We start from the raw sequence: 72,089 nt of genomic DNA on the forward strand, positions 1-72,089 counted from the left end.
AATCCCAACAAAAATGGCTGTGGCCATGGAGCAAGCAGGAGGCTTGGCTCCGCTCCAGGCTACAAAGTTTCAATTATAGAAGATAAATAAATCCCAGATATTAGGGCCTCCACTTGGGTCGCTGGGGGGCGTGGCCAGCCTGAAAAACACCACAGGTCCCTCGCCCAGGCTGCCCATGCCCCAAGGGAACCCCCACCCTGATCCGGGACACGCTTCATGGCAAACCAGCTGGCACCCACCTGTGCACCAGGCCTCTATCCTATTTAATAAAAGAGTAATATGCAGATTGACCATCACTGCAACACACAATATGTCTGCCCCCATGTGGTCAAAGATCCTGCCCCATGTGGACACAGGATGGCCATCACAAGATGTCCAGCAGGGGAGCAAAGTTGGGAGGGACCAGGCCTGCAAGGGAGGGCAGTTGTGGGTGTGATCAGGCCTGCAAGCGAGGGCATTTGGGGGTGATCAAGCCTGCAGGGGAGGGCAGTTAGGGGTGACCAGGCAGGCAGAGGAGGTAAGTTGGGGGTGACCGGGCCTTCAGGGAAGGGCAGTTGGGGGGGGGACACAGGCCTGCAGGCGAGGGCATTTAGGGGCAAACAGGCTCACAGGGGAGCAGTTAGGCATCAATCAGGCTGGCAGGGGAGTGGTTAGGGGGTGATCAGGCTGGCAGGCTGAAACGGTTAGGGGCAATCAGGAAGGCAAGCAGGTGAGCAGTTGGGAACCAGCAGTCCTGGATTGTGAGTGGGATGTCTGACTGCCCGTTTAGGTGGGATCAGGCCTAAACAGGCAGTCAGACATTCCATGAGGTGTCCCAGATTGGAGAGGGTTCAGGCTGGGCTAAGAGACACCCCCCTCCCATGTACAAATTTCGTGCACCAGGCCTCTAGTTCATAAATATACTGGGAATCCAAGTTTGTTACGTTCTATTGCTTCTTCATCTTCAACATATATCTTCCACCTCATGGTCCAAGATGGTTGCTTGACTGCTCTCAGTTACCAGGCTGGTAGAAAAATTGAAGAGAATGCATCTCCTCTCTTTTAAGGACACTTCCCAGAAGTTGCATATAATATTACCACTTTCTTTTACATGGCCAAATCTACCTGCAAGGGAGGATAATAACTATAGTATTTATTGAGGGTACCAATATGTCCAACCAAAATGTATGGTTATAGTACTGACTAGAGGCCCGGTGCACGAAATTCGTGCACAGGGGTGGGGTGTCCCTCAGCCCAGCCTGCACTCTCTCCAATCTGGGACCCCTCAAGGGATGTCCGACTGCCCGTTTAGGCCTGATCCTAAGATCGGGCCTAAACGGGCAGTCGGACATCCCTCTCACAATCCAGGATTGCTGGCTCCAAACTGCTTGCCTGCCTGCCTTCCTGATTGCCCTTAACTACTTCTGCCTGCCAGCCTGATCACCCCCTAACCACTCTCCTGCCAGCCTGATCAATGCCTAACTGTTACCCTGCCAGCCCAGTCATCCCCAACTGCCTTCCCATGACAGCCCGGTCACCCCCAAAATCTCTCCTCTCCATATTACCTCTTTAGTAGATAGGGTTTTTTTCTTTAACATATTGGACAGTGTACCTGCTGTGGTCTTCACAAACCAGTAAAAATGTAAACCCAAACTAAAAGTGTCATAAAATAAACTTAAACAGGAATTTCATGAAAGGTGATATGATGTGGTTGTTTCTTCCTTAGAAAGGTGATATGATGTGGTTGTTTCTTCCTTTTTTCTTTCTTTTTCTTGATGTTTCAACTTTTGTCCTTTCTTTCTTTTTTCCTTTTATTCCTTTTCTGTCCTCTCTTTATCTTAATTTTTCTGTTGGTAGAATTTTCAGTACTTGAATCTGTCTTGCTTCCAGAAGACAAAGAAGAGGGAAACACACAGTCATCTGAAGAAAAAGATGATCTATGATGGGATTGGTGGTGTTTCTGGTTTTGCTCTTTTCCCGGTTTGATTGTCATTTCTGCCAGCCCTGGCATCTTCAGGACTTGTGCATGGGCACTTCTTATTCATGTCTACAAAACCTCCCTGCCTTGGTGAAAACTGTAGGGGAAAAGGCCTTCCTGGGTGGGCTCAAGCCCTGCCCAAGGTGCTGAGGAACCAGGGTGGGTAGCACTCTGCACCGCCGACCTCGGGGTACTCTCCAGTAATGTAACTGCAATGTCCAGGTTTGCCTTCAGAAATTAGTTGTAAGTTACTTCCCATGTGAAACCCTACCTCAGACATTTCCATGTGGTTCCTAAAGATTTTAAACAAAACCCATTTACCTCCCTAACCTGGTCAGAAGTTTCTACCCAATGGGAGAGGCTTGCTGGGCAGCATCTCCCAGATATCACCGCCCATCTGGAATCACTCTGCTGGCAGCAAGGGAAGTTCCAAGGCTATAGTGTATGTGGGGGATCACTCCATGGGGGTGCAGCCTGACACCCCAGGCTGCCTCTTGGAAGGAATAGCTCTGGGGGGCACGGCTGCCTCCCAGGCCTACACCCCCCAGCTGCAGATGGGAGCTGATCTCAGAGGGGGCAGGGTGGGGGGTGGGGGTGGGGAGGGAGGTGTATAGGCAGCTCCTGGCTCTCCCAGGCCCACAGCCCAGGCTGGGACAGGCAGCAAATGGCTCCTGCCCTGCACGGGCCGCTGTGGGCAGCTGATCGCGTCGGCCTTGCCCGGGCCTCCACGGGCAGCTGATCTTGCCTGCCGGTACTGGCGCCTCTCAGACCCACAGCCGGGCCTCAGCAGGCAGCGGATTGTGCACGCCTTGCACGGGCACCTCCCAGACCCACGACCCGGGTCGCGGAGGGCAGCTGATGGAGGCAGCCGTGCGCGGGCGCCTCCCAGACCCACGGCCCGGGTCCCGGAGGGCAGCTGATGGAGGCAGCCGTGCGCGGGCGCCTCCCAGACCCACGGCCCGGGTCCCGGAGGGCAGTTGATCCAGGCAGCCGGGCACGGGCGCCTCCCAGACCCACGGCCCGGGTTGGGCCAGGCAGCTGATCATGGCGGCCGTGCGCGGGCGCCTCCCAGACCCACGGCCCGGGTCGCAGAGGGCAGCTGATGGAGGCGGCCGTGCGCGGGCGCCTCCCAGACCCACGGCCCGGGTCCCGGAGGGCAGTTGATTGAGGCAGCCGGGCACAGGAGCCTCCCAGACCCAAGGCTCAGGTTGGGCCAGGCAGCTGATCATGGCGGCTGTGCGCGGGCACCTCCCAGACCCACGCCCGGGTCAGGGCAGTCTGCTGATCATGGCGGCCGTGCACGGGCGCCTCCCAGACCCACGGCCTGGGTCTGAGGGCAGCTGATCATGGCGGCTGTGCAAGGGCGCCTCCCAGACCCATGGCCAGGTTCAGGGCTAGGAGAGGATCTGGCCGGATGGCAAAGCCGCCTCCTAGGCCAACAGGCTGGGCTGCTCGCTGCCTGCTCTCAGCGGCAGCATTCCCTGGGACTGGGGGACTCCTGTGGGCCTGAGAGGACTGGGCGCCGCCATCTTGTGTCTATGGGCGCCGCCATTTTGTTGCGGAGTGATGGTTAATTTGCATATTACTCTATTATTAGATAGGATAAGTAGAAGAGGAAGAGTTATCAAAGGATATCTACCAATCTGTGTAACATTTTCTAGAGGAGGGAATTTAGAGTTTTGCCTCAGGATGCCAACCTATCCTTGCACCCAAAACCCACAAGTGAATTTCATAATTTGTGAGCTCTTGGCTGATACTTGAAGATTAGAAAAAATTGGGGAGCAGCCTTCTGGCTTGTTCAGAATAGCACCCATCTACCTATTTCATCTTGCCTTAATTGAAATTGTCTAAAAATGGTCCTGTCCTTTCTATTGTTGTTCTTCCTGAACAAGGCCAGACTAGATCATACCCATTTAAATTCATGAAACTGGAACTCTGCATTAACCATTTATATTTTGACTAAAGGCCCGGTGCATGAAATCTGTGCATGGGGGGGGGTCCCCTCAGCCCAGCATGGACCCTCTCCAATCCGGTACCCCTCAGGGGATCAGGCCGAAACCAGCAGTTGGACATCCCTCTCACAATCTGGGACCGCTGGCTCCTAACTGCTCACCTGCCTGCCTGCCTGATCGTCCCTAATTGCCCCCCCTGCCAGCCTGATCACTCCTAACTGCCTCTGCCTGCCAGCATGATTGCCCCTAACTGCCCCCCATGCTGGCTTTGTCACCCTCAACTGCCCCCCTCTGCCGGCCTGGTTGCCCCTAATTTCCCCCGCCTCCATCGGCCTGGTCACCCCTTAGTGCCCCCTCTGCTGGCCTGGTTGCCCCCAACTGCCCCCCCGCCAGCCTGGTCGCCTCTCAGTGCCCCCCTCTGCTGGCTTGGTCACCCCCAACTGCCCCCTCTGCCAGCCTGGTTGCCCCTCACTGCCCCCCTCTGCTGGCCTGGTCACCACTCACTGCCCCCCCTGCAGGCCTGGTCACTCCACACAGCCTGCTGGTCTGTCGTTTGGTCATCCCTCGCTAACACCCCTGCTGGCCTGGTCACCCCACGCAGCCTGCTGTTCAGTTGTTACTGTAAGGGCGTCATGACCAATTTGCATATCACCTTTTTATTAGTATAGATATTTTAATATAAATTTACATAATTTTGTGTTGACTGCTATAAAAACAGAAGGACATAAAGCATTTATTTTATAAAATTATATTAGTACATATTTTAGAAAAAATAATTTAAATCTGAAATAAAAATGACCTAAAAAAAGAATGTTGAATTTTTTCTTTCTGATTATGCATGCTCTAGTCACACATTTCATCAACAGAGGGCGTTATAGATTTAATACATTTTTTGGTTGCTCTGTACTTTTCAATTATAGCTTCCTTTCATTTGGAATTGCACCATATTTTCCAGGGTCAAATAAATAATTGGTATGTTGTATTTGTGAAATATACCACAGATCACTGATCTATGACACCATAATCCAGAAGTCAGTACATATAAACTACCATTGTATTTTGCTGAAAACATGATCTTTAAAATCAATCATATTTGACTTAAAATTACTTGACTATAGTTCCTTTGTTTTAAAGGAAAAGGGATAAAGACTACATATGTTATGATCAACCTTAACCTGAGATGTTTTTTTTGCTCCTCTACTCCCATATAACCACTGATGTTGTAATATAGTAAAATAAAATATTATATAATCTGAGTCATGATGCTTAAATCTGGTATTTTATTTTCAGTGACATTGTTTTACTTTATGTGAAATTTAGAGCTTATTTTAACTGACCTTTGGATCTGTAATATGTTTTGGAAAGTATTAAGGGACTTGGAAGAGAAATTGCTTTTAGATTTTCACTGATAGAATGAGAATTTAACAACTCATTATGTCTATCACTGAAATTTTGACATGTCACCTTGCAAAATTTTTAAAAATATAATTTAAAACCTTTTTATAATTTTTAATAAGAGTACTGGGGAATTTTGATAATTGTTCTTACTATCATTAGAAATTTTAGTTATAATACATGTTTTTTTCTAGTAACATCTACACTCAAGTTCTGTAAAAGAAACCATTTTTGGGAGGGAGGGAGGGAGGGAGGGAGGGAGAGAGAGAGAGAGAGACTCTAAAAGAGCTTTATAGAGCAAAATATGTGACAAGTCCTAAAAATAAAACCTGCCAAACAATGCTACAAAAAGTGTGGGAGACTATTCATTACTTTGCATTTAATCAACTAATTTTTACTAAAGGCCTACTCTGTGACAGACCCTGTTCTAGACAGAGTGGATACACGATTGTAAATAAAACAGAAAAAAAAATCTTCCTTGTAGCTTATAGTCTATTGGGAAGCTATATTGAAATCCCAGGATGATTATTTATGGGTGTTTTTATTTTCAGATTTTCATGGAAAATGTAATTAGCCATTAATTTAAAAAAAACAGATCATGGTGAAAGAGGGAGAACCCTAATGCATTTTTTGAAGCTAACATAACCCTGATATATCTTGCAAAATATAGCACAGGAAATTTAAAAGATGATTTACTTATAATTTAAAAAGTCTAACATAAAACAATAAGCAAATAAAATACGAACAATATTAGGAAGTAAATATCACCCAATATAATTTATTCCAGAATTTCAGGATGACAACATTAAGAAATCTCTTAGTATATCATATCCATAGATCAGAAGGAAACTAAGTTATAAGATTATTTCAACAGATGTACAAAAGAGGCATTTGCTAAATTTCAACACCCATTTCTGAATTAATAAAATGAAGCATCAATTTTTTTTTAAAAAAACCTAGGCATAAAAAATAGGTCCTTAACATTATGATATTCAGATGAAAACAATAACTGACATCACCCATATCAGTGACACACTGGAGACATTATAATCAAAATCAGGAATAAGACAAGCATGCTTTATCACAAAATTTTTAAATTATGTTATAGAAACTCCAGTGAATGCAATAAGTATCTGCATAGAAAACCTTAAAGATTCTACATTTTAAAATCTTAGAACTAATGAGAACATTTAGTAAAGTGCCAGTATATATAGTAAACGAACAGACTTAAGAGCTTTCTTATATGTACACTGATAATAACTAGTTAGAAAATATAGTAGGAAAACAAGACCACTTAAAATGGCAACATAATATATAATATATACAGAAAAAAATAATACAAAACTGGCTGAAGAAAGTTACAAAACTTTACTGGGAAAGACACAAGATTTATGTAAATATAGAAGAATAACATGTTCCTGGACAGAAAAGACTAAACAATATAAACAAGCCAAGTTTTCCAAAATTCAGATGTAAGTTTATTGTAATTCAGATTAAAATCCCAATAGGATTTTTGAAACTTGAGAAAATAATTTTAACATTCATCTGGAAGTTTTCAAACACTAGACAGCCAAGAAATTTTTGAACAACAAAAAATAAAGAGAGAATACTTCCTTATATAAAAATATATAAAAGAAACACTTTAAAAAATAATGTGGTATTAGAACAGGAATATTAAACATGGAAAAAGCCTGGAAAACTCAGAACAAAGATGAATATTCTTTTTTACAAAACTTTTTTTCAATTATAGTTTACATTCAATATTATTTTGTATTAGTTTCAGGAGTACAGCATAGTGGTTTGACAATTACATACTTTACAAAGTGTTCCTCCTGGAAGAGTAGTTAATTTAGAGAGAACTTCAACAGCATCAAATGGACATGGAAACCATAAGAAAGAACCAGTCAGAAATTAAGGCTACACTAACTGAAATGAAGAATAATTTATAGGGAGTCGACAGTAGAGCAGATGAAAATGAGAATCAAATTAGTGATCCTACCTAATAATAGAGTAATATGCAAATTGACCGTACCTTCGCTACACCCACAAGCCACGCCCACCAGGAAACTGTTGCAGGGACGCTGGTTGCCATCGGGGGTTGGCTCCTGCAATCCGTAGCAGGGAGGCTGGGGTGCAGGCGAGCCCAAGGCCGCCACCCGGGGCCAAGCCCCGACCCTGAAAGAAGGCAGAAGGCGGTGGCCACATCCAAGGCTTGGGTCCCTGGTGCCGGCAGAAAACTGGTGCAGGCAGCCAGGTGAATGAAGGTCTATTGCACGAATCTTCATGCAAATGGGCTGCTAGTATGAAATATAAAGAGGCAAAAACACCCATGCAGAACAGCAAAAAGAAAAAGGAATCCAAAAAAATGAAGATAGTGTAAGGAGCCTCTGGGACAACTTCAAGTGTGTCAACATTTGTTTTATGGGTGTGGCAGAAGGAGAAGAGAGAGATCACAAGAAATTGAAAGCATATTTGAAAAAAATAATGACAGATACTTTCCTAATCTGTTGAAGGAAATAGACTTATAAGTCCAGAAAGCACAAAGAATCTCAAACAAGATGAACCCAAGGAGGCCCACACCAAGACACATCATAATCAAAATAGTAAAGGTTAAAGTTAAAAAAGAGAATCATAAAAGCAGCAAGAGAAAAGCAGTTACCTATAAAGAAGTTCCCACAAGACTGTTAGCTGATTTCTCAACAGAAACTTTCCAGGCCACAAGGGATTGGAAATAAATATGCAAAGTTATGGAAAAAACAACAAAACAAAACAAAAACAGAGTAATGAAAAGCAGGGACCTACAACCAAGATTACTCGACCCAGCAAAGCTATCATTTAGAATTGAAGGACATAAAAAGAGCTTCACGAACAAGGAAAAGTAAAGGAGTTCATTGCTACCAAACCATTATTACAAGAAATGTTCAAGTTTCTTCTTTAAGAAGGAAACCCCAACAATATAAATAAAATGGCAATAAATACATATCTATCAAAATATAAATCTAAACAAACAAACAAAATAAACTAAGAAGCAGAACAGAAACAGATGCATAGATACAGAGAATATTTTGACAGTTTCCAGATAGGAGGGAGTTTGGGGGGATGGATAAAAAGTTGAAGGGTTTAAGGAGTACAATTGGTTGTTACAGAATAGTCATGTGTATGTAAAGTACAGCATAGGAAATATAGTCAATAATATTGTAATAACTATGTATGGTGTCAGGTGGGTACTAGATTTATTGGGATGATCACTTAACCAGTTATATAATGTCAAACCACTGGGGTGTATATCTGAAACTGATATAATGTTGTATGGCAACTATAATTGAGAAATAAAAAATGATTTAAATAAAAAAATTAAAAAAGTGTTTGCTTTGATATTTCCAGTACCCACCTAGCACTATACCTAATTATTACAATACTAGAGGTCCGATGCACGAAGATTCATGCAAGAATAGGCCTTCCTTCCCCTGGTTGCCAGCACCAGTTTCCCTCCGGCACCCAGGACCTGAGCTACTTCACTCTGGCTGCTGCCAGGCACCCGGGACCTGGGCTGCTTTGCTCCAGCTGCTGCCAGGCATCTGGGACTGGGGCTGCTTCGCTCAGGCCTCTGCAGCCACCCACCAAGGCATGCTCTGATCCACGCTGTGTGGCGGCTCGGAGCACGCCCCCACCCCTGGTGTGTGTGTGTCTGCTGGGGTGAGGGCAGCACGCAGTCCTCTCCCGCCCATCTGCATGAGCAGCTCCTCCTGAGCAGTCGTGATGCAGCCTCCTTGAGCCAGTTGTGATGCCCGTCTAATTTGCATATTACCTGTGTGTGTATATATATATATATATATATATATATATATATATATATATATATTATGGGCTATATTTACTATGCTGTACTTTATATCCCTATCACTATTTTGTAACTACTAATCTGTACTTCTTGATTTCATCACCTTTTTAACCTTGTTCCCTAAACCCCCTTCCCTCTGGCAACCATCAGTCTGTCCTCTGTACAAAGATGAATATTCTTTTTTAAAAAAAAATTTTTTTTTATTGATTTAAGAGAAGAAGGGAGAGGGAGATATATATATAAACATCAATTATGAGAGAGAATCATTGATTGGCTGTCTCCTGCACACCCCCTATTGGGGATGGAACCCACAACCTGGGCATGTGCCCTGACCTGGAATTGAACCATGATCTCTTGGTTCATAGGTTAATGCTCAACCACTGAGCCCCGCCAGCTAGGACAAAGATGAATACTCTAATAGAAGATTAGTAAGCACATAAAAAAAGAAGAAAAACAATTTGCAAAAACAACAGCCATAATAATAAATAATGCCTAACCTAATTAGTAACCAAAAGAACAAAAATTGAAATAAATTTACTAATATTTTAAGATACTAATCCTCAGTGATGATGAGTGTGGACACTCATTCTACTAATAGGTTCAAATTTTCTCAAAAGATGGAAATAAATGTATTTTAGGGTTATCAATGGTAAACTCTGGATGATGGGATAAAACAAGATTTTATGTTCTTTTTAATAATCTGGATCCTAAGAATATACCATCCACTTTAATAGATATTAGGATTTGGCAATATTTGCTTGAGTCTTTTTTGAAAAAAATCTTTATTATTGAGAGTATTACAGATGTCCCCCTTTTTTTGCCTCATAGCCCCCCTCTCCCAGGTTCCTGCCCCACCCCAGTCCTTCACCACCCTATTGTCTATGTCCATAGGCAATGCATATCTTATATATTAAAACGTTAATATGCAAATTGTCCCCTAGACCGGGAGTTCAACTGGGAGTTCGGCCAGGGGAGGGGCCAGCTGGCCAACCACCCATGGCCTCTATCCTGGCCAGCCCCACTCCCAATCTCCCACCCACCCTGATTGGGGGTAGGGCTGGCCCGCCAACCACCCACAGCCCCTCCCCTCAGCAGGCCCAGCCCTATCGGCCCCGATCGGGGCTGGCTGGCCAGACCCCACCCATGCACGAATTTGTGCACTGGGCCTTGAGTATGCATATAAGATCTTTGGTTATTCTCTCCCCACCCCCCTATCCCCCTTCCCTCAGATTCATCAGTCTGTTCCATGTTTCCATGCCTCTTATTCTATTTTATTCATCAGTTTATTTTGTTCATTAGACACCTTGTTCATTTATTTTGATTTTTAGATTCAATTGTTGGTAGATATATATTTATTGCCATTTTATTGTTCATCTATTTCTTCTTCTTCTTCTTCTTCTTCTTCTTCTTCTTCTTCTTCTTCCTCCTCCTCCTCCTCCTTCTTCTTCTCCTTCTCCTTCTCCTCCTCCTCCTCCTCCTCCTCCTCCTCCTCCTCCTCCTCCTTCTCCTTCTCCTTCTCCTTCTTCTCCTTCTCCTTCTCCTTCTCCTTCTCCTTCTCCTTCTCCTTCTCCTTCTCCTTCTCCTTCTCCTTCTCCTCCTTCTTCTCCTTCTCCTTCTCCTTCTCCTTCTCCTTCTCCTTCTCCTTCTCCTTCTCCTTCTCCTTCTCCTTCTCCTTCTCCTTCTCCTTCTCCTTCTCCTTCTCCTTCTCCTTCTCCTTCTCCTTCTTCTTCCTCTTAAAGAATACCCTTCAGCATTTCATGCACTGCTGGTTTGGTGGTGATGAATTCTTTAGCTTTTTGTTGTCTGTGAAGCTCTTTATCTGACTTTCAATTTTAAATGATAGTTTTGCTGGGTAGAGTAATCTTGGTTGTAGGTCCTTGCTTTTCATCACTTTGAATATTTCTTGCCACTCCCTTCTGGTTTGCAAAGTTTCTGTTGAGAAATCAGCTGACAGTCATATGGGGGCTCCCTTGTAGGTAACTAACTGCTTTTTTCTTCATGCTTTTAAGATTCTCTCTTTGTCTTTAACACTTGGCATTTTAAATATGATGTGTTTTGGTGTGGACCTCTTTGTGTTCATCTTGTTTGGGACTTTCTGTGCTTCCAGGACATGTAAGTGTATTTCTTTCACCAACTAGGGGAAGTTTTCTGTCATAATTTCTTCAAATAGGTTTCCAATCTCTCTCTCTCTCTCTCCCCTTCTTCTGGCACCCCCACAATGTGAATGTTGGTATGCTTGAAGTTGTCTCAGAGGCTTCTTCCACTATCTTCATATTTTTGTATTATTTTTCTTTTTGCTCTTCTAATTGGGTATTTTTTGCTTCCTCATATTGCAAATAGATTTGATTCTTAGAATCCTCTACTCTACTGTTTAATCCCTGTGAATTGTTCTTTATTTCACTTAGTGTATGCTTAATTTCTGACTGATCCTTTTTCAGGTCTTAGAAATTCTCACTAAGGTCTTTGAAAGTCTCACTAAGTCCCTTGAAGCTCTCTTTGAATCTCTTGAAGCTCTCATTAAAATCCTTTAGAAATCTTATAACCACTGTTTTGAATTCTGTATTTAGTAGTTTGCTTGCTTTTGTTTCATTTACTGCTCTTTTTGGAGAGTTCTTCTGTTCTTTTATTTCTGACATGTTTCTTTGTCTCCGCATTTTTGACTGCTTCCTTGTGTTTGTTTCTATATATTAGGTAAATCTGCGATGTCTCCTGGAATTGGTAGAGCGGCCTTGTGTAGTAGGTGTCCTGTAGAGCCCAATGGCTCAGCCTCCCCAGTCACCTGATCTGGGCACTCTAGGAGCACCCCTGTGTGGGCTGTGGGCACAGTCATGCTGTAGTTGAGCCTTGATTACTGTTGGTGTCACTGGGCGGAGTGGACCTCCAGGCCAATTGGCTGTGAGGATCAGCTGCATCTACAGTGGAAGAGCTGCTGTGCAGGAGACACCCCTATGGAGTATTACTTGCTTCAGTGGGGCTTTGGTGCTCACTTGAGTCTGCCCTTTGAGTGTGTTGCTTGTGGATGTGTAGAGTTGTAATCTGCTATGGCCTGAAGCTGTCCACTAGGTGCACTGGCTCTTGGGCCTCTCGGGAGGTACAAAGTCAGCCACTGCCTGGGACCACCTGGCAGGAGCTACAGAGCTATGTATATTGGGCTTTGAAATTCCCAGGTGAGGCCAAGATGTGAAACAAGGCAGAATGGTGTTACTGCCAGGTCTTGGGCCTCTTATTGCTAGGTATGGGGCACACTGCTGCTTGTTTGAGACATTTTAGGAAAGCCTGTGGAGCCAGAGCCAGGACAGGCCATTCATATGGAAAAGCCTCTGTAAACAACTTGAGTGGGGCTGCAAGTTGGATGGGGTGGGGTCTCAGGGAATCACCAAGGTAAAGTGAATAGTGTGGGCCACATTGATGGAAACTCAGATATGGCTTCCTGTCAGCTCTGTGATGGGGGAGGTCCCATCACAAGAACAATGACCCCTGTGAGCAGCTCTGTCTGGGAGAAAGCTTACCTGGACTTCCTGCTCAGATGCCAGAGATTCCAGGTCCTCTCCATATTTCCATGGTACTCCCAGTGCTGTTTCCCAGTGCTGGAACTCAGAGGGAGTGTGAATGTGTAAGTTCATGCACTGGTTCTTTAAGCAGAACTGCCTGAGTCTCCAGCAGCCTCCATGTCACTCAGCCATAGTCACTGCTGGTTTTTACAGCCCGAAGTTACAGGGACTTCTCTCCTCAGCTCTGGAACTCTGGGCTAGGGGTCTGGTGTAGGGCTGAGACCCCTTGTTCCTCACAGGAGGCCTTCACAGTGGAGATATCCCTCCTGAATAAAACATGCCACACGTGTGTGTAGGACCAGCCCTTTCATTACCTCTGCCTCTCTTACCAGTCTCAGTGTGCCTTCTTCTGTACTTCTTTAGTTGTAGGAATTCCATTCAGTAAGCTTTCAGGTGGTTCATAATGATGGTTGTTTTGCATTTTAGTTGTAATTGTGATGTGGTTGTGGGAGACAGCGAGTAGTGTCGTTACCTAGACTGTCATCTTGGTTCCAAACTGCTTGAGTCTTTTTTAAAGGATAAATCTCACAGATACAGTTGAATTCCACTTTTTATCCCCAAACTATCCCAATATCCCCTTTCCTTCCTAGAATAACCACTACCCTAAAGTTAGTTTCTTCCATGTACCATTTTATGTTGACACAACAAAATTTTTTCATAAACTACATATAGTATATTACTGTGTCATATAATTTTAAAATGTACATTTTACCATTATATATTATTTTTATAATTTGTTTTATCATTAATTTTGTTTTCAGTTGTATCCATATCATCCTTGTTCATTTATTTTACTGTTGAGTAGAACTTAATCCTATATAATAAAAGAGTAATATGAAAATTGACCATCACTCCAACACACAAGATGGCTGCCCCCATGTGGTCAAAGATGGCTGCCCCCATGTAGACACAAGATGGCCACCACAAGATGGCGAGCAGGGGAGGGCAGTTGGGAGGGTCCAGGTCTGCAAGGGAGGGCAGTTGCGGGTGATCAAGCCTGCAGGGTAGGGCAGTTAGGGGTGACCAGGCTGGCAGAGGAGGGAAGTTGGGGGTGACCGGGCCTGCAAGGAAAGGCAGTTGGGCGGGACCCAGGCCTGCAGGGGAGAGCAGTTGGGGGGACCAGGCCTGCAGGGGAGGGCAGTTAGGGGTGACCAGGCCTGCAGGGGAGCGCAGTTAGGGGCAAACAGACTGGCAGGGGAGCAGTTAGGTATCAATCAGGCTGGCAGGGGAGTGGTTAGGGGGTGATCAGGCTGGCAGGCAGAAGCAGTTAAGGGCAATCAGGAAGGCAGGCAGGCAAGCAGTTGGGAGCTAGCAATCCTGGATTGTGAGAGGGATGTCCAACTGTGTGTTTAGGCCCGATCGTACTAGGATCGGGCCTAAACGGGCAGTTGGACATCCCTCGAGGGGTCCCAGATTGGAGAGGGTGCAGGCTGGACTGAGGGACACATCCACCCCGTGGACGAATTTCATGCACTGAGCCTCTAGTTGTATAATAAAGTTCTTTCCAAAATCATTTTTACAACTATATTCCAAGCCACATCATTTAAAAAATATATTGTTGAAAGTATTACATGAGTCCTCCTTTTTCCCCCATTAGCCTTTCAGCCTGCTCCCAATCCCCCAACCCCTCCTCAGGCCCTCACTATCCCATTGTCTGTGTCTATGGGTTATGCACACATGCATACAAGTTCATTGGTTGATCTCTTCCTACTCGCTCTCCCCTGCCTTCCCTCTGAAGTTCAACAGTCTGTTCATGCTTTTATGATTCTGGGTCTATTTCTGATCATAAGTTTATTTGGTTCATTAGATCCCATATATGAGTGAGATCATGTGATACTTAGCTTTCTCTGACTGTAAGTCACATCATTTGAGAGAAGTTTCTTTATATTATTGCCTGAACTTATGTTGTCAGATTTACAGTTTTGTTAATCTGTTGGGTATAAAAAATATTTACTTAAATGTTCATTTCTTTCATTAATATTGAGATTGAATATCTTTTTATAAGTTTATCGACTATTCATCTTCTCCCTCTATGAATTGCTTGTCCATATTCTTTGACCATCTTTTAAAAGGAATACTAGTATATCCTATATAATAAAAGCCTAAAATGCTAAGTGTTCATCCCATTGGTCATTCAACCAAAGCATAATATGCTAATGATATGCTAAGGTGGCTCAACTGCTTGCTATGATGTGCACTGACCACTAGGGGGGACAGACAGTTGACTGTTCGACCAGTCACTATGACATGCACTGACCACCAGGGGGCACATGCTGCAACCAGTAGGTTCGCTTGCTGCTGGGGTCTGGCCAATTGGGATTGAGCAAGACGGGCCAGACATGCTCTGGAGCCCTCCCACGGTCCCTCCCCGGCTTGCCAATCTCCTGCGTCCCTCCCTGGCCCCCTGATCTTGCACTGGTGGGGTCCCTCAATCCTGGCTGAGGTACCCCCTACCCCCGAGTGTACTTATTTTGTGTACAGGGCCTCTAATATATATATATATATATATATATATATATATATATATATATATATATAATCTTTGTGGTTTCATGACCTCCAACTTATACATGTTGGAAATATCTTCTCCTAGTCATATATTCTAATTTAACTTTGTCTTTTGTTTTATGGAAAATATTTAAATTATTACATACTCAAATTTTGATCTTTCAATTTATAGTTTTAGCTTTTTGTTCTTGTATTAGAAATCCATGGGCACCCCCAAATTATAAAGATATTATCTTATGCTTGTCTAAAAGTTGTTTTTAATTCATATATATGTCTTTAAGTCCACCTGGAATTAATTTTTATTATTATATGATAAGGGATCTAATTATATTTTTCTTCATATATATACTCAATTGATACAGCATCATTTATTGGAAAGTCACACTTTCCTCCATAACTTTAACGTCATTTCTGCTACATGTTATTTTTTGATATTTAATATTATTTTATATTGATTTCAGGTGCACAACCTAGTGCTTATATGCTAAATTTTTATATATGTACAAATTTATGCTTATTTTGTTTAGTGTAATACTCTCCAGGTCCATCCATGCTGTTGCAAATGGTAAGAGTTCTTTCTATTTTACAGCTGAGTAGTATTCCATTGTATAAATGTACCACATCTTTTCAATCCACTCATCTACTGGTGAGCACTCAGGCTGTTTCCAGACCTTAGTTATTGCAAATAATGCTGCTATGAACATAGGGATGCTATATTCCTTCTGATTGATGTTTTGGGTTTCTTAAGCTATATTCCTAGAAGTGAGATCACTGGGCCAAATGGCAGTTCTATTTTTAATTTTTTGAGGGAACTCCATACTGTTTTCCATAGTGGCTGCACCAGTCTGCATTCCCACTAGCAGTCTACTAGGGTTTCCTTTTCTCCACATCCTCACCAACACTAATCATTTGTTGATGATAGCCATTCTGGTAGGTGTGAGGTCATACTTCATCATTGTATTAAAATATATATTTTTATTATATTTCAGAGAGGAAGGAAGATGGAGAGAGAGATAAAAACATCAATGTTGAGAGAATCATTGATTGGCTGCCTCCTGCACGCCCCACACTGGGGATCAAACCCACAACCCGGGCATGTGCCCCGACTGGGAATTGAACTGTGATCTACTGGTTTATAGGCCAATGCTCAACCACCAAGTTATACCAGCTGTGCTTCATTGTCATTTTAATTTGCATCTCTTGGATGATTAGTGACTGAGTATTTTTTCAAATGTCTCTTGGCCATCTGTATGTCCACTTCGGAGAAATGTCCTTTGCCCATTTTTTATTTGGATTGTTTGTCTTCCTTTTGTTAAGATGTATGAGTTCCTTATATATTTTGGAAATTGACCCCTTATTGGTTGTATCATTGACAAATATGTTCTCCCATGTAGTGGGCTCTGTTTTCATTTTGTTGATGGTTTCTTTTGCTCTGTAGAAGCTTTTTATTTTGATGTAGTCCCATTTGTTTATTTTTTCCGTAGTTTCCTTTGCCCTAGGAGCTATATCGGTAAACATATTGCAATGAAAGATATCTGAGATTTTGCTGCCTACAGTTTCTTCTAGGATTTTTATGGTTTCACGACTTATATTTAAGTCTTTTATCCATTTTGCGTTTATTCTTGTTTATGGTGTAAGTTGGTGGTCTAGTTTCATGTTTTATATATACCTGTCCAATTTGACCAGCATCATTTTTGAAGAGACTGTCTTTACTCCTTTGTATGCTCTTGCCTCCTTTCTCAAATATTGATTGAGAATGAGTTGGGTGGATTTCTGGGGTCTCTGTTCTGTTCCATTGATCTATGCATTGAACAGGGTAAACCTTTTGAAGCTATTATTAAATAATAAAAGTTGAGTTGACTGAGATTTTTTGGTGTCCTATAAATCCTTGATATTCAATGTGCTGTCCCAAAACTAACAGGTGTGGGCATCGCCAAGGAGCTTGTTAAAAATACAGAATTGTAGGCCTTTACCTTGGCTGAATGAGAATATACTGTATATTTTAACAAATACCGGTGAGTCATATGTACATAAAAGTTTGAGAAGCATTTATCTGAATGATTCCTGAAGAAATGGCATACCTTTTTACATAGAAAGTCTGGGTAGAAGAGGATTACTATAGTAGAGGACTTTGCACATTCAGATGACAGCAAGAAAACAAAGATACCAAAGAGAGGAGACACAAAGAGTGTTCCAGAAAGGATATATACTTTATGACAAAGAAAATTGATAACGCAAAAGAAACACACACACACACACACACACATGAGAAAAAGAGAGAGAGAGAGAGAGAGAGAGAGAGAGAGAGAGAGAGAGAGAACAACAGAGAAAAAGCTTCAATACTGTGGGGACTATTTTTCATTTTTGTTTAAATCATTGTAAATTCAAAAGAAAAATATTTTCTAGGCTAGTGAAACTTATGGAAATACTATCAGCATGAGCAAATTTACATGTTAGTTCATGTTCATCCTACAAAGCATAAAATGCCTGATCACCTCTGGTACATAAGTCTAGCACATCTATGCTAAAGCCTTATTCTTGAAAGCTTTTTGATCCCTACTTATAAAAAGGTACTTGATTTCATCCAGTCAGTAAGACCTATATCTTTGTATAAACCAAAATACTTTTGAAGTTTTAATAAGCATTCCATTAATTGTATAGCAGGGCCATTTTTATCTATTTTTTTTTAAATTTCAGTCCTCAATGTGAATTAATTCACTGGATGAAAACAAGTTAAAAATAATTAAATTTTGGAAGTGACCTTTGGAAGGTCTACTTGAAGAAGTGTTAAAAAGTTTCCACTCCAAAGCTGTTTTCTTAGTGATTATATTGTGGCATCATCAGCATTATCTCTGGAGAACTCATATCATCTCTTTTGCTATAAAAAAAAAGACCCCGAATAGCCACAGCAATCCTGAGAAAGAAGAATAAAGTAGGAGGGATCTCAATACCAGATTTCAAGCTGTATTACAAAGCCACTGTTCTCAAAACAGCCTGGTACTGGCACAAGAACAGACATATAGATCAATGGAACAGAATAGAGAATCCAGATATTGACCCAAACCACTATGCTCAATTAATATTTGACAAAGGAGGCATGAACATACAATGGAATAAAGACAGTCTCTTCAATAAATGGTGTTGGGAAAATTGGACAGATACATGCAAAAAAATGAAGCTTGATCACCAACTTACGCCATACACAAAAATAAACTCAAAATGGATACAGGACTTAAACATAAGACGGGAAACCATAAAAATACTAGAGCAATCCACAGGCAGCAAAATGTCAGACATATGCCAAAAGAAATTCTTCACTGACACTGCCCCTAGGGCAATGGAAGCTAAAGAGAAAATTAACAAATGGGACTACATCAAAATAAAAAGCTTTTTCACAGCAAAAGAAACCATCAACAAAACAACAAGAAGGCCCACTGCATGGGAGAACATATTTGCAAATGGCATCACTGGTAAAGGTTTAATCTCCAACATCTACAGGCAGCTTATACAACTTAATAAGAGGAAGATAAATGATCCAATAAAAAAATGGGCAACAGACCTAAATAGAATCTTTTCAAAAGAAGACAGAAGGAAGGCCAAGAGACACATGAAAACATGCTCAACATCACTAATTATCCGAGAGATGCAAATCAAAACAACAATGCGGTACCATCTCACACCTGTCAGAATGGCTATCATCAACAAATCAACAAACGACAAGTGTTGGCGAGGATGCGGAGAAAAAGGAACCCTCGTGCACTGCTGGTGGGAATGCAGACTGGTGCAGCCACTGTGGAGAACAGTATGGAGTTTCCTCAAAAAACTGAAAATGGAACTCCCATTTGACCCAGTAATCCCACTCCTGGGAATATATCCAAAGAAACTAGAACCACCAATTAGAAAGGATATATGCACCCCTATGTTCATAGCAGCACAATTCACCATAGCTAAGATTTGGAAACAGCCTAGGTGCCCGTCAGCAGATGACTGGATCAGAAAACTGTGGTACATCTACACAATGGAATACTATGCTGCCATAAAAAAGAAGTAATTCTCATCATTTGCAGCAACCTGGGAGGAATTGGAGAACATTATGTTAAGTGAAATAAGTCAGTCAATGAAAGAAAAATACCACATGATCTCACTCATTTATGGATAATAAAGAACATTATAAACTTGAACAAAAAGATAGATACAGAGACAGTAAAGCATCAAACCGACTGTCAAATTACAAGGGGAAGGTTAGGGAGAGGTGGGGGAGATAAGAGATCAATCAAAGGACTTGTATGCATGCATATAAGCATAACCAATGGATGCAAAACTCTGGGGGGTGGGGGCATATATGGAAGTGGGGTGTGGGGGGGCAATGGTAAGATATGTACACATATAATACCTTAATAAAAAAAATTGAAAAAAAAAGAAAATATATGGATTAGAAGTCAGACAGTGAAGTGAAACTGAGTGGATGATTTTAAAAAGTATATATTTTCTATTCATAAAAATAGTGTATATTGAAGCCATGAGTTCATATATCTATATATCCAATATCTATAGCTATATTTTTATTTATGGAAAACATAGATTGCCAATGTCTACTTTAATAACTTACAATTAAGGAGGATATGTCTTGATAGCAGTACATATGCAGGCAACTTTTATTTTTTGCAGAATAGTGAAACTTGTTCCATTTTTTTTCAGCATATATATACATACCACTTACTTTTTGCAAAGAACTAAGCTAAGCATTATGTTGGGTGTTATTTGTCTTAGAAATAAGGCTTCATGTAATTTTGGTCTAGTAGGGGGAGACAAGACATTCTAATACAGTGCATAAGTGCTATAGAAGAAATGTTTTAGGAGTTCTCAAGAGAGTAGGAAATCAATTCTGGCCTGGGAGAACTCTCAAGGCACAATGGAGAAAGTGGCCTTTAAATAAAACCTTTAAAAACAAAGACAGACATGTGAAGCAAGGGCACTGTAGGCAGAGAGAACAGTACAGTACAAATAAACAAGAAAGGCAGATGGTATTTACTGAATTGCTATAGTCCTATTTATCTGTAGGGCAGCAGAGGGAGATAGGGTTGGAAAGGTATTTAGAGACAGTGATTTCAAACCACTCTACACATCAAAATCTTCTGGGGAGCTTTTGTTAATACCAAATTCTTGCCCTTCCCTTGAGTTTTTTATTCAGGAGGTCTGCGATAGTAAGCCTAGATAGTTCTTAAAAAAAAAAAAAAAGCTTAGTCCATTAATCTGAGGTCCAGTGTTTTGAAATCACTGAGTTAGGAACAGATTGCAAGGGTAGACTGAAGTAATTTAAGAAAGATTATTATGGCCTCAATGATTAGAAAATATTGGAGAGTGGAAAGGTTATAGGCAGCAACACTAAGACTGAACACTGTGGTAATAGCCAAACTGTGAGGCAGTAGCCCCTAATTGTGGTTAGCAACAATGGAAATGTAAAGAAAAGCCAAGATACATGAAACATCGCTCAGAAGAAGGATAGGGTATAATGACTGATTGGGGGTAGGATAAATCTGAAAAGAAAGCTAGATAAATGATGATTGTAAAATTCAAGTTTAGGTGACTTCATGAATAGGAATATCATTATCTAACTTAAAATATAAAAATAAGTCAAGTTCCTCTGTATGTCATTTGAATAGATAACCTACTAAGCCTTTTATGACACTAATGCCTTTAATGTAATCTCTCTATTATACACTTTCATATCACCATGTGTATTTATTGTAACATGTCTTAAAGTAGAATTTTATGATAATTTGTATGGTGCTTTGATTAATATCTATGTGCACTGTTAGACTTCAAAGTCCAGGGAATCACAATGCCTTGCAAATTATAGGCACTCAATTCTTTTTTTGTTGATTCAGTTTTTCCACATGAGTGGTTCAGTAGACAAAAGAGTACAATTTTAAGTAACTCATTAGGATTACCAGTATATATTACTGGTACAAAATTATTTACATAAGAAACATTCCATGGTAACTGCATATATTGGCTATAAATTTTTATTCCAAGTGCTTCAAAATATAAAATGATAAATTATGCATTTTCTTTCAACTCAGTGGGACAAAAATTGAGTAAACTGGTTTGATGAAAGACTCTAGATGAGGTTATGTATGCTCACTTGAAAAAGAAAAATTCAAAACATTTTAGATGCTCCATCTATTCGAGTGTTTGCTTGCTGTAAGTATGTGCACAATAAGTTTGCTTTTATAATTCAAGATCATAGTATAAGATCCTGTGTGAATTTTGAAAATTCCAGGTTTCCTTTTTATAAAAGAAAACAAAATTACATAGTGAACCCACTCTTTATTGAATGATAAGGATATGGGTCTGCATACTATTGTGTCCTGTATGATCTAAAATGAAAACCCACAGAAATTTTACAGAGGTAAAGCTCTTTCTTTTTGTTCAAGACCTACCTATCCTGTCTTACTGTTAAACAATACACCACTGTTCTCCTTCATTTTACTCAGAGGAAATGGAAGCTAAAGAAGTTAAAGAACTTGGTGCAGATTCTATAACTAGCTAGCGACAGAGGAAAACAATAGGGAAATGAAGCTAATATTTATCAAACGTGTCTTGTATGTGACAACACTTAAAACATATGAATAAATTTAAATATCACAACTCCTTATGTGGTAGGTGTTGTTTCATTTTTTATAGACAAAAAATTGAGGCTCACAATAATTCACTTTTCTGTATCATATAGTAACTTGTGGACTGCTGATCTATTTGATTCCAAGCCCCATGTTTCTTTAAAACCAGGGCATGCTGTATTCCAATTCTCCTGATTTCCACTACAATGTTCCATACTGATATCTTCCTGGGAAATACAGAACGATTTCGGTAGAAACATTTTAATCCAAAGGGCGGGTATGTTACTACACTGTAAATGGAATGAAAATTTATATGGTTATTGGCCAGGTTGAGTAGAGTACTGTATGTAGGTACAATCTGAGCGACATGCAGCACTGACTCAGAAAGGCAGACTTCAAGAGGCGGAAAAAGGCAGTTATGCATAGTGCATAGTCAGAATCATCACACAGTTAGAAAGGTGAGTGAGGATGAGTAGGAAAAGAGTAATTGGGAGTCACCAAGGAGGACTTGGTCTTCTTTGTAACTTTTAACCTATTCTTTTCCTCCAAATCCTTTTCTGTCTTTTTATTGTTATAAAATAAACGTAATGTGATATTCACCATTTCAAAAAGTGAAATTCAATGACATTTAGTACATTCACAATGTTGTGCAACCATCACTACTATTTAGTTCCAGAATGTCATCATCTTAAAAGAAAAATCATACACATTAAAGGATAGATTCCTTTCTTTTATGAATCAAGTTAGAGAGCAGCATTTCATGCTGGGATAAAAACATTTAACTGTAAAATAGCTTCTTGCTGAGAAAAACCAAGACCATCTCCAAGTTTCCTAGTCCTTCAATATCTCCCCTTTTGGAATCCAGCCCCTAGAGTAAGGCAGGTATCATAGAAGCCATTCTCGCTGGTCAGTCCATAAGCATAGATTGACAGAGAGGTGGAATTTAAGAAACCAAGTTGACCTGGCCGGTGTTGCTCAGTGGTATAGTGTCGACCTATGAACCAGGAAGTCATGGTTTGATTCCTGGTCAGGGCACATGCCCCAGTTTTGGGCTAGATCACCAGTGTGGGGAGTGCAGGAGGCAGCTGGTCAATGATTCTCTTTCATTGATGTTTCTCTCTCATTGATGTTTCTACCTCTCCCTTCCTCTTTCTGAAATTAATAAAAACCATATTAAAATATATTTTTTTAAAAACCCAAGTTGATTAAGGTCCCATTCTTGTTATGGAAGAAGAGAATATGATTTAAAACATGATAAGACTCTATTGGGATAATGCACTCTGTTTATTAAAACCTTACTACCCCCACACATAAAAACCCTGACAAAACTTAATGTATATGAGTCAGATGGGGAAGAATCTCTTGTAGTTATTAAAAGGAGAGAAAAGAAGTTTGTGATAGAATATTAACTCATGGCTTAGTGTTTCCAACAGAAAGAAAAGAAAACACTTAGAGGGGCAGGGTGTTGAGGGACGGGGTGAAAAAGGTAAAGGGATTGAGAAGTAAAAATTGGTAGTTACAAAAGTCATGGTAATGTGAAGTACAGTATAGGGAATTTAGTAATAACTATGTACGATGCCAAGTGTGTACTAGACTTATTGGGGGGAACACTTTGTAAAGTATGATTGTCTAACCACTATGCTGTACACCTGAAACTAAGAGGGGTTGAGCAACAAAGGAAAAAAGAAAGAGGAAGAAAGAATTCATGGACACAGAAAACAATGTGGTGATTGCTAGGAAGGGGGCGGTGAGGGTGGGCGGAGTTGGAAAAGAGCATAGGGGGGATAAATGGTGATGGAAAAATTAAGTTAAATTAAAAAATTTTAAATATTGAATGTCAACTTTAATTTAAAATAAAATTTAAAAAAACAGAAAACACCTAACATATTGAAGAAATAGTGCCCAGCAATGTATAAGAAAGACAAATAGAACAATGGAATGAGGAGAGCACTGAACAAGGAAAGCAGAGGCATGATAGCTTAAGTCTTACAGAAAGCTTAAAGTATAATGGAAGCTACAACATAGTCCATTGGAAAGATTTTTTCAATGGAGCAGAGCGGTCCTGCCTCCAATAGAGAGAAAAAGAAACTGATAATTGATTTTCTTCTCCAATAGGCGACCATCATTCACAGTAACTGTGCAGGGTATTGTCTGCAGAAACCCACCAGATGGTGTGAGTAGAGAGGGAGAATAAGCAAGATGATATGAGGGGAATACAAATCAGTCTCTTTTATTGCAGCATTGTTTGATGGGAATGGCAGATGGCAAGAGATTTTAGTATGCGCTTGATATCTTTCTTTTGGGAACCAATTTATTTTGATATTTTACCTCAAACATCAGAATGATACACAGAACCCAAGCCTCTCAGCAGGATTTCTTAGCTTGTCCAAGAACTGGGTCAGATCCAATCTCCCAGCCTTTCAGGTTACAATTCACTAGAAAGGAAAACAAGATGACTAACAATTTGAGACAAATGGGCCAAACATTAAATATATATATGTAAAAGGTAAAATTTTATTTTATTTATTTATTTTTTAAAATATATTTTTATTGATGTCAGAGAGAAAGGGAGAGGGAGAGAGAGAGAGAGAAACATCCATGATGAACGAGAGTCATGGATCGGCTGCCTCCTGCACGCCCCACACTGGGGATCGAGCCTGCAACCCAGGCATGTGCCCTTGACCGGAATCAAACCTGGGACCTTTCAGTCCGCAGGCTGACGCTCTATCCGCTGAGCCACACCGGCCAGGGCTCAAGGTAAAATTTTAAAGCAAACAAGGTTGGTCTTTGATTTGGGGCACATACCTTGTCCTCAGAACCACATAAAATAATGCCCTCAGGCTGCCTGAAATACTCCCTCTGCCCATCATTGTGGGATTCTAAGCAGTCCTGACCTCCTTTTTTAATTTTTTTTTCATTTTTTTATTAAGGTATTATATGTGTACATATCTTACCATTGCCCTCCCCCACTCCCATACATGCCCTCACCCCCCAGCGTTTTGTGTCCATTGGTTATGCTTATATGCATGCATACAAGTCCTTTGGTTGATCTCTTATCTCCCCCACCTCTCCCTAACTTTCCTGCTGTAATTTGACAGTCTGTTTGATGCTTTACTGTCTTTGTATCTATCTTTTTGTTCATCAGTTTATAATGTTCTTTATTATCCATAAATGAGTGAGATCATGTGGTATTTTCTTTCATTGACTGGCTTATTTCACTTAGCATAATGCTCTCCAGTTCCATCCAGGTTGCTGCGAATGGTAAGAATTCTTTCTTTTTATGGCAGCATAGTATTCCATTGTATAGATGTACCATAGTTTTCTGATCCAGTCATCTGCTGACGGGCACCTAGGCTGTTTCCCGATCTTAGCTATTGTAAATTGTGCTGCTATGAACATAAGGGTGCATATATCCTTTCTGATTGGTGTTTCTAGTTTCTTAGGATATATTCCTAGGAGTGGAATTACTGCTGACCTCCTTACAATGCTGCGGAACCCAAAATTACCTATTTTATTTGCTTCTTATAAAACTGCCATTATTTCATTTCAGATAATTCATCCAATGTCAAGAAGAAAATCTACTTTAAGTCCCTTTTAATGCGTAGATGACCAATAATCCCTTTTTCTTGGTATTGTTGTTTAACCTTTTGCACTCGGATGTCGAGTGTGACTCGACACGGTTAGCATCGGTAGCAGCTCTTTTTATACTCTTTGAATGTATCAATAATTTGAAATATAAAAAAATCCAAATAAATAAGTTTGTATGAAAAGAAACTCCAGTTTTTTATTCTACTGTCGCGCTTTGTAAAATCTGGGGTATTTAAAAGATTAAATCCCGAGTAGAATAAAGGAATCGAGAAAAAAGCAAGCGAGTGCAAAGGGTTAAATTATTTGAAGATAATTCTTGTTAATCCAAAGACATCACAAATCAACAGACTTCATTTGTGTTAATAATATGAGGTAAAATTATTCAACCATTGTAGGCAAAACATTTGTTTGAGCTGGGAGGCCACCAAATAGGTTAGTTATTCCTGAATGGTTAGTTTTCTCAGGAGATATTTTCTCTAAGATGCTTCTGATTTTTAGGTTCTTCCTCTTTTGTTACTTTTGTGTAAAAAAAAAAAGTCCCACAGAACAACTTTGTACAGTGACATAGTGACTCCTAAGGCAGCATTGGTGACAACATCAGTAAAAGGGATACTAGCAGAGAGGCACGGGACAGGAATAATAATCTTGATTTGTAAGGTAGTTGTTTTAAAGTGAAGAAACTGATTGTATACCCTCTCATGATCAAATTAACTAGTTTTAAAAATGAATTTAACAATGCATGAAGATGAGATGTTCTTTCTTTTGTCTGACTAAATACCAATGAATCATCATCAGTACAAAAAAATGTACACAGCATATGACAACAATAAACTGTAGGGTGGCAGAATAATTTAATATCTGTCTTGTGTGAAACAGAGTTGTGTTTCCCCCATTGGGGTTATTTTTGCTGCAATGCACTGGGGCAAGTAATGAACAGGCAACATGAGTGTTCATTAAAACATTAACTTGCAAGGGCAATGCAGATTTCACTGATGTTACGTTACTGAACAATACGTTTGAAAATTTATCAAGAAAATATAAGCAATCAATTACAATTTCTAGAAAAACATGATTGAAATGTATTTACTAGTGTCCTGACCTGCGCCAAATCTTTGATATATTGGTATCAAATAGGAAGTATAAATAAGGAATAAGATTATGCAAGGAAGTATAAATTTACCTCTCTGAGAAACATTGACCATGCCATACACAGGCCAGAAAAGTGTATGATAATCCAGAAAATAAACAGTAATGAAAATATTTTCTCCAAGGACTAATGGATTTATTAACTAAGAACTGATTTCTTAAGTATGGACAGTTTTGGAGAGAGTTTCATCCCAGATGGCTGTCCTCTGAGGACAATTTTATCTATTGCAACATATTTCCCTTCTCTTCTCAATGATGAATTTCTGGAGATTGTGAGCCTGAGAAAGTAATCCTGATAATAATGGGGAAAATGTATTGTCTATTAATTATGTGCTGGGTTTGGTGACAATTGTTTTACCCATAAGATCTTAATTAATTCTTAAAATTCTATGAGATAAACATTTTAACATCTTCATTTTATAGATAAGAAAAAAGAGACTTAGTGAGGTTGTGTTTTCCTGAGCTCACATAGCTAGTAAGTGGTGGAACAGAGATTAGAACCCAGGTCTTCCAGAGCAAATTCATGCTCTAAATTCATGCTTTTAAAAGTGGATACATGCACACCAGCAAGTGCAAGAAGATTCACTTGGGTGCTGGAAGTTAATATTACATTGTATATTTAAATAAAAGCAAAAAAATTAAAGTTTACCCATTTAATTTAGTTTAGTAGCATTACAGGCAGCCTTGCTAAATCTGCATGTGAGATGGTCAAATACTACATGTGGTACATGTCTTATCTCACAGAAGTGAGGGCATTTCATAATGTGGGGAGAATGCCACAGGGCCCTGTCGATTTGGACATTTTGCTATGTTACAATTTCTGTGTGCTCATTTTAGTGCATTTATGGATTACACTATGCAGTTTTAAATGGCCAGGTTGTTTATTTATTTAATTAAACATTGGTTATAAGTAATACAAATGTAAGCACAAATGAACAAGAGAAGTTGAGGTCAACTGTTCTAGTATCAGTTTTTTAAAAATCAGTCATAAATAGAGTAAAAATGACAGTACAAACAGATATAACTGGACAATGGCCAAGATATAGTTTAAAATTTTTCTGAAGTCCATGTGAAATGCAGATGTATGAATATCCACTATCAATAACAATAAATTCCACTCTAAGTGTATATTGTCTTAAGTCATTGATACTATTGATAGTATGAAGCCATATTGATTAGCAAAACATTAAAAACTAAGCTCCTTTGGACATTAACATAAGTCCCTACAAATACTTCAAAATGCTTAAAATCATAATCTCTCTGTAATATTTGATAACATTTTTCTAAACATATTAACTATTTGGAAGCTTCTTTTGAAGTTTCTTAATATATTTATTTGTGGTTATGACATAAATATACTAGTGGCCTGGTGCACGAAATTCGTGCACATTAAAAGGGAATTAATTAGAAGAAATATTTTAATATTGCTATTAGCCCTTTCTCTATAATAGAAGTGTCAGAGATGAAAGAAAATTAGTAAAATGTCCATAAAATCTCCCTCCTGTCAGAGTCTGGGGCATGCTGTAGGACCTAGAGTTAAGTCCCCACCCACCACCCACATGCACTTTGAAAACACAGGAGACCCAGACCCGGTCGGCCCCACCCCCATTGGGTGAGACCCAGACCCTCTGGGTGGGGGACACAGCCCCAGGTCCCCCAGCCCGGTGCTGTGTGTGGGGGTGCAGCCTCAGGTCCCCTGTCAAGCCCTGCCGGGCGGGGGACATGGCCTGAGGTCCCCCAGCCCAGTGCTGGGGAGGCGGGTGCAGCATGAGGTCTTGTGGCCCGGCACTGGGGCGGGGAGCACAACCTGAGGTCCCCTGTCAAGCCCTGCAGGGCAGGGGGCAAGGTCTGAGGTCTCCCGGCCCAGCGCTAGGGTGGGGGGCGTGGCCTGAGGTGTCCTGGCCAGGCGCTAGGGTGGGGGGTGTAGCCTGAGGTCCTCCATCAAGGCCCATGGGAAAGGGAGCTTGGCCTGAGGTCTCCTGGCACTGTGCCGGGGCAGGGGTGTGGCCTGAGGTCCCCTGTCAAGCCCAGCCCCCCCCCCCCCCCCCCCCCGCAGCATCACATCAGCACTGAACGGGATCGCACACAGGCAGTGTCACATACCTAGCCGGGGATGCAGGCCGGCAGCTTCACCTCAGCACTGGGCGGGGACGCACTCAGACAGCATGACATTAGCACTGGGGGCGGAAGTCCCCACCCCCATCCCCGCCCACAGACTGGTCGTGACTGGGACACCTTAATGGACAAATTAGCATATTACCTCTTTATATGTATAGATGTATTTTAGACCTTGAGTAGTCCTAGGTTAAGAATCCCAGAAACAGAAATATACAATTATATGTATAATTGTGTTAAAAACATAACATTTTATTTTATTTTGCAGTTTTTATTCTTAATATATAAGTTTTGCTATGATTTTTTTTACTATGAACAATTTTTTTTTTGCCAGAGTCTCAGCCATCACTACCATTCATGTGTATCTTGTAGTAATTTTATTAGTGAAAAAATAACCCTCAATTAGGAACATGTCTGACATGACATGTTTGTTTAAGGTAATCACTTTGGTCAGGATCAGCCCAGTATAGATTTTGTTTTTGTTTTTTGTTTTTCTTAATTTCAGAAAGGAATGGAAAAGAAGAGAGAGATATAAACATCAGTGATGACAGAGAATCACTGAATGGCTGTCTCCTGCACTCCCTCTATTGGGGATCAAGCTCAGAACCTGGGCATGTGCCCTGATTGGGAATCAAACCATGACCTTCTAGATCATAACACAAACACTGAGCCACACTGCCAGGCCCAGTATGGATTTTAACAGCAATAAGCAACTATTCTTCAGAACACATTTAAAGTGTTTTATGAGCATACATTATGTATTTACTAGAGGCCCGGTGCATGAAAATTCATGCACTGGAGGGGGGGTCCCTCAGTCCGGCCTGCCCCTTTTCACAGTCCAGAAGCCCTCAGGGGTGTGAGGCAACCTGGTGATCAGGGGATGGCGACACTCCATCACACCTCTGCTGCTGCCACTGCTGGCAGCTCAAGCCTCGGCCGGCCCTGGTTACCTAAGCCTCAGATGGCCCTGGGTGGATGGGCAGCTGCCATGTGAGGCTTGCCTGTGCCTCGGGCCGGCCCTGGGTGGCTGGGAAGCCACCATCCGAGGCTCGACTATGCCTCAGGCTGGCCCTGGGAGGCTGGGCAGGCGACATCTGAGGCTTGCCTGCACCTTGGGCATCATCTAGGCAGCCTCCAACTGAGACTTGCCTGCGCCTTGGGCCAGCCCTGGGTAGCTGGGAAGCCACCATCCGAGGCTTGCCTGTGTCTCTGGCTGGCCCTGGGCGGCTGGGGGACTGAGGAGAATGGGGGACTGCAGAGGCAGGAGCGTGGAATGGCCAGGTTCTCCTAGGGGTGGGCCCGGCTGTGCTGTGTGCCTATCGCCCCGGCAGGGCTGAGGGGACTTGGCGCCACCATCTTTTGGCTGCAGGTGCCCCTGTCTTTGAGGACGGGGAAGTCAATTAGCATATTCCCTCCTTATTGGCTGTGGGCGCCACCATCTTTGTGACGGCGTGGTGGTTAATTAGCATATTCCCTCTTTATTATATAGGACTAGAGGCCTGTTGCACAAAATTCGTGCACTGGGGGGCTTGTCCCTCAGCCCAGCCTGCACCCTCTCCAATCTGGGACCCCTCGGGGGATGTCTGACTGCCGGTTTAGGCCCAATCCCTGTGTTGCTGCTGTTTAGGTCCAATCACAATCTGGGACAGCTGGCTCCCAACTGCTCGCCTTCCTGCCTGCCCAATTGCCACTAACCACTTCTGCCTGCCAGCCTGATCACCCCCTAACCACTGCCCTGCCTGCCTGATCCATGCCTAACTGCTCTCTTGCTGGCTTGATTGCCCCCAACTGCCCTCCCTGCAGGCCTAGTCTCCCACAACTGCCCTCCCCTGCCGGCCTGGTTGCCCCCAACTTCCCTGCCCTGCTGGCCTGATCACCCATAACTGCACTCCCCTGCCAGCCATCTTGTGACCACATGGGCATGGCCATCTTGTGCAAGGACGTGATGGTCAATTTGCATATTACCTCTTTATTATATAGGATTTTTTCTGGAACCATTCTCAATGTCTTCTACCCTTATCTCTAACACTTATCTATTACTAGAGGCCTGGTGCACAAAATTCATGCATGGGGGGTGTGTCCCACAGCCCAGCCTGTACCCTCTCACAATCCGGGACTGTTGGCTCCTAACCGCTCGCCTGCCTGTTTGCATGATTGCCCTAACCACTTCTGCCTGCTCTCCTGACCATCCCCTAACTGCTCCCCTACCAGCCTGATTGACGCCTAACTGCTCCCCTGCCGGCCCAATCGCCCCCAACTGTCCTCCCCTGCTGGCTTGATCTCCTACACCTGCCCTCCCTTGCAGGCCTGGTAACCCCCAACTGCCCTCCCCTGCTGGCCATCTTGTGGTGGCCATCTTATGGTGGCCAACTTGTGGTGGCCATCTTGTGATGGCCATCTTGTGATGATGTGAGGGTGGCCATCTTGTGGTGGCCATCTTGTGATGACATCGCACGAGGGCCTTGTGCAAAGGTGTCGTGCGAGGCGGTGATGCCACCTAGGCTTTTATTATATAGGATATTTTTTCTCTGAGTTCTGATAAATGTTTTCAGGCTGGTTTAACTTTGGCATATCTCACCTGCAGTTCACTGACACTGTTCCATTAATTTGGCAACAGTTTTTCTCCTGTTAAAGAAGTTTATTTCAGATTATTTTTCCATCTTTAAAAATATTGATGAGATGTTCTCTCCAATTTCAATGTGAAAAAGAATTCTTTTTTTAACATTTGTTCCTATATCTTTCATATCTGTTTTAAAGGTTGCCATTTGCTCTGACCACTAAAATCACTCCCCGACTTTTGAATCATTATATCTTTTCCTATATCTTACTGACTTTCTATATCTGCTTAACCTTTTGGTGTCAAGTGTCACATAAAAGGAACTAAACAATGTCTGTCATAGATTGTTCAAATTTTTTAGGCCCAGTGTAAGGAATAATTGGTAACTATTATTTGACAGTGTAGAGGTTCCATAGACTGTGTATGATTGGGAAAGAGCAATAGATCAGGGAAAACAGCCTTGGGAGAGTGAGTTTCACCACAGTTCTTCATGGGGGCTGATGAACAAGAAGTTAAAGTACAAGTCTTCTGATCCAGTTACATTTTAAAGATGGAGGCGGGAGAGAGAAATCAATCTGAGATGCAGGGAAGTTAAGTAATTTTTCCAAGATTCGACGTTTATACAAAAATTTCCAAATCCTATACAATAAAAGCCTAATATGGTAAGTGTCCAGTTGTCTGGTCAGCCGTTCAACCAATCAAAGTGTAATATGCTAATGATATGCTAAGGCCACTCAACCGCTCACTATGATGTGCACTGACCACCAGGGAGCAGACAGTCAACTGGTCAACCAGTCACTATGACATACACTGACCACCAGGGGGCAGAGAGTTGACCAGTTGACCAGTTGCTATGACGTGCACTGACCACTAGGGGGCAGACACTCCGACTGGTAGGTTAGCTTGCTGCTTGGGTTTGGCCGATCTGGACTGAGCAAGATGGGCCAGACTCGTCCTGGAGCCTTCCTATGATTCCTGTGATTCCTCCCCAGCTGGCCAACCTCCCGCATCCCTCCCCAGCCCCAATCATGCACCATTGGGGTCCCTTGGACTGGCCTGTGCCCTCTCACAATCCAGGACCCCTTGGGGGATGTTGGAGAGCTGGTTTCGGCCTGATGGAGGAACAACCGTTTGCTATGATGTGCAATGACCACCAGGGGACAGATGCTCAATGCAGGAGCTGCCCCCTGGTGGTCAGTGTGCTCCCACAGGTGGAGCACCACTCAGCCAAAAGCTGGCCTCATGGCTGGCAAGCACAACTGTGGTGGTGAGAGCCTCTTCCGCCTCCATGGCAGTTGGATATCCCCCAAGGGCTTCCTGGACTGTGAAAGGGTACAGGTCGGGCTGAGGAACCCCTTTAAGTGCATGAATTTCATGCACCAGGCCTCTAGTAGACTTATTATATCTCCTGATTTACTTTCACACACCCCTTTCCTCAGCAAGAGCCAATTACACTGTATATTTTAAAGGAAATGTCAGGAGGTGGCCTGGCCAGTGTGTCTCAATGATTGAGTGTTGACCTTTGAACTATAAGATCACAGTTAGATTCCCAGCCAGATCACATGCCCAGGTTGCAGGCTCAATCCCTAATAGGGGGTGTGCAGGAGTCAGCCAATCAATGATTCTCATCATTGATCTCTCTCTCCCTCTCCCTTCCTCTCTGAAATCAATAAGAATGTATATTTTTTAAAAGTCAGGAGGCTTGGGAATGTGCTTTGTCATAAAGGAAAATACTTTGATATGCTGGTATTTAATAATTGTGTCACCCTTAGTAATTTACTATGGTTCTCTCGAATTCAGTTTCCTCAACTTTGAAAAACAAAGTGGGGATAATAATAATGACTCTTACAAGACCTTTAAGGTCCCAAAATAAAAGCCTGGGGCATTAGTCCAGGCCTGTGTCAGGAGACCCTAGCCTAATATGAGTGGAGGAGAGCAGATTGTGTGGTAAATGAGGAGATGTTATACATCTACTAGAGGCCTGGTGCACCTCACCTAACAAATGTGCTTCAAACTCCAGCCTCAGCTCAATCCCCAACTTATAAATAATACATATATTTAGTATACTATTTTTAATGGATCTGAGTACATGATCAAAAATGTTTAGAAGTGAATATCCCAAATCACTAGTACTATTTTGTTTCTCTAGAAAAAAATGAGGTTTAAAGTTGTTCTGTGAAAGGACATTTTAATATTAAGATGAAAACATCATGTAGGATCGTGAATTCTCAATGACTCATTTAAACTTTTCAACTTTCAGCTTCTTCAGTTTCTGTCATTTTTCTTATTTTAAACTAGGGGCCCAGTGCACAAATTCATGCACCTTGAAAGAAACTGTGGGTCACGAGGCTGTGGTGGGCACACGGGCGGGTCTTGGCCCATCCTCCATGCCCCTGCCTGGCCCCTTCTGCCACACCCCTCTCTGCCAGCAGCCCCATTCCCACAACCATTGCTCCCATGTGCTGAAGCACTGGCCCCGCTTGCACCTGCTGATGGCGTGGATGGATTGGGGCCGGCAACAGCAGCGGGTGCAAGCAGTGGTTGCCGGCCCCAATAGCCCCTCAGGAGCAGGGTGAAGTGGAGAAGCCCACAGGGGCAATCGGGGCCAGCAGCCGCCTCTTGCACCAGCTGACAGCACTGAGTGATCAAGACCAGTGCCGGGCACTAGCAGTGGGTGTGAGCGGCAGCTCTGGTGCCAGCACTGGGTGGGAGCGGGGCTGTCACCAGCAGTGGGTGCGAGAGGCAGCTGCTGGCCCTGATCACCCTTCAGGAGCAGGGGGCATTGGAGAAGCCCTGAGGGGTGATCGGGGCCAGCAGCAACCGCTTGCACCCTCTTACAGCACTGAGTGATTGGGGCCGGTTCCAGGTGCTGGCAGCGGATGCAAGTGGCAGCTCTAGCACCAGCAGTGGGTGCAAGTGGTGGCTCCGGTGCCAGCAGCAGGTGCGAGTACGGGGCAGGACTACAGCGTGCAGGAGCAAAGAATTTTCAGTAACCACCAGAGGCTTGCCCTGATGACAGCGACTGGTGCTTCGTTCACCTGCTCCACCATCCTACCACAGCCGACGACTGCCATGTTCAGCGCATGCCCCCTGATGGTCAGCGGACATCATAGCAACCAGTTGTTCAGTTGTTCCGCTGTTAGGTCTATTTGCATGTTAGGGTTTTATATATATAGGCTAGAGGCCCGGTGCACGAAATTCGTGCACGGACAGGTCCCTCAGCCGGGCCTGCACTCTCTCTAATCCAGGACCACTCGGGGGATGTCTGACTGCCTCTTGCAATCTGGGACTGCTGGCTCCTAACTGCTTTCCTGCCTGCTTGCCTGATCACCACTAACCGCTTCTGCCTGCCAGCCTGATCACCCCCTAACTGTTTCCCTGTCAGCCTGATTAATGCCTAACTGCTCCCCTGACAGCCTGATTGCCCCCCAACTGCCCTCCCCTCCCAGCCCAATTACCCCCAACTGTCCTCCCCTGCCAGCCCGGTCACCATTAACTGCCCTTTCCTGTAGGCCTGGTCACCCCCAACTGCTCTTCCCTGCATGCCTGGTCCCCCCCAATTGCCCTCTGATCACCCCTATCCACCTCTGCCTGCCTGCCTTATCACCCCTAACTGCTCTCCTGCTGGCTTGATCGCCCCTAACCGCCTCTGGCTTGCCCCGCACCTGGGACCCATGATTCCCTCCTCTGGCTGGTCGCAGGCACTCGGGACCTGGGCTTCCCGCCCTCTGGCCAGCCACATGCACCCAGGGCCTGGTCCAGCTTCGCCTGGGGCCAGCCGCAGCCACAGGGGACCGTGGGCAGGCGGCTTTGCCCAGGCCACAGCCACAGGCACTGGCGCCCGGGACTGCGGGGAGGGTGGTTTGTCCCTCTCCCAGGCCGCAGCTGCAGGTGCTGGTGCCCAGGGCCACGGGGTGGGCGGCTTGTCCCTCTCCCAGGCTGCAGGCACAGGTGCAGCTGCTGGTGCCCAGGACTGTGGGGTGGGTGGCTTGTCCCTCTCCTGGGCCGTAGCCCCAACCGCTGGTGCCCGGGACCGTGGGGTGTGAGGCTTGTCTATCTCCTGGGCTGGGCTGCAGGCACAGGTGCAGCCACTGGTGCCCAGGACCGCAGGGCATGTGGCTTATCCCTCTCGCAGGCGGCAGGTGCAGGTGCAGCCTCTGGCACTTGGGACTGTGGAGTGGGCGGCTTGTCCTCTCATGGGCTACAGCCTGTCTGGTCCCCATTCCTCTCTTGCAAGCTCATTTGTGCTTGGCTGGTCCCCATTCCTCTTTTCCCAGTGTTGAGTGTCTGAGCCGGTACTGCTATACAGTGTGAGGGTGTGATGACTATTTGCATATTAGCTCTTTATTATATAGGATAATCTTCAATGTTTTTAATACAGCCTGATGTGTGTCAGATGACTGAAAAATACTGGAATTATAAGTTCATTATCCTACCTTTTTTTAAAGCAGTGCCTTCTGGTGTACTATTTAAAATATAGGTAAAGCCCAGTCTGTGTGGCTCAGTGATTGAGCATTGACCTATGATCCAGGAGGTCACAGTTTGATTCCTGGTTGGGGTATATGCCCAAGTTTTGGGCTAGATCTCCAGTGTGAGGCATGCAGGAGGCAGCCGATCAGTGATTCTCATCACTGATTTTCTATCTTTCTCTCCCTCCTCTGGGCTCTCTGAAATCCATAATATATATATATATATATATATATATATATATATATATATATATATATATATGTAAATTTGTCTACTATATCACATTTGTAAAATCATATATTTTATTTACCTTATTGTTTTTAATCATTTATTTTTTTGAGATTGATTTTCCAGAAAAAATCAGCTTATTTTCTTCAGCTATGAGATAAAGATACAATTTGTACATTAACATCTTTTGAGTTAATATATAAACTATATTTTAAAACATTTTAATATGGTTCATTTGTATTAATTTCCTTCTCTCACATATGACAAAATAGCCCAACTTCTTGGGCCAAGTTCACCTAATATAGCTGCCATACACCTTATGGAAGCCTTTGAATTGCATCAATGATACTGACTTCCAGAACTGAAGTACAATTATCAAGCAGTCAGATGGTCAAAAGGCACAGAAGGATACTCAGAACATTGATAGAAGATAAATTCACTAGGTATGAGGCAAGGGAATGCAAACTTCAGGATAACTGGGATCAAGGAGGTCCAGAGATAGACATCAGACATATATGTTGCCAAAGAACCCATAGGCTCAGAAGAGACTGACAGAAGACAATAATGATTCAAGGTTAAAGTTGAGTATCTGGAGGAAAAACACAAGATAAATTGAAATTTATGATGCATTGAGTCTTGAAAGTCAAGACCATGACCCAAATTCAAGAATTGGACCAAAAAGGGAGAGCTTGATGTCATGCTGTATGGCAAACACTGAGTTTATAGGAAGTTGGGTATCCTTTCATAATATTGGTAGCACTCAAGCTGGCATGATGCTTAACTGCCAAGATATGAATCTAAGATCATATATTCCTTACCCTACTGTGGGGGCTGGTGGAAGTAGGCTCAGAAAATTATGGTAGGAACTTTTTAATCAGTGGAAGTATCTTGCTATTCAGTGCTGTGGAGTGATTACAAACTGTGTGATCCTTTAGTTTCTTTTTCAAGTTGAATTTCAACTATGTCCAATATAAATGATTATTATAACTACTTTTAAATAACATCAGACTATATGATGAAATATTATTAGATGCGTCATTGTATGACTTGATGTATAGGCTGTGTTAGTCAGGGTTCTCCAGAGGAACAAAACCAATAATATCCATATAGATACTAGAAGCCCAGTGCACAAAATTCGTGCATGGCAGGAGGTTGTCCCTCAGCCCAGCCTGTACCCTCTCAAATCTGGGACTCCTGGAGGGATGTCCGACTGCCCGTTTAGGATCGGGCCTAAACGGGCAGTCGGACATCCCTTTCACAATCCAGGACTGCTGGCTCCCAGCTGCTTGCCTGCCTGCCTTCCTAATTGCCCCTAACTGCTTCTGCCTGCCAGCCTGATCACCCCCTAACCACTCCGCTGCCAGCCTGGTTGATGCTTAACTGCTCCCCTGCCAGCCTGTTTGCCCCCAACTTCCCTCCTCTGCCAGCCTGGTCACACCTAACTGCCCTCTCCTGCAGGCTTGATCACCTCCAACTGCCCTCCCTTGCAGGCCTGGTCCCTCACAACTGCCCTCCCTTGCAGGCCGGGTGCCTCCCAACTGCCCTCTTGTGCTGGCCATCTTGTAGTGGCCATCTTGTGTCCACATGGGGACAGGATCTTTGACCACATGGGGGCAGCTATATTGTGTGTTGCAGTGATGATCAATCTGTATATTACTCTTTTATTAGATAGGATAGAGGCCTGGTACATGGGTGGGGGCCAGCTGGTTTTCCCTGAAGGGTGTCCCTGATCAGGGTGGGGTTCCCTTGAAGTGTGGGGCGACCTGAGCGAGGGGCCTGTGGTGGTTTGCAGGCCGGCCACGCCCCCTGGCAACCCAAGTGGAGGCCTTGGTATCTGGAATTTATTTTCCTTCTACAATTGAAACTTTGTAGCCTGGAGCGGAGCCAAGCCTGCTGCTCCCTCCCGGGGTGGCAGCCATTTTGTGGCAGTTAATTCACCTTCTACAATTGAAACTTTGTAGCCTTAAGCGGGTGGGCCTGGCCAGGGTGTGCGGAAAGCTTTGCTTCCCCTGTTGCCGCCGGCAACCCTCGCCTGCTCTCTCAAGCTCCATTCTGCTGCCATTTGTTTGAATTTGTTTACCTTCTATTATTGAAACTTTGTAGCTTGAGTGGAGGCTTAGGCCTGTAACGGCTGGCGGAAAGCTTGGCTTCCTCTGTTACCTGGGAAACCTTGCTGTCTGTGGCTGTAGCCATCTTGGATTGGGTTAATTTGCATACTTACCCTGATTGGCTGGTGGGCGTGGCTTGGCTGATGGGCATGGCTTATGTAGCGGAGTGATGGTTAATTTGCATATTACCATTTTATTAGAGAGGATATCCTATATAATAAAAGCCTAATATGCAAGTTGACTGAATGGTGGAACGACCGGCTGCTATGACATGCACTGACCACCAGGGGGCAGACACTCAATGTAGGAGCTACCCCAGCCCACAGACCCCAGGCCAGCCAAGTCGGGTGCCAGCAGGGGCCCCCTGATCGTCCCGCCGGTTGCCCCGCAGAGAGAGGCAACCGGTGGCGGGGGGCGGGGCTGGTGAGTAGGCAGCATCAAGCTGGCCAAGGCAGGTCTCTGCAGGGACCCCCTGATCACCCCTTTGATCACCCCACAGATCGGCCCTGATCACTGGCCAGGCCTAGGGACCCTAACCATGCATAAAATTTATATATATATATATATATATATATATATATATATATATATATATATATATATATATATATATATTAGAGGCCTGGTGCATGAAAATTCATGCACTGGAGGGGGGGACTCTCAGCCAGGCCTGCTCCCTCTCACTGTCCAGGAGCCCTCAGGGGTGGGAGGCGACCTGGCCATCAGAGGAAGGAGACACCCCCATCATACCTCTGCTGCTGCCACTGCCAGCAGCGTAAGCCTCGGCCGGCCCAGGTTACCTGAGCCTTAGGCGGCCCTGGGCAGCTGGGCAGCTGCCATCCGAGGCTTGCCTGTGCCTCGGGCCAGCCCTGGGCAGCTGGGGGGCTGAGGGGACTGGGGCAATCTGGAGGCAGGTGCGCGGAGTGGCTGGACCTGCCTGGGGGTGGGCCCAGCTTTGCTGCATGCCTGCCGCCCTGGCAGTGCTGAGGGGACTGGCCACCACCATCTTGTGGCTGTAGGCACCCCCATCTTTCAGGGCGTGGCAGTCAATTAACATATTTCCTCTTTATTGGCTGTGGGCACCACCATCTTTGAGGGTGTAGCATTCAATTAGCATATTCCCTCCTTATTGACTGTGGGTGCCGCCATCTTTGAGGGTGGGGCAGTGAATTAGCATATTCCCTTCTTATTGGCTGTGGGCGCCACCATCTTTGAGGTGGGGCAGCCAATTAGTATATTGACTGTGGGCTCATGTATCTTTGAGACGGTTTGAGGGACAATTAGCATATTCTCTCTTTATTAGACAGGATGAATTGGGCTCATAAAATTACTAAGTTTGGCAAGTCTAAATTTGCAGAATAGGCCAGCAAGCTGTAGTCTCAAGAAAGAACTGATGTTGCAACCCAAGTTGAAGACAGTCTGATTGCAGAATTTCCTCTTTCTCAGGGGTTTTCAGTCTTTTTGCTGTTAAGGTCTTCAACTATTTGGATGAGGCCCACTCACCCTGTCATACTATGGTGGGGGTATAATTTGCTTTACCCATAGCCTACTTATTTAAATTTGAATGTCATCTAAAAATACCTTTTAACGCAACATTTAGACTAGGGTTTGATCAGATATCTGGGAAATGTAGCCTAGCTAAGTTGACATGCAAAATTAACCATCATCCAGGAATTCATATGTTAATTTTCTTCAACAAAATTTATTGCTTACTCTTCATTAGGCAGTATGCCAGATGCTATGAATCAATTAGAAAAGGTTGAGACTGGGTAAGGTAATATCAATTATGGGAATATTGCAATATTCCAGGCAACAATTGAGGACTTGTCTCAGTTAGATTTGGTGGATAATAACATTTGAGAGAGGGTGAGGAAAAAGGTGTGTGTATATTGGGGAGATGAAGATGCAATTAATTAAAAGAAAGAGTAAGTTATGGGAGGATGAGTTATTTTTGAATATGAGGTGCCCAGGTATAAACTAGTTGAAGTTATTCAGTGGGTAGTTGGATATATCTTTATGCAGATCTAGAGGTCTGGATTAGGATAGACTTAACCATTTGGTCAGGTAAAAAAACTAAGACCACCTAATCTCATCCAAACAAACAAGCAAAAATCCTTCTGCTCAAGTTTAAAATCTATTATGAATCTCATAATTTCCCCCTATTTCACTGCTACCGATCTAGTCCAAATCCATCATTTCTTGCCTAGATTATAGCAATAGCTTCCTAACTGGTCTCTATTCTTCTATCCTTGAATTCCCATATTGGTCACTGTGATTCTTAAAACATAAACCATATCTATGAAACTAGAGGACATTATGCATTAGGAAATAAGCCAGATACAGAAATAAATAAAAAAACCTGTGCAATTTCACTTACATGTGGAATCTAAAAACATTGAATATGTTGAAGCAGAGAATAGAACAGTGGTTATCTGGGGTGGGGAGGTGAGGGAAATGGGGAAATGTTGGTTAAAGAGTACAAAGTTGCAGTTATGTAGGGTGAATAAGTCTAGAGATCTAATGTACAGCATGATGACTATAACTAATAATGCTGTAGTGAATACTGGAAATTTGTTGAGAAGCTAAATTTCAGGTGCTCTCACACACACAAAACATGGTAACTATGTTAAGAGATATGTTTATTAGCTTGATTGTAGTAATTATTTCACTATGTATATCATCAAATCAACATGTTGTATACCTTAAATACATATGATTTTTATTTTTAAAAAAGTTAAGAAAACAAACTATATTATATCATGTCCCTGATTAAAATAATAAAATACTCCCCCCTCATTCACTCTGCTCCCACCATACTGATCTTGATGTTTCTCAAACCTACCAGGCATGTGCCTGCCTCAGGGCCTTTGCACTATCTATTCTCTCTGTCAGGAATATATATCACCCAGATGTCAAACATGACTCACTTCTTCATTTTTTTTAAAGAAATGAAGTTTTATATTTTAAAAGACTTTTAAAATTGATTTTTAGAGAGAAAGGGAGAAGGATAGAGTGAGAGAAACATCGATGTGAAAACAAAACATCTGTCAACTGCCTCCTACATGCCCCCTACCAAGGATCAAGCCCACAATCCAGGCATGTGAATCAAACTGGCAACTTTTGGTACAGGATGACACCCAACCAACTGAGCCACACCAGGGCTCACTTCCCCATTTTATTTATTACCAGCCCAATGCTTTCTTCCTACTAAACCTTCAGTGACAACCCTATGCAAAATAGCACTTTGATTTCTTAATTTGCTTTATTTTTGTAGAGTAGTTATCACCAATTGATATATTTTTGGTACCTTTACTAACTAGAATGCAAACTCAATGAAAGACTTTGTTTATATCTCTATATCCAGCATCATATTCATTGTACAATGGGGTAGTAATTGCATCACAAGTGTAGATGGATCACCCTTGAGATCTCATAAGAGGTCCCAGTATGGAGCACTGAAATAAATCAACATTTAAGAGATGGCTAGAGAAAAATAACCGAATGAAACTGCAAAGTGACCATAAATGTAAAGAAAAGTTGCCTGAGTCACAAAAACAGAGAATGGAGAGAATTTCAAAAAAGAAAAAAAAAAAACACAAATGAAAAAAAGATATAATAGTCAATCGAGCATAAGTATTAAGTGAGATGGTATGCCTGTAATTTGTCTATTCCATAGATAACTTGTTTTCCGAGAGTCCCTTGTTCTTTAGTAAAATATTCCATAAACAATATTTAAAAACTTTTACTTATTGATGAGAGAGAGAGAGAGAGAGAGAGAGAGAGAGAGAGAGAGAGAGAGAGATAGAGAGAGAGATTTGTTGTTTCACTTATTTATGCATTCCTTAGTTACTTCTTGTATGTGCCCTGATGAGAGTTCAAACTGCATCCTTGGCATATCAAGATGACACTCTAACCAACTGAGATACCCAGCAAGGGCCTCTGCAATAAACATTTATTTAAGTTGGCATGTAAGCAAGGCAAAATTCCGACTCCTAAGGATATTGTCTTTGGAAGACAAAAGGCAAAAAAAAAGTCACCTACTCTCCAGATAGTAGCAGCAGAAAGGTACTTATTATAAATCATACTCTATGTATAAAACATATTCTTTTTAAAAATATTAATTAATTAATTTATTTTTTAAAAATTTATTGGGGTGACATTGGTTAATAAAATTATATAGGTTTCAGGTGTACAATTCTATAATACATCATCTGTATATTGTATGGTGTATTCATCACCCCAAGACAAGTCTCTTTCCATCACCATTCATTCCCCTTTTACCTTCTTCTATTCCTCCCCCTCTTCCCCTTCCCTTCTGGTAATTATCTTACTGTTGTTTATGTCAATGAGGTTATTTTTTACTAGAGGCCCTGTGCACGTGCACTGGTGGGGTCCCTTGGCATGGCCTGTGCCCTCTCCCAATCCGGGACCCCTTGGGGGATGTCAGAGAGCCAGTTTCGGCTCCATCCCCGCAGGCCAGGTCAAGGGACCCCACTGGTGCATGAATCCATGCACTGAGCCTCTAGTATGCATATAAGATCTTTGGTTAATCTCTTTCCACTCTCCCCCCCCCCCCTTCCCTCTGAGATTCATCAGTCTGTTCCATGTTTCCATGCATGTGCATTGAGCATCTGCCCCCTGGTGGTCAGTGTGCATCATAGCTACTGGTCAAAAAGTCAAACGGTCAAATGGTCGGCTGGTCGCTTAGGCTGTTATATATATAGATTAGTCTCTTCACCTTTTTTACCCAGCCCTCCAATCTCCTTCCCCTCTGACAGCTGTCAATCTGTTCTCTAAGTCTGTTTTTATTTTGTTTTTGTTCATTAGATTCCAAATATAAGTGAAATCATATGGTATTTGTCTTTCTCTGACTGGCTTACTTCTCTGGCTGGCTTACTTCTCTTAGCTTAGCATACTCTCCAGGTCCCTCCATGTGGTCACAAAGGGTAAGATTTCCTTCTTTATTATGGCCAAGTATTATTTCACTAGTGGCCTGGTGCACGAAATTCGTGCATGGGGAAGGTGTCCCTCAGCCCGGCCTGCACCCTCTCCAATCTGGGACCCCTTGGGGGATGTCTGACTGGCAATCCCTCTCGCAATCTGGGACTGCTGGCTCCTAACCACTCACCTGCCTGCCTGCCTAATCGCCCCTAACCACTCTGCCTGCAGGCCTCATGGCCCCCAACTGCCCTCCCCTTCTTGCCTCATGGACCCAACTGCCCCCCTGCCAGCCAGCTTGCCCCCAACTGCCCCCCCCCGCCAGCCTGTTCACCCCCAACTGCCCCCCCTGCCAGGCTGATCACCCCACTTGCCCTCACCTGCCAGCCTCCTGGCCCCCAACTGCCCTCCCCGGGCTGGCCTGATGGACCCCAACTGCCCTCCCCAGCTGGCTTCATGGCCCCCAACTGCCCCCCCGCTGGCCTGCTCACCTCCAACTGACCCCCTCCCCTGTCAGCCAGCTCGCCCCCAACTGCCTCCCCCTGCCAGCCTGATCACTACCACCTGCCCCCACCCCCCGCTGGCCTGCTCGCCCCAACTGCCCTCCCTGCTGGCATGTTTGCACCCAAATGCCCCCCTGCCAGCCTGATCGCCCCTAACTGCCTCTGCCTCGGCCCTACCACCATGGCTTTGTCTGGAAGGATGTCCGGAAGGTCTCCTGGTCTAATTAGCATATTACTCTTTCATTAGTATTGATAGATTATATAGGATAGGATTGCTTAAATGGGGGGAAAAGCCTTTTTCAGCAGGAGGAGATGCTCTTGGCAGAGAAAAACACATAATCCCTATATCTGGACTGATAGCCAGCCACATGTACTATACTGCCAAAGCGGTCATTAAAAAATTGAACCACTTTCTTACACCTTACGCCAAACAGCTGGTACCCTTAAAACCCCTCCTCAGCCCCCACCTTAGGTTCTGCCTTCACAGTTCACCCAGATTAGGTTCTGATTGGTTGGTTTCTATGCCAGTCAGCGTCAAAAGCTCTGCCTCCTAGGCAGCCATTGGCTCCTGGCACTTCACCCATATTTGGTTCTGATTGGTCAGTTTCTATGCCACTGAATTCTGTCATTATGGACTCTGGCTCTTTATATATATATAGATTGTGTAAATATACCACAAATGTGTTTATCCGCTCATCTACTGATAGGCACTTGGGCTGCTTCTAGATCTTAGCTATTGTTAAATAGTGCTGCAATAAATATAGGAGTATGTATATTCTTCAAATGAGTGTTTCAGGTTTCTTCAGATATATTTCCAGAAGTGGAATCGCTGTGTCATAAGGCAATTCCATTTTTAAATTTTTGAGGTAACTCCATACTGTTTTCCATAGTGGCTGCACCAATCTACATTATCATCAACAGTGTATGAGGGTTCCCTTTTCTATACATCCTCACCAACACTTGTTGTTTGTTGGTTTATTGATGATAGCCATTCTGACAGGTGTAAGGTGATATCTCATTGTGATTTTATTTTTTTAATTTTTATTTATTTGGATTATTGTTTAAAGTATTACAAATAGTAGTACATATGTCTCCTTTCCCACCCCCCATTTACCTCCCCTGGCCTTCCCCCCACCCCCCAGTACATGACCTCACCCGCCCCCCCCCCAGGGTCTGTGTCCATTGGTTATGCTTATATGCATGCACACAAGTCCTTTGGTTAATTTGCATTTCTCTGATGATAAGCATCTTTTCACATGTCTATTGGCCATCTGTATGTCCTCTTTGGAGAAGTGTCTATTCAAGTCCTTTGCCCATTTTTAAATTAATTGTTTGCTTTTGATGTTGAAATTTGTAAGTTCTTTATAAATTTTGGATATGAACCCCTTATCAAATGTATCACCTCCCATTCAGTAGGTTGTGTTTTTATTTTGTTGATGGTTTCCTTTGCTGTGAAAAACCTTTTTAGTTTGACATAGTCCCATTTGTTTATTTTTTTCTCTTGTTTCCCTTGCCTGAGGAGATATATCAGAAAAAAATATTGCTGTGAGAAGTGTTTGAAATTTTCCTACCTGTTTTCTTCTAGAAGTTTTATGGTTTTGAGTCTAACATTTAAGTCTTTAATCCATTTTGAGTTTACTCTTGTGTCTGGTGTAAGAAGGTGGTCTAGTTTCATTCTTTTGCAGCTATCTGTTCAATTTTTCCAACACAGTTTATTGAATAGACTATCTTTACATAATTTTATGTTCTTGCCTTTTTGTCAAATATTAATTGGCCTTAAAGGTGTGGGTTTATTTCTGGGCTTTCTATTTTGTCCCATTGATCTATATGCCTGTTTTTATGCCAGTACTGTGCTGTTTTGATTACTATGGCCTTGTAGTATAGTTTGATATCTTCCTTTTTAAGATTGCCTTGGCTATAATGTATTTTTGAATTTTATAGATGTAACTGGTTTAATGATCTTGATCAGTATGATGTTGATGGGCTATAATTATGGAACCTTTGTTTTTTCTCATCATTGCTCCCAACCCTGATACTTCTTATATCCCTTCCATATTAAGTAACTAATTTTCTAAAACTATCTTGAACAGATACCATATCTTTCTGGTCATTGGTCACTTACAGTTATTAATAAAAAGTCATCTAGTTTAAAAACTCCCATATTCAACTTCATTGAATTCAATACTTTCCTTAGAGTGATATTAGGAGATATCTTTACACCATTTACAGGAAACCCAACCTCTTCCTCTACCCTTTTCAAGCAAAACTCTCTATAGGATTGAGAGATAGGAAATTAAGAGAGATGGTAGGGGTTATCTTACATAACTTGTCTCCTGAAGTTGCTGGTGATTTCTTAAGTTGTCCTCATTGATGGAATAACATATTTTTTAGGCTCTGTTACAGCCAAAATCAAATCCATAATTTCAGTGGCTTATAAAAAGAACTTTTAAAATTAACCTAGTAAAGTCTTCTGGGTTCTAGGTGACTCTTCAATTCATATGTCTCCATATGTTGGCTCAGCATTATAGGATGCTTCAATCAATATGGCGTTTCCATGAATAAATGCTTCTAAAATCACTGCAGTGGGAAAATATAGGCTGTAGTACAAAACATTGACAAGTACTTCAACATACAAGTGATACATGCTACTTCTGCCCACATTTCATTAGTCAATGCAGTTCATATCACATGGCCACATCACATAACTTCAATGGGTAACCTACCACAGATATTTTGTTTGTTTGAGGTGGGGGGCGGCAATGTACAGTGCAATATAAGTGAGTCTCTTATTTGGCTGCTGCTATATTAAAGTCATACTCCAACCATTCTCTGGGTAAAAGGTTTCCTCAAATTTTGACTCCTGGGTAGCCTCACTATATCAGCCCCTCCTATACCAGATACTCTTTCATGTGGATTCACTGGAACTGCTAAGGTCCTTATCATGAACACACACTTAGTCCCTCCTTGCTTTGCTTCCACTAGCTGTACTGGCAAACTCCCAGCTTTCAGATATTTCTAGAAGAGAAGCTGGCAACAGTAGCAATATGTACATTTACCACAAATGCCAGGAGGTACATGTCAAGCTTTCCCAAATTTCCCTTGCTAACCTCCAGTACTCCTATTACAGTACCACAGGCCGGCCTTAACAAGTATCACACCAAGGAGTGAGATACTTGTCTATTATTCCTTCAGGGGAAGGAGAGAGAACTGCTGTGACTTGTCATTAGGGTGCTTACTAAATGCTGACTTACCTTCCTTCTCATTAGTCTTCTGCTTTTATATACTTAAAGAGTGTCCTGCAGAGATATTTGAGGTTAACAGAGTCAGTTCAGCAGCTTCTTTCTAATAACCAAAGGAAATATCTAGCCCCAATTATTGATTGGGCCTTAGAGGTCCTCTTTAAAATTGGAGAGTTTAACCAGTCTTAGTTATCAGCTTTGCCTGCAGATACTAATGCAAAGGCAAGAAGAAAAGTCACTCTCAATATTCTCTGATATCAGTGGTCTTTGTTTATATTTTGCTTGCATAACCCTTAGAAGAAATTTGAAAAAGTAGGTACTTTCCCACAATTTTATTTTATTTATTTATTTATAAATTTTATTTTTATTGATTTCAGAGAGGATGGAGGAGGGAGAGAGAGATAGATGCATCAATGATGAGAGATAATCATTGATCAGCTGTTTCCTCCACACCCCACACTGGGTATTGAGCCAACAACTCAGGCATGTGCCCTAACCTGGAATCAAACTATGACCTCCTGGTTCATAGGTCAATGCTCAACCACTGAACAACACCAGCTGGGCTTTCCCACACATTTTAAAGTTGATATATAAAATTTACCTCAAGTTTACAAAGTTACAAAGAATACCATTTCTTGAACATCACAAATGTTGATTTTAAAATTTTATCAAAAACATTTCAAACCTACACTAATTAGATAATGCACTCCTTATGCCAGCACATATTTAAACATATTCAACAATGTTTAACATAATTCCACACTTTTTTTTATCTGTCCGTTTTGGTTACTATTGTTGCTGAAGTATTTCAAATAAATCTTACAACCTCTGTTGTTACACATTGCTATCTCCAGTATGAGTTTCTAACATTATGAAGATTTTATAAGAGGACTGTAATGTAATTCTCATAGCTTTCAAAACTAATAATGATTATCTGATATCTATTTCATTTCTTTACTGCTGTGTGTGGTAGTCAGCCTCCAAGATTACCCCACATGACCTCCACCCTCTGGTATTCAAACTCTTATATAATATCCTGCTACACTGTATACCTAAGTTCATCTGAATGACCAATAGCATACAGCAGAAGTGACAACATGTCAATTCTGAGGTTAGGTTAAGAAAAAGACTGTGGCCTCCATCTTGTGTACTCTTTCCCTCCTGAGTCACTCTCTCTGAGGAAAACAAACTGCTATGCTGTGAGCTGACCTATAGAGAGGATCACATAATGAGGAACTAAAACCTCTGGCTAACAGTCAGAAAGGAGCAGGGGCCTGCCAACAATCATGTGAGTGAGTTTGGAAGCAGATTTTCCAACCTCAGCCAAGCTCTGAAATGACTATAGCCCTGGCTAACAGCTTGACTCCAACCTCATGAGAGATCTTTGTCCAAAAACACTCAGCTAAGCTGCTCCAAGATTCCTGCACCTCAGAAACTGTGTAATGTAATCAATGTTTGCTGTTTCAGTTGCTAAGTTTTCAGGTAATCTATATATATATATATAAAAGCCTAAGGGACCGGCTGATCAGCCAACCAGCTGGTAGCTATGACGTGCACTGACCACCAGGGGGCAGAAGCTCAATGCAGGAGCGGAAACCACAGGCATCGAAACATGAAACAGACTGATGAATCTCAGAGGGAAGCGGGGAGGGGGGAAGGCAGGAAGAGATTAACCAAAGATCTTATATGCATACTAGAGGTCCAGTGGATGGATACATGCACTGGCAGGGTCCCTTGGCTTGGCTTGTGGGAATCGGGCCGAAACTGGCTCTCTAACATCGCCCCAGGGGTCCCAGATTGCAAGAGGTTGCATGCTAGGCCAAGGGACCCCACTGGTGCATGAATCTATGCACCAGGCCTCTAGATTTTATTTATTTATTTTTCAAATTTTTTAATTGATTAAGGTATTACATGTGTCCATATCTCCCCATTGCCCCCCCCCCACCCTACTCCCATACATGCCCTCACCCCCCAGTGTCTTGTGTCCATTGGTTATGCTTATGTGCATGCATACAAGTCCTTCGGTTGATCTCTTACCTCCCCCACCCTCCCCAAATTACCTTCCCACTGTAATTTGACAGTCTGTTCTATGCTTCTCTGCCTCTGTATCTACCTTTTTGTTCATCAGGTTATAATGTTCTTTATATTCCATAAATGAGTGAGATCATGTGGTATTTTTCTTTCATTGACTGGCTTATTTCACTTAGCATAATGCTCTCCAGTTCTATCCATGCTGCTGCAAATGGTAAGAATTCCTTCTTTTTTACAGCAGCATAGTATTCCATTGTGTAGATGTACCATAGTTTTCTAATCCAGTCATCTGCTGATGGGCACTTAGGCTGTTTCCAAATCTTAGCTATGGTGAATTGTGCCGCTATGAACATAGGTGTGCATATAACCTTTCTGATTGGTGTTTCTAGTTTCTTGGGATATATTCCTAGAAGTGGGATCACTGGGTCAAATGGAAGTTCCATTTTTAATTTTTTGAGGAAACGCCATACTGTTCTCCACAGTGGCTGCACCAGACTGCATTCCCACCAGCAGTGCATGAGGGTTTCTTTTTCTCCGCATCCTAGCCAGCACTTGTCGTTTGTTGATTTGTTGATGATAGCCATTCTGACAGGTGTTAGATGGTACCTCATTGTTGTTTTTATTTGCATCTCTCGGATGACTAGTGACTTTGAGCATGTTTTCATATGCCTCTGGGCCTTTTCCCAAACCTTAGTGGCTTAAAAGAAGAAGGCTTTGTTTGTTGTTTATTCTTCACCCAAGGATATGTTTTTATTGATTTTTGAGAGAGTGTGAGGAAAGGAACAAGAGAGAGGGGGAAACATCCATGTGAGATAGAAACATCAATTGGTTGCCTCCTATATATACCCCGACCAGGGATCAAACTCACAACTTGGTTATGTGCACTGATCAGGATCCTAACCCACAAATTTTCAGTGTAGGGGTTGACACTCTAACCAAATGAGCCACATGGGCCAGGTCTGTTTACTATTTTTGATTGTGGAGTGACTAGGCTGTTCTACTGATCTTGCCTAGATTTACTCATGTGGCTGCATTCACCTGATAAGCTGTCAGGGGACTTTACTCATTTGGAACATCTATGATGGCTGGACCTTTCTTTTCACATAGACTTTAATCCTGGTCTTATTCAACAGCATGTCAATTTCAGGTCAGCTTTTTTAAGTGATTGAAGGCAGAATTTTTAAAGTCTTCTCTTTAGGCTCAGGTTCTGGAATACATACAACATCATTTTTTAAAAAGAGAGAGTGGAAGGGAGGTGGAGAGACACAGAGAGAGAAACATCAATGTGAGGGAGACACATCGATTGGTTGCCTTTCACACTTGCCCAGTCCTGGGGACCAGGCTGGCAGGGAGGGCCGTTGGGGGGCAACCAGGATGGCAGAGGGGCTGTTGGGGAGTGACCAGGCTGGCAGGGGGACAGTTAGGGGGCAATCAGGCAGGCAGGCAGTTTAGCAGTTAGGAGCCAGCGGTCCCAATTGGGCCTAAACTGGCAGTTGGACATCCCCCGAGGGGTCCCGGATTGGAGAGGGTGCAGGCTTGGCTGAGGGATTCCCCCCGCCATGCACGAATTTCATGCACCAGGCCTCTAGTATGTATATACTTACAAATTTGTAACTCTTCTCAACCCACCCTTCCAACCTTATATCTTGCAAGTTCTTAACACTTATTCTTGCTTCTACCACTCTTCTCCACAATACATACACACTCTCCAGTCACATAGAGTTTTTTAAAGAACACACCTCAGCACCATAGTTGTGCAGTCTTTATTCTAATACACTCTCTCTATCAATTTTTCTACTTAGTTTTGAAGACCCAGCTCATACTACTTTGGTGCACCCTTCCATAACTTAGTCAGGTCTCTATACTTTGAACTCCTATAGCACCTGTGTTATAGCATCATCTTTCAGTCCTAAATATCAGTTATGGGTCTCCTTTTATTTTTCCTTACTTCTGATTCTCCATTGCTAAAGTGTAAAACCCACTTGGCAAGGCTGGACCCTCCTTTGAGGTAAAAAACAGACTAAGAGGCATATTCCTTTTTTTTAAAGGTAGTGGGAGAGAAAAAGCTGTGAATAATCAAACAGTAAGAATTTTTAACTTGCCATATTATGGGTTTGTGTGGGACCTTAAGAAAGTTACATAACCTCTCTGCTTTTATTTCTCCATCTGAACCTACTCACACAAGAAAAAAAGAAAGCCTTTTAAAAATGCTGTACACATGCAGGTTGGTTTTATTATTATACAGAATGATCCAGGGTCAAAAGCAGAAATATTTTAAATATAAAATAGTTTTGATCTTTAATGACCAGAAATATTAGTCATGGTGAATATGTTTATATAATGGGTGGCCTGGGATCTTCTTTCCTACAAATTTTAAAAGTAAGAATTAAAATCATGAATCCTTTATTACTTATATAATGTTTAGTTCTTATTTGACTTTTAAAAATCTGAAAGCTTTAAACAATCTTCTGTGATTACTTTTAAAACACCATTTAAATGATCTACTGAGAATAACTTAAAACCTTTTATTATTTGTCTTTCATAGAATCTGTAATGATGTATAACTCTTTTTCAACTGGTTTAGATGTTTCTGGGATTTGTTGCCAACATGAGAGTTAGGCATTTTATCATTCAAAATCCTGAAAATGACTTTCAAAGAATTAGTCATCTGAGAATGGCACATTAAACTTCACATAATATAGCTTTAATTACATTTGGGACTAAATAAATAAAAAGGAACACGATATGAGCCCCTAAATAAGACCTGGAGCAGCAGAAATACAGAAAGCTGTGAATCAGCAAAATCCTTACCTTTCTCCTTTATACTCTCCAAGAGTCAGCAGCACCAGCCTCATTAAAAAAAGCCAACAGACAAAACCTTTGATAAAGTGGGATCTCCATCTGACTGGAGAGCAGAGGGATCTCTGGAGTTTTCAATATAGTGATATATAGATATTGTGCTCTACATTTTCCATACAATTTTTTTGAAACACACACACACACACACAAATATCCGCTATACTTCTAAATTACTTAACAGGGTTGTTTGGTTGAAGATTAACTCCTGAATTGCCTTTGAGAAAGTTGTTCCCATCAGCTTTCAAAAGATCTGTGCCTCTGAAAAGAGTTGCATGGCTGAAGGATGAATCATCCAGCTGGATCTCTTTGTGGTGATTTTCCCAGAAAACCATAGTAAGAGAGGAGGAAGAGAGGAGGAAAAGGGAGGGGGGGAGTAAGTAATGAGTAGATATTGATCAAGCAGGGGAAAAGGATCTTGGGGGTTTTATTAAGTCAAAATTAAAAAATAGAAATATGACTTTAGGCCCCTGAAATGAAAGAAAATTTTGTTATGAGAGGGAGAGTTGTTCTGGTATATGCAGATGGGTATAAAGTGTGGAGTGAGTTCTCAGACGTGGCATAGAGTCTCTTGCTAAGAGCCCGAAGGAACTGGTAAGAAAGCTACTCTACTTAGTCACATCTGTGAATTCTGTATTAATATGCAAATTTGCTTTAAAATATAATTCTTTTTTTTTTAGGCTAGATAAAGGTGCAATCTGCTCTTGTATTTCTTATTATATGATTAAGGTATTTCTATAACTTCAGTACTATTTATATCTATAATTAAAATGTCTCATAGTTCTAGTTCTGGCTCGATAGCCATAGGCAGTGTCACCAATTTTGTAATTTATGAGAATGCTGAAAGATTTAATTCCATTAAGTATAATCATAAAAATCTGCCATCTCAATATATAATGCAGTAAAGTTTCAATGTAATTTGAAGGGAATTAGGTGTGCATCCTTGTTATATAGCTAATAAAACGTGGGTATCAACAGTTCTTTGAAGGCTATGAGGAATGAACTTGAATATACCTTACTTTTAGAATTTTGAAACCCAGTGGCATTATTCAACTGACAAATTAATTAAATTACCATTAAATCATTTGGTTTTCTGAAAGTCAAACTCTTTCAATTATGTCCCTTAGTGGAAAAGAATAATATTTTTATGAAAATGGGGAAGGAGGCATAGAAGTTCAAGATATTCAGGAAAAAAATAAGCATATTTCTATCTTTTAAATAAATGTACAACCTCTGATCCAGAAACTTCACCTCTCAGAGTTCTGAGTGATGTTATAGATAATATTGTTCAACAAGTCTGTAGATTATTGATAATGGGGAAACATACCAAGATATTAGAACAGGGAATTGTCATGCCAATAGTCAATAAGGAAAAGAAAATGGATTCTTTACAGGCCAGCGGATATGTGTTCAAAGATGTACATGAATTGAGAAGGGGTCCTGAAAGGGGCAGTTTTTAAGCTCTTACAGAAAAAGCAATGATCCTTTGACTCCTCCACGAGATTACCAAGACAAATAATTTAATTTATTTCCTTGATGAAGGAGATCATGGAAATTATATATAAGCACAGACTACCAGACCACAGTGTTTCACTTCTCTTTTCAGACATCTTTTTGTGGCATTTGACACAATTTATTACTCTTTGATTACTTCTTGAAATATTCTTGCTCCATAATTCTACAGAAATGTTCCTACCCCTGACTGCTCCTTGCAACCTTTATAGTCTCATATACCTAAATTATACCCTGGAATGATAGTATTCCTAAGCATTTGAGCCTCTGGTTGATTTCACTATGTCGGTTGCTTAAATTCCTACCAACTAGCTAATGAGTTCCAGAGCTATATTTGAAACCCAGACATCTCCACTTGGATTTTCACAGGGAGCTCAAGCTCAACACATCCAAAATAAACTCAATTCTTTTACCCCAAATCTGCTGTCATTCCTGAATTTCCTGTCTCTATGAACTGAATTGTGCAGTTACCAAAGTCAGAAAGCTGGGCATCATTCCTGGCTAGTCTCTTGACAGGCTGAATCTGATTAGACACATTTTTAGCAGAGATAAGCATAATATACTCCACTGAGATTCCTAAAACCCCATCCAGAAAAGAAACTCAGCTATATATAAAATGGCACATTGTAGGGAATGGGACTTAGCAGCAGTACCCAAAAGTTACTTTAATGCTTTTACCTTATTTTAAAATTCGATATGCACCAGTAGTTTGATGTGGAGAAGGTAATACTTCCTTAAGCAGCATCAACAGAAGAAAATCTAGAGTGAGGAACTGATAGGTTCAATTTGTTATTGATGCTACACTTGAATAATATTGCCAGGAAGTAGGAATTGCTGTGGAAGAGAGAAGCCAAATGACCTTTAATAGCCCTTTTAAGTTTGATCTCTATGAATATATTACATTCTAGATTTTATATAATTACATTTAATAAAAATTTACTTGCATTTTATATTTAAAAGTAATTATTATATTTTGATTTTACTTGTAGTATATTTTTGGGATCCAAGTTGCTAATGATAAGAATTTGTCAGTTTATTTGTTTTCTGATTTTGGATTCATGGAAGGACCTCCATATGCACTGTTGGAAGGGAGACAATTACATTGGAGACAGACAATCTTAGTTCACTTGATTTTTATCACCTTTCTGAGTCTTAGTTCCCTCATCTGTAGGTCTCCAGTACCTGCCTCAAGGGCCATTAGGCTTCAATGAGATGACATATCTGAGAGGGCATGGTATAGAGTTGGCATTTAAGAAACACTATCTTTTTTGCTTGATGGCCATAACAACATTGTGAGGAATAGGAGAAAATCTGCTCATAACAATAGGAAGTCTGGGACCTGGGTTCAGATGGATCAGTTTGTCTTTGGTGCTTTGCCTTCTTTGATGTTCCTTGTCCTTACACATTCCTTCCAGTCAACCTCTACTTTAAAAACAGCAAATTAAAAAGTAATGGAAATGCCTCATATATGGTCTTATCATACACAAGTGTACCATCTATATATATAAAAGCCCAGCCACTGTTATGGCAGAACAACCGAATGACCAGAACGACTAGTCACTATGGTGCGCACTGACCATCAGGGGGCAGATGCTCAATGCAGGAGCTGCCCCCTGGTGGTCAGTGCGCTCCTACAGCAGGAGCACTGCTCAGCCAGAAGCCAGGCTCATAGCTGGTGAGTGCAGCGTCGGTGGCTGGAGCCTCTCCTGCTTCCGTAGCAGCACTAAGGAGCAGTGAGTCAAGCGGTAAGGAGTGAGAAGGTGGGTGGTAAGGAGTGAGCAGGCAGGCAGTTAGGAGTGAGGGGTCCCAGATTGCGAGAGGGCGCAGGGCGGGCTGAGGGACCCCTCCCCCCATGCACAAATTTCGTGCATTGGGCCTCTAGTTTCTACTATAAGCAGGGCAACTGTTTGACTGTAAGGGAAAGGCTGATTGTGAAATTATAAAAGACAAAGTGAAAAGAGTTGTGATGAGGTGGGGTGTGATGGGGGCATAGGAAAATGAAGCAGAGGAAATAATTTCTATTTGATTCAATGGGTGAAAAGAATCTCTTGTAGTTTATTTAAAAGGGGATAAATGTAAATAAAATTACATTTGGGAAGGTTAAACATAGGAATAGAAAACAAGATTGACCGGAGTAGAGGGAGAGACACTAGACAGAGAAACTCAACAGAAGGCAGAGATTATTCTAGACATTATGCCTAGAATAATAAAGGCAGGGAATGACAACAACCTGACTGAAGGATGTGGCTGTGGAAATGAAGATTGGTGGACAAGGCAAATAAAAGATAATCTCCCATAGAGGGAGAAAATAGAAAGATGAAGTGAATTATAAGTTCAGATTCTTGCTTCTAACACATCTGACAGACTGACATGAATGAGAAAGCTTCCTGCAGATATTGCCTTGTCTCTTCGGTTTCCTCTTGCTACCTTGAATTCATTTAGTTTTATCCTCTGTGCCCCACTTGAAGGCTTCTGGAGAAAGCAAAGGAAGTAGAAGTGGCTCATTTTCCCCCCATTTCTAATTTCAATGGGTCACCCCAAGTGTCAGCCTGCCACCATTATTTCTAGCATATATTGAGTGGCAAATAGACCAATCAGCAAATACAGGTCAGATTGTATTATGTTTGGCTTGAGGGAAAAATTGCATTGTCCCTGTTACCCAAGAGCTAAGGTCTGATTAGTGTTTTCTATATTCAGTACAAGTATATGGGGATGAAAAGGATTTGAAGGGCAAAAGTCCAACGTTAATTTTGGTGTGGGGATATAGTAAACTTTATTACTTTGTTGCGCCATTTTTTTTTAAAAAATTGTGAGGTGTTTTTTTTTTCACTTTCTTTCTTTAATTTTATTGTTTTACATAGAAGAGAGGTATAACTACAGACACAAAATAAGCATCATGACACAATATATATTCTCATTGAAAGCCCAGTTATCACAAAGCAGCATTTAAAATGAATGAAAAAGTTGGAAGGAAATACTTCCACTAGTATTTATATTTAAGAACATTATCATTCTGTTTCTAAAGGGCTAAACAGGTTATACTTCATACATAGGCAGACACCTTATTTTGGGCAGCACTTATTAGGTAGCCACCATAGTCACTGGGTCAGGACTCATTTTTAATGATGAAGGCCATACGTGAAGCACTGACCTAGGCAATAGATGTGAGTAAAGTTTCTTTTTCTTTTCTTTTAAATTTTTTGCTATTGTGATTTAATGGGTTTTCTTGATCATTAAGGGAGGAGTTTTTGTTTCCTGTCTCCTCTAAGATATTCTGAAATGGCCATAAAATAGAGTTCCCAGCTTTGTTGGAACAAAAATACCAATAGGCATGTTTAGGCTTTCACTGAATAACTCATTGTAGGATAAGGATTTATATGTAGAAAATAGTCCACAAACTTAATGGTTCACCTCAACAAGCCAAAGGGTGAAATAGCCAAAAACCACTTTTAAACATTCAAGATAAATAGATATATTGGAAAAGGAATATTGATTGGCGAGGATATGACAAATCTGAGATCAACACCTTCAGTTCTGCCTTCGAGATATCCTTTGCATGTTAGCATTCATTTTAAGTCACCTTGATGCTGTTTCAGTGTAGGCCAGGCAGCAAAGTTTTAATTCATTATCTTAGGCAATGAGCTTCAGACTAAAAGTGACAGGAGCCAAATCAAACTAGCATAAGCAAAAATAAGGAACATCATTACAAGGAACCAAAGTCAAGGATGAATGCTGGCTCCTATGAAGGACATAGAACCAAGAAGGAACTTGCTATTAGGAATCAAGGTAACTTCCCCTGTATTAGCTCTCAGACTCTTTTCTCTCTTTGAGCCATCTTCTCATGTCTCATGGGCTCTTTTGAAATTCTGTCTTTGTGCCTGTTTCATGTGTCTTTGCAGATTTACTTTTTTTTCCATCTTCCTGCAAAGATAGTCAACCTACAGTTTCTAGGTTAGCATATCCTCAGTTCAAGTACTCAGTAGGGATGGATATCTCTGAATATCAATTTAAAATACTCAGGAGAGAAAAATTTATTTATATCCCCTGGGTCATGTGTTCACCTTTAATTAATTGCTATGGTCTGAGGTGGAGGTGGACAGAGTCATATCTATCATAATAAAAGAGTAATATGCTAATTAGACCAGACATTCGGACGACCTTCTGGACGTCATTCTGTATGTCCTTCCGGATGAAGCTGTGGTGGCGGGGACCAAGGTAGAGGTGGTTAGGGTCAATCAGGCTAGCAGGCGAGTGGTTAGGGGTGATCAGGCAGGCAGGCGAGTGGTTAGGGGTGATGAGGCAGGCAGGAAGGCAAGTGGTTAGGAGCCAGCAGTCCCAGATCGAGAGAGGGATGTAGGACTGCCAGACATCCCCCGAGGGATCCTGGTTTGTGAGAGGGTGCAGGCCAGGTTGAGGGACACCAGGCTGAGGGATGCCAGGCTGAGGGACATCCTCCCCCCATGCACAAATTTCATGCACCGGTCCTCTAGTAGTGAAAATAAAACAGATTCTCCCTCTCCCATGTGGAAGGACAGTGTGCAGAATAGAGAGGTTGATATCCCCAGAGATGTCTGCTACAAAAAAAAAAAAATGAGATAGGAGTTTCATTTGAGGCATTCAGCAGGTTGATGGCCCAATAAAAATGGTGTTGGAGGAACAGAATGTTGAACTGGCTAAAAATGACCTTTTTGGTAGTGTTGCTATTGTTTTGAAAGTGTTTTTAATTAAAAATATTAAAAACACAAAATATATAAAATTGCAAAAAAATTCACTATTTTTGGAAATGTATAAAATAAGAAATAAAAGTCACTTATATCCCTCCAATACATTTTCTATGCCAATACACAGACAGACACATACACACGTTTGTGTGCATTACACAGAATATTGGGTAGCAGTTTTATGCATAATCTACCATACCATTTCTAAGTGAGGGTGCCTTCTATAAGGCATATTTACTTGTTTACCCCTATTCCTCCTTAATTCAGACCCATCCTTGGTGCTTTACTGTATTTTCAAAATGAGCCCAACTAGACAGGCATCTAGGAAGAAATCCATATTATGGAGGGATTAGGGGAGAGGCAGGAGAGGCAAGAGCCTTGAATGAATGTAAAGTATACTCTGAAAAAGTCAAGTAACCTCTGACCACTGAAAGATTGGAAGATGATACCTCTCCTATTGCTGTGCCCACTTTTTTCAGGACACCAACTACTGTGGATCTCACAAAAGTACAATTTGCTTACAAATGAACAGAACCTTATATTAAAATGAGATTAATTTGATTTTATTAGATTTTTTTCTTATAAATTTGTACTGGCTGTGACCAGACAATAGGTTAAAGGGGACATGAGTTTATAGTCTCCCATATGAGAGGTGAAAGATTGAGGAAGTTAGAAGATGCTTTCTGTGGGACATCTCACCTTATGGAAATAGCTGCTTTCAGATAGACCTAGTTTCAAATCTCACCTCTACCAGAAAGTAACACTGTAAACTTTTTTTTTATATATATATATTTTATTATTGATTTTTTACAGAGAGGAAGAGAGAGGGATAGAGAGTTAGAAACATCGATGATAGAGGAACATCGATCAGCTGCCTCTTGCACACCCCCTACTGGGGATGTGCCCGCAACCAAGGTACATGCCCTTGACCTGAATCGAACCTGGGACCTTTTAGTCCGCAGGCCGACGCTCTATCCACTGAGCCAAACCGGTTTCAGCAACACTGTAAACTTTTGGCAAAAAATTTGTCTAGAGTTTGGTTTTAACATCTGTAAAATATACATAGTAATTTTTTAATGAGCATTGAGTGAGTTAAAATAAGAAAAAGCCCAAACAATAAAACGGGGTGGTACTTGTCACTTAGTAAGTGCTCAAAACTTACTGCTATAATTTATATATTGTTTGTATCTAATTTATTAGGTTTTCTTTAAGAGTATTATTGTGTTGTAGGCATTGTTTCTTGATGGAAAAGCTTTGATTAGATTGATGGCAAGGGTTAAGAACTCTTTCTTGAAGTCTTAACTTGGAAATAATGCCCTTCCAAGTTATCATTAGCCAAAATAAGAAGAGGCATTTCGAACTTCCTGTGGAATCGTAGGATATCAGAGCTGGGAGGACTTTTAAAGTTTATCTTGTTCAATTTGCTTATTGTCCAGAGGTAATGGTGACATAAAAGAAGGAAAACTGACCTATCCAACTACACAGAAGTGTTGGATTAACTCCTTTTGAAGCACTCCTTTTCCTGGATTTCTATAACATGACACTCACCTGGTTATTCTCCTAGCTTGTCAGTTTCCTTTGCAGGTGTATTTTCCTCTGTCTATCTGTTAAATGCTGGTGTTTCTCAGGATTCTGACTCAGACTCTCTTCTCAATCTACACACCACTTTTTTGGTAATTGTAATTAGTCTTTTGGATTAAATTATTGTCCCTCTACTGATGACTTCCAAATCTACATTTTAAGTTGAGAACTTTTTCCTTATGTCCAAATATCTATTTCTGTGTGTCATAGATACCTGCATATCAACCTGTCTAATATTGAACTCATTGTTCTACCAAGAGGCTACTATTCTTTCTATGTACCTTATTTCAGTATGTGTACCACATATTGAAGCTAGTTGACCAAATCAGAAACATGAAAGTTATTCTTGACCCTTTCTTTACTGCCCCCTTCCAACATCTAATTTGTCTCCAAGATCTTTGAGGACTAGTGTAGGCCATTATTATTTTTTGCCTCTATCACTGCAATCACACCTAATTGGTCTCCTGGCATACATATTAGATCCTTTCCCCATAAATCCTGGACTCTAGCTAGAGTGATACATTCAAATGCACAAAATGGTCACTTATCTGTTTGAAATTATTCAGTAACACCCTGCTTCTCTTGATAAACCCTCAACTCCTTAAATGACTTTACTAAGGCCTGCACCATCTACTGGTACTTATCTTGCCAGTTTTTAATCCTTTCTTTGCTCCATTCTATATTTTCTATGCTTTATTCAAAATCTATTACTTTTTATTTCCTTAGAACAAGTGTCTAGCACATATTAGGTGCTTAATAAATGCTTCCTGATTAAATTAAGAAACCGCTGTATCTCGATACTTAGTTCAAAACAAATTTTTTTGCTATATTATCCTGGTATTTATACAGGGCAAATCTAATATTTTATATATTTTTCTTTTTTACTCTGCTCTGTGTTCATTTTGCTGCTTTCTAATTAGCATGCTTGAGCACCCAAACAGTTCTCTATTTTTGGGTCTTCAGTTCTAGGCTCATTAGTCTGCATTTATCAGCTCTATTAAAACAATAGTGAAGAGTTATCCTGGAAACAAGTAATGAAACAAGCTTATCTCTTTGATAAAATAATTTTCCTTTATATTATTTTCTATGTCCTGTGATTTAACATTATGAGAAAGCTGTGCTTTGGAACATAAATAAGATCATTCTGACTTGAACAAGTCCATGACTCAAATTACTCCAGCTCATTAGTTAGCTTGGGAGAATATTGGTGAGAGCTGACTTCTGAATTTGAGTTCAGTGATTTCTGCATCTAGTAACTAACTTCTATTACATTTTATTTTGAGACTTGCCACTAAGAAATTCTGTGAGACTTAATGACTTCTTTCCTTCTATTGTAAGACTTTAATGATCTTGCAAATTATTGACCTACTAGTATTATAGATTATGAAACTATTTTTATAGATTGAAAATGTAAAATGGAAATAAAGTTTAAAAGGTATTTATTTTTTCTTGCCTTCACAGCCCATGGTCATGACTAGCAATCATGAATGTGTATGACAATGCAGGCTGCCCGCTACAAGGTGCTTGGCTCTGCTCTCCACCCCCAGCCTTCTTCTCCTTCCTTCCTCCATTTTTATGCAGCACCTTTACATCCCCAGCATCACTTCCTGATGCTGTGCCTTTTCCCCTTGTTGCTGTTCCTCAGTATGATGAATTACGTGTGTGTACATGTATGTGTATGTGTGTACATGTGCTTGTGTGTGTTGGGGAGAAAGGGAGAGCAGTGAGAAAACAAATGTCTTCAATCAGTACAAATTTGCAAGCAAAGACAGAATATATAGCTTTCTCATTCTTGCACATAAAGAGGACATAAAATCCAGCATTATCAGAGCCCAAGGAAGCTTAGAGAACATTTGGATTCTGACATGGGGTAACTGAGGCTCAGAAATGTGAAGGGACTTGCATGAGCCAGAGCGCAAACATGCCACAGTTTTATGTACAGAGGGCACAGCAAATGTATCCCGCTAATGTGGTGAATGCATCTTTTAGGTCAAGGAACTTTTCTGAGAATGAAGGTGAGATCAATACATGATTAGAGAGTAAATATTTATAAGAGCTGCATTTCAAAGTTTGGGTTGAGGGTGTGACCTGTAGTAAAATTACTCCCCAGTTTGTGCCCCCATTAAAATGCCTATAGTTGCCTTGCACTTGCTTTGATATTGTCATGAGCTCTGCCACAAGTGGCAACCATCACACTTTGAATTTCCCAGAGAGGACCTTGAGCTTTAATAGAAGATGGATGCTACATACATACAAGCAGTGAATGAATACTAGTAAGTGTATAAGTAGGGTGACTCTGCATTCTGATTTGCCCAGGACAGTTCTAACGTATGCCTTTTGTCTGAACATCCCATCTGGTTTATGCACTCTCTCACTGTCAATAATGTCCCAAATTGGACAAACAAATTATATGATCACCCTTTTTATAAACCACAATGAGATGAGAAACAGAATTCTCAACTTAGTTTTAACTGCTCTAATGCTGCAGAACAGGTTACGCTTATAATTAGTCTGCAAAGTGCTAAGAAACGATTATTAGTTCTTATAAACATAATGTACTCTATAAGTATATAATCCCCTCATTGCAGTCTTTCAGAGTGCTTTATGAAGCCTCACATTTTTGTAACATTTGTGATATTACTCCCAAATTACCGATGACATCTGTAGCAGAGAGGTTAAATGATCTGTGCAAGGTCACACATCAATTTAGATGGTGGCAAGCCTGGAAACATTATGTGCGTTATAATTACTTAACATAGTAGCATCCTTTCTCTCCTTACAACTCTATGAGCTGGGTCGACTATATTTTAAAACAAATATGAGAAGTCTAACAAGCATTCACAAATATCCTCTGTAAAAGTAATTGCGTTCTCCAGACTGTGATAGAGTCTCTTTTGGTAAGAGATTAATAGTGCTTTGATGATCCTAGCTAACACCATTCTTCTGAGGGCCCCACTAGACAACATGCTGCTCCTGTTCCTGCTCTACATATAGCCTTACCCCTGCTTTACTTCAATAAACTAGACCATCAAATGGTAGCAGATTCAACTTCTTTCTTGCAAGAATATACTTTTATGCAATCTAGTCCATTTTTACCTCCTGGACAACTACAATTCATTCTTAAAAACTAAGCCATGGAAACCATTCATTTGATTACCCCAAACTGACTTGGGTGCTCTTAATTCATGCATTTACAACATGTTTTATTATACCTGTATCATAGTTCTCATCTCTACAAACTCCATGAGGGCACGAGGGTGTCTTAGGTATCTATCTTACTCATCTCTGTATCTCCAAAGCTTCATAGTTTCTAACATACAGTAGAGGTCTAATAAATTATTGTTTAATTAATTAAAAAGACATTTTTGTATTGTAAGTAAAGTATGTAACTTCATGGACTTCAGCCACTTGAGTTGTATTTTTTTACATTTTTAATTTATACTATTGCAATATACTATTTGTAAAAGCTTAGAATGTTCTTACTGACCTAGAAGTTATACATTTTGTATGCTTATATAAACATTGAATGATTTATTTGGAAAAGAAATCTAATAAGTTTATCTGACTTCAAACTTTACCACACCCTTTGAGCTAATTTTAAATTTAAGCTACTTGTCTCAAAACTTAGTAATTATTTTTCAAGAGATCTCACAATGTTTTTAAAAATCAAGGTAATGAGATGAGAAATTTTGCTTCAATTTAAAATACCCTGATTTTGTTCTCAATTGAAAAGTTATTTTAAAACAATCTACACAGATTTCCCCCCCAGGTAACTAAAACAAAGCTATTTGCTATATGATATTTAATGAGTAAAATATTGGATGTTAAACATTTCAGGTTTTGTCACCAAGTGACTGGATCAGTTCTTCACATCAGTAGCATTTTAGATATAAAATAATGAACACCTCATTGACTTTAGGTAGTTTTAACATTTACATGTATTTAGCCTACTTTGTATCATTTTCAAAATTAGATTTATTTTTAAAATTTATTTTTATTTTTTAAAGTTTCTTTATTGATTAAGGTGTCACATATTTGTCCTCATCCCCCCATTCCCATCCCACACCCCTCCCCACGGATGCCCCCACCTCCCTGTTGTCCTTAACCATTGGTTAGGCTTGTATGCATGCACACAAGTCCTTTGGTTGATCTCTCCCTCCTACCCCCACCTTCCCCTAACCTCCCTCTGAGGCCCGACAGTCCGATCGATGCCTCCTTGTTTCTGTTCTTGTTCATCAGTCTATGTTGTTCATCATTTCCCCTAGATGAGTGAGATCATGTGTTACTACAAATATACTTATAAGAACTGAATGTGAGACGAGCAATAATAGTTATGCTGACAGGCAAATGAATCAGTCTGTAGTAAGTTTCTTTCTGGACCAACAGTTCTTTTGAGACCCAATTTCAATGTCCACCAGTTCCTTATGTGTACATGTCAGCACTGACTTTTCAGCTCTGGATGGTGGACAAATGGTGGTAATGCAGGTCTGACTCCCTCTGGTTTGGTCTCGCCCGGACCCAGGGGCGCGGCTTCACCCGGACTCAGGGGCGCGCGGCCTCACCCGGACCTGGGACCCAGCATCACCCAGATCCAGGGGCGCACGGCCTCACCTGGACCCGGGATCCAGCTACACCCGGACCCAGGGGTGCGTGGCCTCACCCGGACCCAGGGGCGCGTGGCCTCGCCCGGATCCAGGGGCGCGGCCTCACCCAGACCCGGGACCCAGCCTCACCAGGATACAGGGGTGCACGGCCTCATCCGGACCCGGGATCTAGCTACACCCGGCCCAGAGGCGTGTGGCCTCGCCCGGACCCAGGAGCACGGCCTCACCCAGACCCGGGACCCAGTGGGGCTTCGTCTTCTTGATCCCAATTCCTGTCAGTCAATTCCCTCTCAGCAATTCCTTCGGCCATTTTCTCAAAGCTCCAGGGTGGCTGCCGCAGAACTCGCCGGGTGGCGGGCTCGGCGAAGCTCCAGTGCGCCCAGTGCGTGGCGGCAGGCTGGTCTGAGGTCTCTGCGGCAGCACTCGGGTCTGCAGCGGTGACCAGTCGCCGGGCGAGCGCACCTGGATCCGGAACCCAGTGGGGCCTCGTCTTCCCGATCCCAACTCCTATCGGTCAATTCCTTCTCAGCAATTTCTCCGGCCATTGTTCTGGATGGTGTCTGCTCTGTTTTCCAGTTGTAGTTTCAAAATTGTTGTGGTAGGCAACAATCAGGCGTCTGCCCTATGCCGCCATCTTGGTCCTCCAGAAGATTCTTAAGTAACCTTATAAATGTGGTTCTGAACACTGTGTCGTCCATTAGTTTACTTTCCTTCATCCCTTCTATTCGTGACCTGCTTCGGTGTCTTCACCTTTTGGCTGCCTCCCTATAGCTCAGCTTCCCCAATCTCCCTAGGTGGTCGCTCTTGATACCCCCCTTTGTGGGATGAGTGCAAAGTCTTGGTGTTGTTAAGCCTTGATTGCTGTTGGTACACTGGGAGGATTTGACCTCCAGTCCAATTGGCTGTGAGGATCAGCTGTGTCTATACCAGGAGACAGCCTTATTCAACTAGACTTGCAAAATTGTAAAAGCCTCTGTGCTCAGCTTGGATGGGGTGGAGTTTCAGGGTGGAGCCTACAGCCTTGGCTTCCCGACAGCCCCGCCCTATGAGGTTCCTGTGTCTCAGTGTCCCTCTGTACTCCCTGCAAACACCTCTGAGAGAAAAGCTCCCTGGAGTTTCGCCCGCTGCCAAACAGTCTAGTCTCTCCCCCAATGAATCTGGATTCCCAGATTCTCGCCCGGAACTGGGTTTCAGTGTAGTCAGAACTGGAGCTCAGCGCAGTCTGGTGCTTTTGTCTCCTTCCCACCAGGGCAATTCAGCGGCACAGTCAACAGACCATACTCTGCGCGCATTCCCGTGCGTGCCTCCGGAGCTGTGCCTTTCGCTGCTCCTCTGCATTTCTGCCTTACAGCCCAGATTCCCCCAGTATGAGCCTGGCTTCCCAGGGTCTTGCCCGGAACTGGGGTTCAGTGCAGTCGGAACTGGGGTTCAGCATGGTCCGGAGCTTTTGTCTCCTCCCCGCCAGGGCAATTCAGCGGCACAGGCAACAGTCCGTCCTCTGTGCGCATTCATGTGCGTGCCTCCGGAGCTCTGCCTTTCGCCGCTCATCTGTGTTTCCGCCCTACAGCCCAGATTCCCCCAGCATGAGCCTGGCTTCCCAGGGTTTCGCCCGGAACTGGGGTTCAGTGCAGTCGGAACTGGGGTTCAGCACAATCTGGAGCTTTTATCTCCTTCCTGCTAGAGAACGCCGGCCAGGCCGTCAGCCGCCCCTTCCTCTCCGGCTCCGTCCTCCTTGCACGCGCGAGTGCTCGTGTCTCCGCCCGTGTCTCCATACCTCAGGCTTTTACAGCTCCTCTGATTTTCCTTGTGGTTTTCTCTTTCCTTCTAGTTGTGGGCATTTCAGTCAGCCAGCTTTCCTGTGGTTCTGGATGATGTCCGTTTTGACTTTTAGTTGTATTTTTGAAATTGTTGTGCCAGGCTGTAGGTTAGGTGTTTAACCTATGCCGCCATCTTGGTTTCTCCCAAAATTAGATTTAAACTCATAGCTCTGAAAGAAGGTCAGAATCAAAGTTGTGTGTGTACCTATTATCTACATGATCAGTAGCTTTAAAGACACATATTTTGTATCATTTATTACAACTTTATTTTACCATAGGTTATTGACTGCCCTTCTGTGGCTGTTCATCAAAACTCATAGCTCTGAAAGAAGGTCAGAATCAAAGTTGTGTGTGTACCTATTATCTACATGATCAGTAGCTTTAAAGACACATATTTTGAATCATTTATTACAACTTTATTTTACCATAGGTTATTGACTGCCCTTCTGTGGCTGTTCATCAGTCTTGATGTAATGATGATTACAATGCAGCAGTTTCACCAATCAGCTATTCTATGATATAAAGTGGAGTCTGATAGCATTGCTGGGACCCACTATAGTATGCATATGAGCTTCAGAATGCAATAAAATACTTCACATCATAAAGCATGGACTTAAGATATTAAAGTCAATTTGGAAAATAGGTTAACTGACTCTAGTGACTACAAATTTGGAGAAAATACTCAAAGAGCCCACGTTAACTTCTTTTGCAGAAGCCTATAAGTTACCACAAGAAAAAGTTTCATAACTTGATCACAGTCAATTTCTACTCATTTAAGAGTAGAAATTAAATTTAAAGAAGTATTTCATGGATCATTTTGCTATCTGGTTCTAAAAGTCCTTCTAGGACAGGAGAGAGCAGATATCCTTTCCCATATTACAATTTGAATTCACAATATAGCTATTACTTATGAATTATCTCTAGGCAGAAAGAAATTTGTCTATTATAATAAATATCTAATCTTAATAGATAAAGACATTTGAAAATTGTGATGTCATGAAGCTCAGCTTAGGCAAAGATTTAACCTATTTATACTGAGCAAAAGGTTTAATTAAATTAATATGTTTATGAATCCTAGCAATACAGATTTTGAAAAGATTATTCTTAAGAATGGTAGTGGGGAGCTCAGCTGGCTTGGCTTAGTGGCTGAGTGTCAACCTATGAACCAGGATTCCCAGTCAGGGCATATGCCCGTGTTGCAGGCCCAATCCCCAATATGGGGCCTGAAAGGAGGCGGCCAATCAAGGATTCTCTCTCATCATTGATGTTTCTCTCTCTGTCTCTCCCTCTCCCTTCTTTGAAATAAATTAAAAAGTTTAAAAAAACCCAACAACACAGAATGGTGATGGGGAATGGGAAGATTTTACCAGACTTGCAAGCTAACAAATTAGCCTGCTACAATTTCACTGATGCTGATAGGATAATGGCACAGCAAGCACCATGAACATAATGTTCACCTCGGTTCCCCTTGCCCTCCCCCCAAGCACCACAAGAGTAACATAGGGTGGCCCACATATTGGGTTTATATCGCACTTGAGGAACCCCAAACTTAGAATGCCCTAATCTTTTATAATCAACTAGAGGTCCAGTGCACCGATTCGTGCACTCGTGGGGTCCCTCGGCCTGGCCTGCAGAGATCGGGTTGAAACCAGCTCTCCGACATCCCCCGAGGGGTCCCAGATTGCAAAAGGGTGGTTCTTGGGTGATGCACCCTGGGATAGGGCTCCCTCCTCTCAGGTTCTGGGTGCATCACCCAAGAAGCACAGCTGCCAAGTTACCGCAGCTCAACAACTCCTGTGTTGAGCATCTACCCCCTGGTGATCAGTGTGCATCATAGCTACAGGTTGGACGGTTGCTTAGGCTTATATAGATTGTACGCAAACCTGCCCCAACTTGCTAAAGGAAGACATTTTTGTCATACTGGGCAGTAAAACAAACCTGCCCTTTGTTGTGGAGGGAGACGTTATCTTTGCTGTACAAACATTTTTGAAAGGATAGTTTAGAACAAAGGCAATCAGTTCTTTTGTTCATAAGACAAACAGAAATGCAATAGACCCATGGAGAATTATCTCCCTGCAGTCATTTATTAGTCATATTTATTTCAAATTGCTATTTTAAAACCCTGAAACTGTAGTACAGATAACTTGGTTCTTATCAGATATCACCACAAAGCAATTTTTAAAAGTATGTGAGCCGCTATTGCCTCAGACAAGCTGTTTGTCAGTTACACTTTACATGATGGGTCCCTAGAACATTTAAATACTTGTATTGCCTTTGGAAGGTCATATAAATCTCCTGAAGGCACAATATGGCTAATGGCTTATATTAGTGGCTCTGCATGGGCCATTCACTTTCATTCTGATGATGCAGCTGCATCACAGTTTCATTGAGTGATTTTGAAATCCTTAGCCAAATCGCTTCTTTCAAAGGTCATGTTTATACAACAGATGACATTTTGAGAAGACATAAATTTAGAGATATGGATGGAGATGTTAGTTTGTTGATATAGAAATCCATTTCCTAATGCAGATTTTGACAGCTTTTCTTTAATAGGCTTGATTCTGTTGGATCAAAGGCAGATTTTGATGCAAAAGTCTTTTGATGGCTTGTCAGGTTTCTTTTTCCTTTTGGCTATGTGGTCAGTACTCCTTGTATCTATTTATTTATTTTTCCATTTTTTATAACTTTATTGTTGAGAGTATTTTATATCTTTATTGTTGATGTGTCCCTTCCTCTCTTCCCCCCATCACCCTCCTCCACCCGTATCCCACCCCACCCCAGGCCTTCACCACCCTATTGTTTGTGTCCATGTGTAATGCATATATGCATATAAATCCTTTGGTCAATCTTTTTCAGCTTCTACCCCTCCTTCCCTCTGAGATTCATCAAACTGTTCCATGTTTCTAGGCCTCTGGTTCTATTTTATTCATCAATTTTTTTGTTCATTAGATTCCTTATTTGTTTATTTTGATTTTTCCATTCAATTGTTGATAGATATGTATTTATTGCCATTCTATTGTTCATATTTTTTTTCTTCTTAAAGAAGGCCCTTGAACATTTATATATATATATATATATATATATATATATATATATATATATATATATTATTCATTTCAGAGAGGAAGGGAGAGGGAGTGAAAGATAGAAACATCAATGATGAGAGAGAATCATTGATCAGCTGCATCCTGCACACTTCACACTGGGAATGGAGCCTACAATCTGGGCATGTGCACTGACCGGAATCGAACTGTGACCTCCTGTTTCATAGGTCGACACTCAACCACAGAGCCAAGCTGGCTGGGCAAACATTTTTGATAATGGTTTGATGGCGATTAACTCGTTTAGCTTTTTCTTATCTATGAAGCTCTTTATCTGACCTTCAATTCTAAATGATAGCTTTGCTGGGTAGAGTAATCTTGGTTGTAGGTCCTTGCTTTTCATCACTTTGAATATTTCTTGCCACTCCCTTCTGGCCTGCAAAATTTTTGTTGAGAAATCAGCTGACAGTCATATGGGGGCTCCCTTGTAGGTAACTAACTGCGTTTCTCTTGCTGCTTTTAAGATTCTCTCTTTGTCTTTAGCCTTTGGCATTTTAATTATGATGTGTCTTGGTGTGGGCCTCTTTGGGTTTCTTGTTTGGGACTGTCTGTGTTTCCTGGACTTGTAAATCTATTTCTTTCACCAACTAGGGCAAATTTTCTGTCATTATTTCTTTAAATAGGTTTTCAATATTTTTTTCTTTCTCTCTCCTCCTTCTGGCATCCCTATAATTCGGATGTTGGTACACTTGAAGTTGTCCCAGAGGTTCCTTATACTATCTTCATATTTTTGGATTCATTTTTATTTTTGCTCTTCTACCAAGATGGCAGCATAGGAAAACACCAGTGCTCACATCCTCCCACAACCACATTAAAATTACAACTAAAATACAAAACAGCCATCATTCAGAACCACATGAAATCTGGCTGAATGGAAGTCCTACAACTGGAGAATTAAAGAAGAAAGCACACTGAGACTGCTGGAGAGGTGGAGGCTCAGAGTGAGCTGATCTGACACCTATGTGTAGTGTTTCTTTAATTGGGAGGGATGTCTTGGCTGAGGAGGCCTCCTGTGAGTAGCAAGAGGTCCTAGCTGCAATCCAGGCCCCTTAGCCCAGGGTTCCAGTGCTGGGAAGAGAAGTTTCTATAACTTAAGGCTGTAAAAACCAGTGGGGATTGTGGCTGAGTGACACTGAGGCTGCTAGAGTCCTAGACAGTTCCTTTTAAAGGGACAGCACATGTACTCCCCCGGACGCACTCCTTCTGAGCTCTAGTGCTGGGGTAGCAGCTTGAAAGGATCCAGGGACATACAGGAAGGAACTAAATTGTCTGGCATCAGGGCAAGAACTTGGGGCAGCTTACTCCTAGACAAAAGAGCTGGGACCTTCCCACCACAGAGTTGACTGGCAAGTGCCATATCTGAATCTCCATCAACCTGGCCCACACAGTTCACCCCACCCTGGTGATTCCCTGAGATCCTGCCCCACCCATTTTGCAGCCCCACCCAAGCTGTTTGCAGTGGTTTTCCCATATGAATGGCCTGTTCTGGAATAGGCTTCAGACTTTCCTAAAAATCTCTCAAACAAGCAGCAGCTGGACTCAGTGTGCCCCAAAGTTCTCAATAAGTGGCCCCAGGCTCGGCACTAGCAGCAGCTTGCCAAGGTTCACAGCTTGGCCTCTCCTGGGCACCTCCTAGCCAAACACAAGCAGCAGCCATCTGCATTTGCTCTATAGCTCATGCCAGGTGGCCCCAGGCAGGGCACAGGCAGCGGATGACTTTGCACCTACTGGGAGGCCCCAGATTCAGTGCACTCAGTGGACAACTTCAGACCATACCAGATTACAACTCTTCACATCCACAAGTGACACAATCAAGGTGTAGACTCAGTGAGCACCAAAGCCCCACTGAAGCAAGTCCTGCTCCATAGGTGTGTCTCCTGCACAGCAGCTCTTTCATTTTAGATGCAGCTGGTCCTCATAGCCAATTGGCCTGGAGATCAATCTCTCTCACTGATGCCAATAGCAATCAAAGCTCAACTACAACAGGACAGTGCACACAGCCCACATAGGGGTACACCTAGAGTGCCCAGCTCAGGTGACTGTGGAGGCTGAGCCACTGGGCCCTATAGGACACCTACTACACAAGGCCACTCTACCAATTCCAGGAGACGTAGTAGCTCTACCTAATACATAGAAATAAGCACAGGGAAACAGCCAAAATGTGGGGACAAAGAAACATGTCACAAATTAAATAACAGAAGAAAACTCCAGAAAAAGAACTAAATGAAATGGAAGCAAGCAAACTACTATACACCAAGTTCAAAACAGTGGTTATAAGGTTGCTCAAGGACCTTAATGAGAGCTTCAAGGAGCTTAGTGAGACTCTCAAGAATCTTAGTGAGAATTTGAAGTAAATTAGTGACAACACAAAGATATGAAAAAGGGTCAGAAATGAAGGATACACTAATGAAATGAAGAATAATTTATAGGAAATTGATAGTAGAGTAGAGGATGCTGAGAATCAAATCAGCAACTTGGAATATGCGGAAGAAAAAACACATCATTGTATCTATTTAGAGGACACAGAAGCACACCTTATTACTAATCATTCATTTATTGCCATATGCCATTTTCTCTCTTGCCTTGTCATTGTTACATGCTCTTCCTTCTTCTTCCTGGAACTTTTGAGACCCTCTTCACCCTTTCCTTGACTACCCTCAATTTGTCCTACTGGTTTAAATTTTAGAGGTAACTTCTTCCACGAAGCCTATTCTATTGTTCCAAATCTGGAATAAGTTTTCTTCCTAGATAATGTAATAGACCACCATGCTTATTATATAAGAGCACCTATCACATTCTCATGTACTGTATGTTTTTACTTGTCTGAATTTCCTGTTGGTCTTTGAGCTCCTTGACAGCAAGATGTATATATCTTATACCTATATCCAGAGTAACTAGCACAGTGCCAGGCATAGAGTAGATAATGAATAAATTGCTGTTTGAATTGAATTGAAAAGAAATTATGAAGATCAATTTAGATAATGCATATACCTTAAGAGCTTATTCAGTAATTCTAGTAGGTTCACAAAAAACTTACCTTGGATTTAATTAAATTGAAGTGATTATGATCAATTTAGATAACTTAAGTAAGGTATCTAGAACTATTCCTTGCACATGCACACAAGATAATTTTAATATGTTCATGGTGCC

Source organism: Cnephaeus nilssonii (assembly GCF_951640355.1).
Source record: "Cnephaeus nilssonii genome assembly, chromosome: X".
Lineage (NCBI taxonomy): Eukaryota > Metazoa > Chordata > Mammalia > Chiroptera > Vespertilionidae > Cnephaeus > Cnephaeus nilssonii.